This window comes from Pygocentrus nattereri, chromosome 12 (genome assembly GCF_015220715.1).
Source record: "Pygocentrus nattereri isolate fPygNat1 chromosome 12, fPygNat1.pri, whole genome shotgun sequence".
NCBI lineage: Eukaryota > Metazoa > Chordata > Actinopteri > Characiformes > Serrasalmidae > Pygocentrus > Pygocentrus nattereri.
The window spans coordinates 39,229,607-39,301,695 of NC_051222.1; the positions used below are offsets into that span (position 1 = coordinate 39,229,607).

At 42.9% G+C, this 72,089-nt stretch overlaps 2 protein-coding genes across 3 annotated transcripts; one reads left to right on the top strand and one right to left on the bottom strand.

Moving 5' to 3' along the window:
• Positions 1-4,667: 4,667 nt before the first annotated feature.
• LOC108416322 (microfibril-associated glycoprotein 4-like) lies at positions 4,668-20,768 on the bottom strand. 2 transcript variants are annotated; one of them, XR_005131232.1, is made up of 7 exons: positions 20,690-20,768; positions 16,701-16,779; positions 15,061-15,267; positions 9,906-10,002; positions 8,988-9,155; positions 5,013-5,401; positions 4,668-4,755 (listed from the first exon to the last, which is right to left on the bottom strand). XR_005131232.1 is itself a non-coding variant. In XM_037543836.1 (6 exons), exons 2-6 carry the CDS (start codon positions 16,704-16,706, stop codon positions 5,148-5,150), a joined length of 732 nt encoding a protein of 243 aa, XP_037399733.1. In that variant the 5' UTR covers positions 16,707-16,779; positions 20,690-20,768; the 3' UTR covers positions 4,961-5,147. The 2 variants fall into 2 exon arrangements, 1 of the variants encoding a protein (XP_037399733.1); XM_037543836.1 differs by lacking the exon at positions 4,668-4,755 and having other exon boundaries at positions 4,961-5,401.
• Positions 20,769-42,024: 21,256 nt separating this feature from the next.
• On the top strand, positions 42,025-54,509 carry LOC108416103 (microfibril-associated glycoprotein 4-like). The gene is made up of 6 exons (XM_037543835.1): positions 42,025-42,057; positions 42,426-42,492; positions 43,328-43,534; positions 44,361-44,457; positions 50,206-50,373; positions 54,059-54,509. The coding sequence occupies exons 2-6, from the start codon at positions 42,487-42,489 to the stop codon at positions 54,310-54,312; spliced, it is 732 nt and encodes a 243-aa protein (XP_037399732.1). The 5' UTR covers positions 42,025-42,057; positions 42,426-42,486; the 3' UTR covers positions 54,313-54,509.
• Positions 54,510-72,089: the final 17,580 nt, after the last annotated feature.

The window sequence follows — 72,089 nt, forward strand, 5'->3', positions numbered from 1 at the left end:
CAGAATGAGCTTAACTTTCCTTTCATAGAGGAGATCTTGGATGACAAACCCTCTGTCAGCCATGACCTCATCACCAGGGCGTAGGTATTCCAAAAACCCAGAATTTGCTGTGATGAACGGATCACTGCGTATTTCTCCATATGCTGGTGAAATGAACATTAGCCCACAGGGTGCAATCGCCACTAAGTACTTGATGGGATTTTGGCCGTAGTAGTGACCGTAAGACACCGCCTCTTGAGTCAAGGTTGTGTGGCTTCTGAAACAAAGTCTCTGAACAGTCTGTTACACATGTAGTGTTTGGGTAATCTTCTCTAAAGCACTGAGGCATTGTTGCTTGGATTGTCTCCTTGGGCAGCAATGGGATGTAACACCTCACCTTTTCCTCCGTGGGGTCCAACCAATATGAATTGACCGTACTGACTATAGGTTGTGATACATGAAACCTCTCGGCGATGTCATCCTGCAGTAGCTGAAGGTTCATCAGGGTCATTAAGAGCTGATCTTTGGGATGTAGCTGGATGCAGTTGTATCCCTGTGTCAGGTCATCAGCCAGTGAATTTAACGCATCTAAAGGCAATCCTGTGTAAAGTACACAAAGGTGGTCACTTCTTAGTAGATCAGCATGCATTTATGCTGGTTCGGTGCACTGTGTTGCCTGGTCACACAGAAGAAGCAGGTGAGGTGGTGCACAGGCAGTGTAGCTGTGGTCTGACAGTTGGATCTACCCACTGTGTTGCTGCATCACAGTGTCACAGGCATCTGATCACTAGCGTCAGTGTCCCCCTCTACATTGCTGGTTGATTTATCTGTGAAAAATAATACCTACAAGTAAGTTTTGTTGTTTTGGCAACTGTGAAAATAATACACTAAGTAAATGTTGAACTAATGAACAATTGATTTATTACCTATTAGTGCACCATTGATATATGCACAGTTACTGTACTTGTCTTACTTTGCATACTTTTTCTTCATGTAGGCTGTTCTCAGAGTACATACAACCAGCATTCTTTTTCTTTGTATGTTTGTATATTGTATTTATATTTACACTTTTTTTTTAATCCCTCTACCATCCTCAACTGTATATATTGTGACCACAGCATCACTTACCACGGTTACTTCCTGTACTTTATAATGATATAATCATTATACATAATAATAATTATAATAAATAATACAGTATTTGCACTTCTGGTTAGATGCTAACTGTATTTCATTGGCTCTGAACTTGAACTCTGCACAATGACAAAGTGTACATCTAATCTAATCCAATATTACAATGTTTGTCTGCATCTGTGAAACTGCACATAACTGAATTTTAATGTCTATTAATGTTCACTCTTAAAATCTAGCTAAAGTGAACAAAGTCTGACGTAGCTCGATTACTACTGTGGACACTGATCATGTGACGCTAGCTAACGCAACAAGCTATTTGATGTTAGCTAGCATAGCTAACTAGCTAACATTCGCCGTTAGGATAATATCTTACCTGAAACTCCCACAAGCACCCGACTTGTCCGCTTTACTGGAGCTTCCTAACCGAGCCAATTCTGTGGGAAAGGATGTTCTGGTGTTGGGTTCTTCTCCACAAAAGCAGCCCAGCAGGAAACAAAGCATTGTGCACTGGAAAATATGCAAGAGTGTCTCAATTATTAGCTACAAAATTCTTCAATGAAAACTGTTGAAAGACTGTTAAGGAAGTGATGCCCCAAACTTTACATACTTTTTTCATTCAAGTCATTGAATCTCACTCTGAAAGGCTCATTGTTATCAGAGTACACAGTACATAGACTCCTTTATCTACATTGCTGAGAAAAGAGAAAAGGGGAAAAAAAAACATTTAAGGAAAGTCTGATCAGATGGCTGTGGGTGGAGCTTACTTTAAAAATGTATTCTGGTACAGATTACCTCTTAACCTAGTCCAAATGATTACCATTCTTTACTTGGGGATTATTTTACTCCCATTTAAGTCAGATAATTCATTAAAGATGAGAAAAATAATTTTAAAAACACTGGAACCTGTGACGTGTGATTAGAAAGCAAATGCTTGCGGTTCAAAAACAAAGTTTTACTTGGGGACAAGCAGAGAGGAATCAAAGAACAGGCATTGGTCAGGTCCAGGATAATCCATACAATAACCAAGGCAAAATACACAAAATGGGCAGAGAGTCAAAAAACCAAAGTACCAAACAAACCAGGCATAGGTACCAAAAGGAAAAATCCAAAAAGCAGGGTCAAGAGAAATCACAGGCAGGAAGTCATACACAAAGATAATAAACACAGTAAAGGCCGCTCAGTAAGTCTCCATACTTCAAAGATCTGAACTAAAGCCCGGGCTTATATCTATCCTAAACTATCACATGGCCAAACTACACAGCTGTGAGGAATCAGTATTCAGGTGATCTGGATCTCTGATAGGTCGATGGTTTTGTGTCCTGGGTCATGTGATCTTGCAATGGCTCTTAGGAATTGTAGTCCTGAAGCATATGTGGATTGGTAGCAGGCGTGACAGAACCTGGAAGTAAAGTATTTTGTAGCAAAACGACAAATTGATGGTGTTAAATTTAGTGAACATTAATGTTAGCTTAGTTCTGCCAAAAAAAAAGAAAAAAACCCTTCCTAAATTTTCTGTGGACTGGCTGAGTAAAAGACTGTCAACTGCTATTTGTGAAGGGGATTCTTTATATTTCTCTGCTGGCAGAAGCCCCTCCCGAAGTGAACTCATCAAATCTTTATTGTCGTTACCTACAATAAACACTTGACTGAAAGGAGGTTCTGAAGCTGAGACTGATGTCATAACAAATACCATAAGAGTGTTCACACAAAACCAAATGTATGTTTTACATAACTTTATATTAAATGTTATAAAGCTGTAGTTTACTCTGTTTTGTGATGTCTGAATGTGGAAAGCAAGTCTGTGGTGACAGATCTTTGTCTGCAGGTGTCTCACTGGCACATCACAATGGACAGAAGTTCACCACCTTTGACAAAGACCAGGACCCTAATAGTGATAACTGTGCTAAAGCCACCATGCTATCCCAATGGTGTATACAACCCCAATTCCAATGAAGTTGGGCCGTTGTGTAAAACATAAATAAAAACAATACGATTATTTGCAAATTCTTTCCAACCTGTATTCGCTTGAATACACTACAAAGACAAGATATTTAATGTTCAAACTGATAAACCTTTTTTTTTTGCAAATATTCACTCATTTTGAATTTGATGCCTGCAACACGTTCCAAAGAAGTTGGGACAGGGGCGTGTTTACCACTGCGTTACATCACCTTTCCTTTTAACAGCACTCAATAAGTGTTTGGGAACTGAGGACACAAATTGTTGGAGCTTTGGGAAAGAATTCCACCTACATTCTTGCTTGATATACAACTTCATTTCATTTCCTTTTCAAGTTGCTCAACAGTCCGGGGTCTCCGTTGTATTTTGCGCTTCATAATGTGCCACACATTTTCAATGGGAGACGGTCTGGACTGCAGGCAGGCCAGTCTAGTACCCGCACTCTTTTACTACGAAGCCACGCTGTTGTAACACATGCATAATGTGGCTTGGCGTTGTCTTGCTGAAATAAGCAGGATGTCCCTGAAAAAGACGCTGCTTGGATGGCAGCAGATGTTGCTCCAAAACCTGTATGTACCTTTCAGCATTAATGGTGCCTTTACAGATGTGCAAGTTACCCATGCCATGGGCAGTTACACACCCCCCCACACCATCAGAGATGCTGGCTTTTGAACTTTGCGCTGATCCGGACAGTCCTTTTTCTCTTTGGCCCCGGAGGACACGACATCCTTGATTTCCAAAAACAGTGTGAAATGTGGATGCGTCAGACCACAGGACACTTTTCCACTCTGCGTCAGTCCATCTCAGATGAGCTCGGGCCCAGAGAAGCCGGCGGCGTTTCTGGGTGGTATGTGGCTTCGCTTTGCATGGCAGAGTTTTAACTTGCACTTGTAGATGGAGCGACGAACTGTGTTCACTGACAGTAGTTTTATGAAGTGTTCCTGAGCCCATGTGGGAATATCCGTTACAGTGGGTTTTTAATGCAGTGCCGCATGAGGGGTCGAAGGTCACGGGCATTCAATGCTGGTTTTGTGCCTTGCCACTTACTTGCAGAGATTTCTCCAGATTCTCTGAATATTTTGATGATATTATGGACTGTAGATGATGAAATCCCTAAATTCCTTGCAATTGCATGTTGAGAAGTTCTTAAGCTGTTAGACTATTTGCTCACGCAGTTGTTCACCACAAAGTGGTGAACCTTGCCCGTCCTTGTTTGTGAACAGTTGAGCCCTTCAGGGATGCTCCCTTCATACCCAATCATGACACTCACCTGTTTCCAAGCAAGTTTTTTGAGCATTCCTCAACGTTGGTGAGTGAATATTTACAAAAAACAAATTTTATGTTTGCACATTAAATATAGTTTAATAACTGCAAATAATAATTTGAACATTAAATATCTTGTGAATTCAGTTGAATATAGGTTGAGAAGTATTTGCAAATCATATACTGTCTCAATTACACTGCTTAAAATGTTGAACTTTCACTGAATAAACACCCTGCAGGTGTTTTCCGGTACAAATCTCTTCCTTTTATGGCTTTGGAAAATTGGCCTGTGCAGCCCATGTCACCTGTTGAAAGGAATCACCTCCAGGGTAGACAGTGTCCTCGCTATTGAAGGCGAGTCCCACAGATGTCATAGCAGTCTGTGATACAGGCGGGGTGAAATGGGTATTTGACAGTGGTCTGACAAACAAGGAAGAGAAGATATTCAGGTGTAAATTAAAATGGATTTATTTAGTCATTGCGCTGCATTATTCTTGAAAATCAGGCATAAGTTAAGACAAGCTAAATAACTATGTAATGTGTGTAGTTCAATTTATGATCACACTGTAGTAATAAAGATTTTAGTTGAAAACATTTTGCTTTTAAGAAATAATGCTACAACTACTTCCAGTACTTAAGCAACGTTTATTAACACGGATGTGATGAATAAGACATACACAGGTTTAAACAGCAGAACGGCAATCTTTCTGGTTTTCAACTCTGTCTAGTTCTAAAAGAAAAAGAGAAAAGAAAACAGGCCTTGTCAGATTCTGCTCCTTTTATTTTAAGCAAAAGGAACCCATTATATGGTTCTAGGCCACAGGCCTGATCTTCATACTGATGGACTTGGGACCGTAATCATAGCCTTTCCAGGTGTACCACACATTTCCAATAGCGAAATGGGTGCCATCCTTTCCCCACAGATAGATACCATTGGGGTTAGCCTGGTGGCAAGTATTGTACCAGAATGCTCCGAGGTAGGTTTTAGCACAGTTTATATAGTTGGAGTCCTGGTCTTTGTCAAAGGTGGAGAACTTCTGTCCATTGTGTAATCCCAGTGAGTCGCCTGCAGACAGAAGGATCAGTCACTACAGACATGCTTTGAAATTTCAAAACATAACTTTAGAACATAGGTAATGAAGGTATTTTTAAAAACGGCTTTCTATTTTATATAACCACTGTTCTCACTGACTGTCGGATGGCCAATGTAATACTGCAATACATATTACATAATGAGGAAAAAAGGAAAAGAATTAAAACATACAAACATGTCACACTTAGTCAGAATCTGCCTTTCTGAATTAATGTGTCACATTATTGGTGTAGATTTAAAGAGGTTTTGATTTTGGTAAAGGGGTCACAAGCAGCAGCTCACATTTTATATTAAATCCATCCATCCATCCATCCATTATCTTCCGCTTCTCCGGGGTTCGGGTCGCGGGGGCAGCATTCTAAGCAATGAAGCCCAGACCTCCCTTTCCCCAGCCACTTCCACCAGCTCTCCAAGGGGGATTCCGAGGCGCTCCCAGGCCAGCTGGGCGATATAGTCGCGCCAGTGTGTCCTGGGTCTTCCCCGGGGTCTCCTCCCAGGTGGACTCGCCTGTGACACCTCCCGAGGGAGGCGTCCAGGAGGCATCCTAACCAGATGCCCGAACCACCTCAGCTGGCTCCTCTCGACGTGAAGAAGCAGCGGCTCTACTCAGAGTCCCTCCCGGATGACTGAACTTCTCACCCTATCTCTAAGGGAGAGTCCAGACACCCTGCGGAGGAAACTCATTTCGGCCGCTTGTATTCGCGATCTTATTCTTTCAGTCATTACCCAAAGCTCATGACCATAGGTGAGGGTGGGAACGTAGATCGACCGGTAAATCGAGAGCCTTGCCTTATGGCTCAGCTCTTTCTTTACCACAACAGACCGGTAAAGAGCCCGCATCACTGCTGACCCAGCACCAATCCGCCTGTCAATCTCCCGCTCCCTTGTTCCATCACTCGTGAACAAGACCCCGAGATACTTGAACTCCTCCACTTGAGGCAAGAGCCTATCCCCGACCCAGAGAGGGCTCTCCACCATTTTCCGCCTGAGAACCATGGTCTCGGATTTAGAGGTACTGATCCTCATCCCAGCCGCTTCACACTCGGCTGCAAACCGATCCAGCGAAAGCTGAAGTTCGTGGCCTGATGTCCCCAATAGGACCACATCATCTGCAAAAAGCAGTGATGTGACCCCGAGGTCACCAAACCGGACACCCTCCATCCCTTGACTGCGCCTAGAAATTCTATCCATAAAAATTATGAATAGAATCGGTGACAAAGGGCAGCCCTGACGGAGTCCAACTCTCACTGGGAACGAGTCTGACTTACTGCCGGCTATGCGAACCAAACTCCAGCTTTGTTTGTACAGGGCCTGAATGGCTCGTAGCAAAGAGCCATGTACCCCGTACTCCCGAAGCACCTCCCACAGAATACCCTGGGGAACACAGTCGAATGCCTTCTCCAGATCCACAAAGCACATGTGGACTGGTTGGGCAAACTCCCATGAACCCTCCAGAATCCTGGAGAGGGTGAAGAGTTGGTCCAGTGTTCCACGACCAGGGCGGAACCCGCACTGTTCCTCCTGGATCCGAGGTTCGACTATAAGCCGGACTCTCTTCTCCAGTACCCCTGCATAGACCTTGCCAGGGAGGCTGAGGAGTGTGATTCCCCTGTAGTTGGAACACACCCTCCGGTCCCCATTTTTAAAAAGAGGCACCACCACCCCAGTCTGCCAATCCAGTGGCACCGCCCCCGATGTCCACGCAATGTTGAAAAGGCATGTCAGCCAAGACAGCCCCACAACATCCAGAGCCTTGAGGAACTCAGGGCGGATCTCATCCACCCCTGGAGCCTTGCCACCAAGGAGCTTCTTAACTACCTTAGCGACTTCGGCCTCAGTAATGGACAAGCCTATTCCCATTCCTATTCCCATCAAGTATTCCTTCCACCGCCCAATGACGTCTTCAGTCGAAGTCAGCAGCACACCATCTCCACTATATACAGTGCTAGTGGCACACTGCTTTCCCCTTCTGAGTCGCCTGACGGTTTGCCAGAATCTTTTCGGAGCCGACTTAAAGTCAGTTTCCAAGGCCTCACCAAACTCCTCCCATACACGGGTTTTTGCCTTGGCAACAATTGAAGCCGCAGATCGCTTGGCCTGTCGATACCTGCCAGCTGCCTCTGGTGTCCCACAGGCCAACCATGCCCGGTAGGACTCCTTCAGCTTGACGGCATCTCTCACCTGGGGTGTCCACCACCGGGTTCGAGGATTACCGCCCCGACAGGCACCAACTACCTTACGGCCACAGCTACAGTCAGCCGCTTCAGCAATGGAGGAACGGAACATGGCCCATTCTGAGTCAATGTCCCCCACCTCCCCCGATATCTGGTCAAAGTTCTGACGGAGGTGTGAGTTGAAGATCAATCTGACAGGTTCTTCTGCTAGACGTTCCCAGCAAACCCTCACTATGCGTTTGGGCTTGCCTGGTCTGACCGGCATCTTCCCCCACCACCTGATCCAACTCACCACCAGGTGGTGATCAGTTGACAGCTCAGCTCCTCTCTTTACCCGAGTGTCCAAAACACATGGCCGCAAGTCCGATGACACGACTACAAAGTCAATCATTGAACTGCGGCCTAGGGTGTCCTGGTGCCATGTGCACTTATGGACATCCTTGTGTTCAAACATGGTGTTCGTGATGGACAAACTGTGGTTTGCGCAGAAGTCCAAAAACTGAACACCACTCGGGTTCAGATCAGAGAGGCCATTCCTCCCAATCACACCCCTCCAGGTCTCACTGTCATTGTCCACGTGAGCATTGAAGTCCCCCAGTAGGACAATAGAGTCTCCAGGAGGAGCACTTTCAAGCACCCTTCCCAAGGACTCTAAGAAGGTTGGGTACTCTGAACTGCTGTTTGGTGCATATTTTATATGGTGCATAATATTTTATATTAAATCAATCTATAGAATTCATTCTGCTTTTTTATGACCAGAATCAAATTCACGTTGGTTTTAACTATTATTCTAACTAATGTGGAACAGAAGATCGATGAAGCATGAAAAGTAAATAACTGCTGCTATAGTTTAATAATAGTTATTAAACTATAGCAGCAGTGCTTTTGCCAGCAGAGCTTTAGCCAGCAGTGCTTTAGCCAGTAGTGCTCCGGCCAGCAGTGTTCCAGCCAGCAGTGCTTATGCCAGTAGTGCTCCGGCCAGCAGTGCTTTAACCAGCAGTGCTCTGGCCAGCAGTGCTCCAGCCAGTTTTCAGAGGTCATACATGATTGTCTTATTTGCCTCGTCTGTTTGCTTTGGGTCCAAGAAACTGTACAGGCACATTCAATGGAGTCTTGAAAGCCCATATAGTAATGTAGTTGCCTAAAGGCACAGGGCACATTATGATTCATTCTACTGATTTACCACCTACTACATTTCCAAGACAGACCAAAATATTTTATTTTCTACATAATTCACTATTTCTAACTTACATTTGCGACTGTAAATGTGAGTTACAAATTTGTTATAACTCCATATTAGTACGGGAAGATCATGACAGTGGCCATGTCTGTATCCATCACTACTGCTTTCTTTAATTATTTCTATATCGTTGATTCTGTCTCACCTGCTCCTCTGTTGATGAATCCACCAACACGGAGTTTGTAGCCATTGACTTCGGAGTCCACAGAGAAAGTAGAGTACTGGGCATAAGCTGTCACTCCCTCAAAGTCCTCCAGGTCCACTCTCAGCTCATAATTTCTCTTGCTGGTGAGCTGGTAGAGGCTCTCCAGTCCTGTTGATGCAAAGGCCAAAACAGTTATAAAGGTTATTCATGAAGATTCAGGTCCAAAACTGTGACTATTTTACCCAAGAGGCGATATTCATAGCTTATTTATGACATGAAGTGTTCGTTTTCCAAAGCTTTTCTGAATATTCAACCATGGTTCCAAGTTTAAGAGACTTTTTAAATTCTCAGTGTGACCAAATGATTGCATCATAGCACATGGTTTTGTCTTTTGATTCAACTTGTTTCCTGCTGTGTTTGAATGCTGTTAAGATTTCATTTAATTCAGGTCCAGTATAAATTTCACATTATAATCGTATTAATTCTGTGTGGCCTTTCGCCTGAAGACCGCTGGGATAGGCTCCAGCATGCCCCCGTGACCCTGACGGAGAAGCGGCTTAGAAAATGGATGGATGGATTCTGTGGATGTGAAAATGGATGGATTCTGTGTGATGGTTCTGTTTCTTCAGTATCTTATAATAATTTAACATGTTATTTAACATCAACCCATGCAAGTTGTATTTTCATGCTGCAGCTGCCAAGACCATCCCTGACTAATATGTATGTATATGATTAAATAATGTACATGTTTTTTATTTATGTACATATTTTAAATTTCTTGGCTAAAATAAACTTTTTAAAATGATTGCTTACAACATTTATTTCAATGTTTTTTTACCCCTACATTTCTGCTTTCAGATTCGGTGTGTAATGAAATTGGTCTCTACACAGTGTTTCTGATGTATAATGGATTCTCACCCAGCCAGTATTCTCCACTTTTGTTCCCAAATCCGTTCTTGTACTGCTCCCATGGTCTGTAGAAGTTCACACTGCCATCCATTCTCCTCTGAAACACCTGGTGGAAAGATCACCTTCACTTCTTTAGTGGAATAAAGACCGTCGTACTTACTGTAAAGTATTACGAAGACTTCTTATAGAACTTCACACTAATTTTGTTTTTTTTATTATTATTATAGTAGTAGTAGTAGTAGTAGTAGTAGTAGTCGTAGTAGTAGTAGTGGTGGTAGTAGTAGTAGTAGTCGTAGTGGTGGTAGTAGTAGCAGTAGGGGTAGTAGTGGTGGTAGTAATAGTCTTGTTAGTAGTAGTGGTAGTAGTACTGATTGTAGTGGTGGTAGTAGTAGTGGTAGTAATAGTCTTCGTAGTAGTGGTAGTAGTACTGATGGTGGTGGTGGTAGTACTGGTTGTAGTGGTACTAGTACTGGTTGTGGTAGTAGTGGTCTTGGTAGTTTTAGTAGTAGTAGCAGTGGTGGTAGTAGTGGTGGTGGTGGTGGTGGTAGTAGTAGTAGTAGTCGTAGTGGTGGTAGTAGTAGCAGTAGGGGTAGTAGTGGTGGTAATAATAGTCTTGTTAGTAGTAGTGGTAGTAGTACTGATTGTAGTGGTGGTAGTAGTAGTGGTAGTAATAGTCTTTGTAGTAGTGGTAGTAGTACTGATGGTGGTGGTGGTAGTACTGGTTGTAGTGGTACTAGTACTGGTTGTGGTAGTAGTGGTCTTGGTAGTTTTAGTAGTAGTAGCAGTGGTGGTAGTAGTGGTGGTGGTGGTGGTGGTAGTAGTAGTAGTAGTCGTAGTGGTGGTAGTAGTAGCAGTAGGGGTAGTAGTGGTGGTAATAATAGTCTTGTTAGTAGTAGTGGTAGTAGTACTGATTGTAGTGGTGGTAGTAGTAGTGGTAGTAATAGTCTTTGTAGTAGTGGTAGTAGTACTGATGGTGGTGGTGGTAGTACTGGTTGTAGTGGTACTAGTACTGGTTGTGGTAGTAGTGGTCTTGGTAGTTTTAGTAGTAGTAGCAGTGGTGGTAGTAGTGGTGGTGGTGGTGGTGGTAGTAGTAGTGGTAGTAGTAGTAGCGGTAGTAATAGTAGTAGTTATACTAGTGGTGGTGGTGGTAGTAGTAGTGGTAATATTCAAGTAAAAGCACTCAAACACTTGTGTTTAAATATACTTAAGAGAGGCAGAGTGTAGACAACTGAATAAGAGAAAAACTGTAGCAGCTCCAATAGCGCTTGAAGAACTGGCCTTCCCAGATAACAAAAAAACACACTGCAACTTAATTATTTTGATATTTTACTGTAATGCTGTTGCTCTAATGTTCAAGTTAAGCTGCTACACCACTTAAGTGGAACTGAGATTTCGGATTTTTGAGTATTATATTGAGTGTTAACTGCACTAGGTGGATTCCTGGTTTTTGTCATGATTGTGAATGTTAAGCTGTTACAACACTTTAAAGTGGAATTATAATTGGCATTTACTCATGGTGCCCGGCCGGGCCCAGCCCGAAGGAGTTACATGAGTCCCCCCTCCCATCGACCCACCACCAATGGGAGGGGCAGTAGTAGGGGTTCGGTGCGTTGTGGATCGGGCAGTGTCCGAAGGCGTGGGCCTTGGCGTTCTGATCCTCGGTTGCTGAAACTGGCTTTTGGAACTTGGAACGTTACCTCACTGGCGGGGAAGGAGCCTGAGTTGGTGCGCGAGGTTGAGAGATACCGGCTAGATATAGTCGGGCTCACCTCAACACACAGCTAGGGCTCTGGGTCCAATCTCCTTGAGAGGGGCTGGACTTTATTCTTTTCTGGAGTTGCCCATGGTGAGAGGCGGTGGGCAGGTGTGGGCTTTCTCATAGCCCCTCGACTCTGTATGCCTGTATGTTGGGGTTTTCTCCGGTGGACGAGAGGGTAGCTTCCCTACGCTTCGGGTTGGGGAACGGGTCCTGACTGTTGTCTGTGCTTATGCACCGAACAGCAGTTCAGAGTACCCAGCCTTCTTAGAGTCCTTGGGAAGGGTGCTTGAAAGTGTTCCTCCTGGAGACTCTATTGTCCTACTGGGGGACTTCAATGCTCACGTGGACAATGACAGTGAGACCTGGAGGGGTGTGATTGGGAGGAATGGCCTCTCTGATCTGAACCCGAGTGGTGTTCAGTTTTTGGACTTCTGCGCAAACCACAGTTTGTCCATCACGAACACCATGTTTGAACACAAGGATGTCCATAAGTGCACATGGCACCAGGACACCCTAGGCCGCAGTTTAATGATTGATTTTGTAGTCGTGTCATCGGACTTGCGGCCATGTGTTTTGGACACTCGGGTAAAGAGAGGAGCTGAGCTGTCAACTGATCACCACCTGGTGGTGAGTTGGATCAGGTGGTGGGGGAAGATGCCGGTCAGACCAGGCAAGCCCAAACGCATAGTGAGGGTTTGCTGGGAACGTCTAGCAGAAGAACCTGTCAGATTGATCTTCAACTCACACCTCCGTCAGAACTTTGACCAGATATCGGGGGAGGTGGGGGACATTGACTCAGAATGGGCCATGTTCCGTTCCTCCATTGCTGAAGCGGCTGACTGTAGCTGTGGCCGTAAGGTAGTTGGTGCCTGTCGGGGCGGTAATCCTCGAACCCGGTGGTGGACACCCCAGGTGAGAGATGCCGTCAAGCTGAAGGAGTCCTACCGGGCATGGTTGGCCTGTGGGACACCAGAGGCAGCTGGCAGGTATCGACAGGCCAAGCGATCTGCGGCTTCAGTTGTTGCCAAGGCAAAAACCCTTGTATGGGAGGAGTTTGGTGAGGCCTTGGAAACTGACTTTAAGTCGGCTCCGAAAAGATTCTGGCAAACCGTCAGGCGACTCAGAAGGGGGAAGCAGTGTGCCACTAGCACTGTATATAGTGGAGATGGTGTGCTGCTGACTTCGACTGAAGACGTCATTGGGCGGTGGAAGGAATACTTTGAGGACCTTCTCAATCCCACCGACACGTTCTCCAGTGAGGAGGCTGAGTCTGGGGACATGGGAATAGGATTGTCCATTACTGAGGCCGAAGTCGCTAAGGTAGTTAAGAAGCTCCTTGGTGGCAAGGCTCCAGGGGTGGATGAGATCTGCCCTGAGTTCCTCAAGGCTCTGGATGTTGTGGGGCTGTCTTGGCTGACACGCCTTTTCAACATTGCGTGGACATCGGGGGCGGTGCCACTGGATTGGCAGACTGGGGTGGTGGTGTCTCTTTTTAAAAAAGGGGACCGGAGGGTGTGTTCCAACTACAGGGGAATCACACTCCTCAGCCTCCCTGGCAAGTTCTATGCAGGGGTACTGGAGAAGAGAGTCCGGCTTATAGTCGAACCTCGGATCCAGGAGGAACAGTGCGAGTTCCGCCCTGGTCGTGGAACACTGGACCAACTCTTCACCCTCTCCAGGATTCTGGAGGGTTCATGGGAGTTTGCCCAACCAGTCCACATGTACTTTGTGGATCTGGAGAAGGCATTCGACTGTGTTCCCCGGGGTATTCTGTGGGAGGTGCTTCGGGAGTACGGGGTACATGGCTCTTTGCTACGAGCCATTCAGGCCCTGTACAAACAAAGCTGGAGTTTGGTTCGCATAGCCGGCAGTAAGTCAGACTCGTTCCCAGTGAGAGTTGGACTCCATCAGGGCTGCCCTTTGTCACCGATTCTATTCATAATTTTTATGGATAGAATTTCTAGGCGCAGTCAAGGGATGGAGGGTGTCCGGTTTGGTGACCTCGGGGTCACATCACTGCTGTTTGCAGATGATGTGGTCCTATTGGGGACATCAGGCCGCGAACTTCAGCTTTCGCTGGATCGGTTTGCAGCCGAGTGTGAAGCGGCTGGGATGAGGATCAGTACCTCTAAATCCGAGACCATGGTTCTCAGGCGGAAAATGGTGGAGAGCCCTCTCTGGGTCGGGGATAGGCTCTTGCCTCAAGTGGAGGAGTTCAAGTATCTCGGGGTCTTGTTCACGAGTGATGGAACAAGGGAGCGGGAGATTGACAGGCGGATTGGTGCTGGGTCAGCAGTGATGCGGGCTCTTTACCGGTCTGTTGTGGTAAAGAAAGAGCTGAGCCATAAGGCAAGGCTCTCGATTTACCGGTCGATCTACGTTCCCACCCTCACCTATGGTCATGCGCTTTGGGTAATGACTGAAAGAATAAGATCGCGAATACAAGCGGCCGAAATGAGTTTCCTCCGCAGGGTGTCTGGACTCTCCCTTAGAGATAGGGTGAGAAGTTCAGTCATCCGGGAGGGACTCTGAGTAGAGCCGCTGCTTCTTCACGTCGAGAGGAGCCAGCTGAGGTGGTTCGGGCATCTGGTTAGGATGCCTCCTGGACGCCTCCCTCGGGAGGTGTCACAGGCGAGTCCACCTGGGAGGAGACCCCGGGGAAGACCCAGGACACGCTGGCGCGACTATATCGCCCAGCTGGCCTGGGAGCGCCTCGGAATCCCCCTTGGAGAGCTGGTGGAAGTGGCTGGGGAAAGGGAGGTCTGGGCTTCATTGCTTAGGATGCTGCCCCCGCGGCCCGAACCCCGGACAAGCCGAAGATAATGGATGGATGGATGGATGGATGGATGGATGGATGGATACTCATTTTGAGTGTTCTAGTTTTACTACTGCACTGCTGCACTAAATGGATGAATCTATCCAAACTATTTATAAACACATCTTTTAGTTTGTTTACTTATTTTGTAAAAATGATAATAATAATAAATATATAGCTTGGATGCAGACAGTGTTTTTCTTAATGCACTGCAGAACTATTCAGTTGTGAAGCATATACACTGAACTGATTTTAATCAAACTGTAATGTACTTGAATTGTGCACTGTGCAATAGTGTAATCTAGGAAAATATACTGTAAGTATCGTATTGAGACTCGCTATCGGAAGATGGTCAATATTAAATGACTGATCGGGATTGGGGGCAGAAAAACATAATTGGGACATTGGGACAAATTACATGTTTAGGAGCTTTTCATACATATAACTGCATGCAGTTCACTAGTGCACTACTACTGATGGTTCACTAGTTTATTGATACTGGTGCTGTTGCTGATGGTCAGTAATAATGAATGTCTGAATCGACCTCAGTAGTTTATTTAATTCTAGTGGAGATTTACAGTCTAACCTACCGTCCAGTTTCCATCCTTTGTTTGTCCATCACAGCCCATGTCACATTGCACCTGTACAGGTGTGCCACCTGCAGGATAGATGGTGTAAACTCCACTCTGGGTTTGTCCGTTAGCGTAGATGTCAGAGCAGTCTGTCGGGAACAGTTCCTGAGAAGCTGAGCTGCTCCCAACCAGCAGGGGGAGCAATAGAGCCAGAAACACTCTGAGCTGGAGGGAAGACAGAGTGCCTGAGATGTGCAGTTTTATTATACATGTACAATAAACAGTAAAATGTTACATTTCTTCACACCTGAACATCTGAAAAAATGGACAGAACACTGATAGACCACAAACAACCAAGTCATTAAAACCACCTCCTTATATTTACACTCACTGTCCACTTTATCAGCTCCACTTACTGTACACTGTGTGCACAATTATTAGGCAAGTCTTATTTTTAAGGATTATTTTTATTAATCACAAACTACAGCGCTCTCGGTTAATCCAAAATGTTAATAAACCTCAAACATGAATATTGAAGAAAGTCAAAGTGAGGTTTTGGCTTTCTTAAGAGAATATTTATATGTGCACACTTATTGGGCAACTATGATGGTGCAGAATTATTACGCAGCTAAATGAAAAACACACAAAAAAGACACTTTTCAGTGTCAGTTCAATCTCATTTTTGGCCCATTTTGCCTAAAGAAAAAAGCTGCCTAATAATTATGCACACCTTGATATAGGGTGTTGACCTCCTTAGGCCACACCCTCCCTCATTACTCAGATACACATCACCTGCTATGCTTAAATCCATTAAGCATTCAAGTTTATCCAGCTTGGAGTTGGAAAATATGCCTAAAAAGGATAATATGGTCAAAATACTGACTTGCCTAATAATTGTACACACAGTGTATAGCTGCACTTTGCAGTTCTACAGTTACAGACTGTAGTCCATCTGTGTCTCTGATACTCTGTTACCCTGTTCTTCAGTGGTCAGGACCCCCATGGACCCTCACAGAGCAGGTACTATTTAGGTGGTGGGCCATTCTCAGCACTGCAGTAACACTGTGTGGTGGTGGTGTGTTGGTGTGTGTTGCGTTGGTCTGAGTGGATCAGACACAGCAGTGCTACAGGGGTTTTTAAACACCTGTGTGTCGCTGCTGGACTGAGAACAGTCCACCAACCAAGAACATCCAGCCAACAGCGTCCTGTGGGCAGCGTCCTGTGACCACTGATGAAGGACTAGAGGATGACCAACACAAACTGTGCAGCAGCAGATGAGCTGTCGTCTCTGACTTTACATCTATAAGGTGGACCGACAAGGTAGGAGTGTCTAATAGAGTGGACAGTGAGTGGACACAATGTCTAAAATCTCCAGTAGCCCTGCTGTGTCTGATCCACTCAGACCAGCGCAAAACACACCAACACACCACCACCATGTCAGTGTTACTGCAGTGCTGAGAATGATCCACCACCCAAATAGTACCTGCTCTGTGAGGGTCCATGGGGGTCCTGACCACTGAAGAACAGGGTAACAGTCTGTAACTGTAGTACTGCAAATTGCTCCTATATGGTCAGTGGAGCTGGTAAAATATTTAAAGAGTGTAGAAACAAGGAGGTTCTTTTAATGAAGTGGCCAGTCAATGTAAGATTAGACTTACGGTCATTGTTATTTCCAGAAGCTCTTCCAGCAAACAAAAACTTAACAGCTTGACTCTGAAGCAGAGGCTAGACCAGCACCTGGACAGAAATCAGGTTAGGGTGTAATCATATTAAGTGTCCATTCGATATGAAGTTAACGAGTGGACGGTGTTACATTTTTTTTTTTCATTTTGTCCACCACATTCACATTAATGCAATCATGCCGTGAACATGTCATAGTAGATACGGTCACATCCTGTCATGAGTTGTCGAGAGGTTTTGAGAGAGAGAACAGGGTCATAGTGTCATTGAATGGTGTAACAGTTTATGTAAAATGTTCAAGTTAAAATCAAGTTATTCATCATTATTTCAAACATTGTGGCATCTGCCATGACAGTTACTGGGAATGGCAACACAATGCTGTAAATTTACTGAACATAATGTGTCAATATTTTTATATTACCAAACATAATCTGTCAGCACTCTTATATTATTGAACAAAATCTGTCTGTACGGCTACATTACTGAACATGATCTGGCATTACTCTTATATTATTGACCATAATCTGTCTATATGGCTATATTAATGATCATAATCTGTCAGTACTCATATTATTGAACATAATCTGTCTATACGGCTATATTATTGAACATAATCTGTCTATACGGCTACATTATTGAAGAAAATCTGTCTATACGGCTACATAACTGAATATAATCTGTCTGTACTCTTATATTTTTTAACCAAATCTGTCAGTATGGCTATAGTACTGAACCTAATCTGTCTGTACGGCTATACTACTGAACCTAATCTGTATGCTGATGTCACTTAAAGTGCTACAATTGAGAAAAGTCATTTAAAAAGTGCTGCAGAATAGAATTTAGAAAGATTATTAAAGAATATAGATTTTCAACGGAGTAAATAATTCATCTGATACTGGAATGTGAGAGATTTCTGGCAGACGGGGTCCGAGCTTGTTTGGAAAACTGGCACGGCTGACATCACTATAGCAGCATGAACACAAATAAAATATCAATTTGAATGATTTGAAAATGGTGTGACCTCTTCCCTTTCAGTGCAGGAGGGTGGGTGCTGTCGACAGTGAGGTAGAGCGCAAAGCTGCCTTTCTGTTGATTGAGGAGCTTGTTAGTCAACACTGTCGCATTACTGATCAGTCAGTCAACACTGTCACAATACTGATCACAATCAGTCAACACTGTCACATTACTGATCACAATCAGTTAACACTGTCACATTACTGATCACAGTCAGTCAACACTCACATTACTGATCACAGTTAACACTGTCACATTACTGATCACAGTTAACACTGTCACATTACTGATCACAGTCAGTCAACATTGTCACATTACTGATCACAGTCAGTCAACACTGTCACATTACTGATCACAGTTAGTTATCACTGTCACATTACTGATCACAATCAGTCAACACTGTCACATTACTGATCAGTCAGTCAACACTGTCACATTACTGATCAGTCAGTCAACACTGTCACATTACTGATCAGTCAGTCAACACTGTCACATTACTGATCACAATCAATCAACACTGTCACATTACTGATCACAATCAGTCAACACTGTCACATTACTGATCACAGTCAGTTAACACTGTCACATTACTGATCACAGTCAGTTAACACTGTCACATTACTGATCACAGTCAGTCAACACTGTCACATTACTGATGACAGTCAGTCAACACTGTCACATTACTAATCAATCAGTCAACACTGTCACATTACTGATCACAGTCAGTCAACACTGTCACATTACTGATCACAGTCAGTCAACACTGTCACATTACTGATCAGTCAGTCAACACTGTCACATTACTGATCTCAGTCAGTCAACACTGTCACATTACTGATCAGTCAGTCAACACTGTCACATTACTGATCACAGTTAACACTGTCACATTACTGATCACAGTTAACACTGTCACATTACTAATCAATCAGTCAACACTGTCACATTACTGATCACAGTCAGTCAACACTGTCACATTACTGATCACAATCAGTCAACACTGTCACATTACTGAACAGTCAGTCAACACTGTCACATTACTGATCACAGTCAGTCAACACTGTCACATTACTGATCACAATCAGTCAACACTGTCACATTACTGATCAGTCAGTCAACACTGTCACATTACTGATCACAGTCAGTCAACACTGTCACATTACTGATCACAATCAGTCAACACTGTCACATTACTGATCAGTCAGTCAACACTGTCACATTACTGATCACAGTCAGTCAACACTGTCACATTACTGATCACAGTCAGTCAACACTGTCACATTACTGATCAGTCAGTCAACACTGTCACATTACTGATCACAGTCAACACTGTCACATTACTGATCACAGTTAACACTGTCACATTACTGATCACAGTTAACACTGTCACATTACTGATCACAGTTAACACTGTCACATTATTGATCACAGTTAACTGTCACATTACTGATCACAGTTAACTCTGTCACATTACTGATCACAGTCAGTCAACACTGTCACATTACTGATCACAATCAGTCAACACTGTCACATTACTGATCACAGTCAGTCAACACTGTCACATTACTGATCAGTCAGTCAACACTGTCACATTACTGATCACAGTCAACACTGTCACATTACTGATCACAGTTAACACTGTCACATTACTGATCACAGTTAACACTGTCACATTATTGATCACAGTTAACACTGTCACATTATTGATCACAGTTAACTGTCACATTACTGATCACAGTTAACTCTGTCACATTACTGATCACAGTCAGTCAACACTGTCACATTACTGATCACAATCAGTCAACACTGTCACATTACTGATCACAGTCAGTTAACACTGTCACATTACTAATCAGTCAGTCAACACTGTCACATTACTGATTACAGTTAGTCAACACTGTCACATTACTGATCACAGTCAGTTAACACTGTCACATTACTAATCAGTCAGTCAACACTGTCACATTACTGATTACAGTTAGTCAACACTGTCACATTACTGATCACAATCAGTCAACACTCACATTACTGATCCCAATCCGTCAACACTGTCACATTACTAATCACAGTCAACACTGTCACATTACTGATCACAATCAGTCAACACTGTCACATTACTGATCACAGTCAGTCAACACTCACATTACTAATCACAGTCCGTCAACACTGTCACATTACTGATCACAATCAGTCAACACTGTCACATTACTGATCACAATCAGTCAACACTGTCACATTACTGATCACAATCAGTCTACACTGTCACATTACTGATCACAATCAGTCTACACTGTCACATTACTAATCACAGTCAGTCAACACTCACATTACTAATCACAGTCCGTCAACACTGTCACATTACTGATCATAATCAGTCAACACTGTCACATTACTGATCACAATTAGTCAACACTGTCACATTACTGATCAGTCAGTCAACACTGTCACATTACTGATCACAATCAGTCAACACTGTCACATTACTGATTACAATCAGTCAACACTGTCACATTACTGATCAGTCAGTCAACACTGTCACATTACTGATCATAATTAGTCAACACTGTCACATTACTGATCACAATCAGTCAACACTGTCACATTACTGATCACAGTCAGTCAACACTGTCACATTACTGATCACAATTAGTCAACACTGTCACATTACTGATCATAATCAGTCAACACTGTCACATTACTGATCATAATCAGTCAACACTGTCACTTTCCTAAATATCCGTAACAAAAGGATGTGACATCGGCCATGACACGTTTATTCACGTTTAAATAAATGTGTTGCTGAGGTAGCAATAAAAGACTATTTAAATAAAAATGTTTTGAAGTAAATGCGGCTGTCTGTGTGTCCTCTTTCTCTAAAAGGAGGACATCTGGGTCAACAGCCACCTTCAGAACCACACAGAAGAGGAGAGATTAATCAAACAGACATGAAACTTACCGCTAAAGTTTGTCTTACACAAATTGTTTGTCTCAGTTGTTCCACCGTGCATTGCTTTTAAACCCTGCATCAAACCCCTCTTAACTCGAGCACGTATGAGTCAGCGTGAAAATTCCTGGACATTCAAAAGAAATTCAAATGACCTCATGGGCGTGTTGGTTCATTTGATTTATGCTTGGACGTGAACACATCGCTAACATTGAGCTGATCACACAGAAGTATTCAGTGTTGTCGGATCTTTATTTTAGTAGTGATTTTAACTATACTTAGTATTTAACTCAACAGTATTTAACTATATTGTGATATCAACTTAGGCCAAAACACTGCATTTTCTGTGTTGAATGACCTTTGGTCAGCTCGTACATCAGAAAGTGAGGATATTCAGTTTCATTTTATGGCAGATTTTTATCAGAATCAAGTGCCTATCCCCGAAATATGCAACCTCTCAGCTCGACAACATCAGCTCCATCACACATCTAGGAAACCCCCTCCCCTCCCTGCAGACACTCGGGCTGAGGGAGTACAGGCCTGTTGCTCTGACATCTGTGGTCAGGAAATCCTTTGAACAACTGGTGTTGTCTTCATAAAAGCCATGAATAATATTTTAATAAGTGTATTTAATATACATGTAAGTATGACTTGGTTGTTCCTACTGTTCTCAATACTGAATTTGTGGCCTGCTCCACAGCTTCTTCTAAAGATGTTTCTCTTTCCTCCTGCAGTGTAGTAAGGAGGTGATTGAGATGAGTAGTCACCGGATTCACAGTCCAGTTGGGGTGCTGAAGATGGCCGATTTAAATAGGAGGCCCAATAATTAGACTTAGACAGACTTTGTCATTCAAATTTGCAGCATACAGCGTGCATTAGAATGAAATTACGTTGCCTACGTTGCCTATATACAGAGAGAGTGTTGCACTGGAAAGGAGTAATCAGAAAAAAGAAACAGAGCATTATTTTATTTAGAGTCCAGCCGTCTTACGGCGTGTGGGAAGAAGCTGTTTGAACCTGGCTGTTCTTCTTCGAACACTTCGGAACCTCCTTCCAGAGGCCAGCAGCGAGAGCAGTCCATGTTGGGGGTGGGAGGGGTCTCTGTTTCTGTTCTGAGCTTCGGTCAGGCTTGTCGCAGTGTCCTGTATGGGAGGAAGTGAAGTCCCAATAATTCTCTCGAATTCAATTGGCCTGACTGCATGTCTTTGGACTGTGGGGAGAAACTGGAGAACCCAGAGGAAACCCACACAGACACAGGAAAAACATGCAAACTCCACACAGAGAGGACCCCGGTCGCCAAGTTGGGGAATTGAACCCAGGCCCTACTTGCTGTACAGCAACAGCGCTACCCGCCACCCCACCACCCAATAATTGACCATAGATGGTACAACCCCAATTCCAATGAAGTTGGGATGTTGTGTTAAACATAAATAAAAACAGAACACAATGATTTGCAAATCCTTTTCCACCTATATTCAACTGAATACACTACAAAGACGAGATATTTAATGTTCAAACGGATAAACTTTATTGTTTTTGGCAAATATTCACTCATTTTGAATTTGATGCCTGTAACACGTTCCAAAGAAGTTGGGACAGGGGCAACAAAAGACAGGGAAAAATGAGGAATGCTCAAAAAAACACCTGTTTGGAACATTCCACAGGTGAACAGGTTAATTGGAAACAGGTGAGTGTCATGATTGGGTATGAAGGGAGCATCCCAGATAGGCTCAGTCGTTCACAAGCAAGGACGGGCGAGGTTCACCACTTTGTGAACAACTGCACGAGCAAATAGTCCAACAGTTTAAGAACATTTCTCAATATGCAATTGCAAGGAATTTAGGGATTTCATCATCTACAGTCCATAATATCATCAAAAGATTCAGAGAATCTGGAGAAATCTCTGCAAGTAAGAGGCAAGGCAGAAAACCAACATTGAATGCCTGTGACCTTCGATCTCTGAGATGGCACTGCATTAAAAACCGACATCATTCCGTAATGGATATTCCCACATGGCTCAGGAAAACTCCAGAAAACCAAGTTAAAACTCTGCCATGCAAATTAAAAGCCACATATCAACACCACCCAGATACGCCGCCGGCTTCTCTGGGTCCGAGCTCATCTGAGATGGAGTGACGCAGAGTGGAAAAGTGTCCTGTGGTCTGACGAGTCCACATTTTAAACTGTTTTTGGAAATCATGGACGTTGTGTCCTCCGGGCCAAAGAAGAAAAGGACTGTCGGGATTGTTTTAGCGCAAAGCTCAAAAGCCAGCATCTCTGATGGTGTGGGGGGGTGTTAGTGCCCATGGCAGGGGTAACCTGCACATCTGTGAAGGCCCCATTAATGCTGAAAGGTACATACAGGTTTTGGAGCAACATCTGCTGCCATCCAAGCAACGTCTTTTTCAGGGACATCCTGCTTATTTCAGCAAGACGATGCCAAGCCACATTCTGCATGTGTTACAACAGCGTGGCTTCATAGTAAAAGAGTGCAGGTACTAGACTGGCCTGCCTGCACTCCCATTGAAAATGTGTGGCACATTATGAAGTGCAAAATACGACAGCGGAGACCCCGGGCTGCTGAGCAACTGAAGTTGTACATCAAGCAATATGGAAAGAATTCCACCTACAAAGCTTCAACAATTAGTGTCCTCAGTTCCCAAACGCTTATTGAGTGCTGTTAAAAGGAAAGGTGATGGTAAACATGCCCCTGTCCCAACTTCTTTGGAACGTGTTGCAGGCATCAAATTCAAAATGAGTGAATATTTGCAAAAAACAATAAAGTTAATCCGTTTGAACATTAAATATCTTGTCTTTGTAGTGCATTCAATTGAATATAGGTTGAGAAGGATTTGCAAATAATCGTATTCTGTTTTTATTTATGTTTTACACAACATCCGAACTTCACTGGAACTGGGGTTGTACTTTTTGTCTTTCAATGAGTCTAAAAAGGACATTGCCTACTTAACTGGTAGTGATCCCAGGCCTTGTAGTATAATTTCCTAGCAGCTGTTTGCCTACATGTCATTAAACTGGGTTACACATGTCTGGTCATGTTTTCCTGACTTACAACAGAATGTCTATTGTATGTGTGCCTGATTTGTATTTGCTTACAACAAGATCAGATAAGATAAAACATTATTAACCCCCAAAGGGAAGTCAGTGTTGCAGGAGCACGCAAACAAGACAAACAAAGAAGAGGCCAAGAAGATCAAAGAAGAAAATAATGTATTAGCAGTTTGCATTTGCATCACTAACTTACCTGCAAAACTTAAAGAAGTGATCATAGCAGCACTACATCATGCATGATATGAACACTATACCAAAACAAGAGACACTGGGCAAAAATGGCATCCATTGGGAGCAGCAAGGGGCAAACTGATCTGAGCTGATTAAGAAGGACACACAGGCTTCTCTCACATTTGCCAAAAACCATCTAGATGACCCCAAAACTTTTGGGATAATGTTCTGTGGACTGAGGTAGAACTTTCTGGAGGTCATGAGTCCCACCATGAGAACATCATACCAACAGTCCTACAACGTGGTGGTCGTGTGATTGTCTGAGACATGATGGTCTATTAGAAAATCCCGAAGAACATCTGCCTGCCAGTTTGTGATCTAAAGCTCAAGTGCAGTTGGGCTATGAAGCAGATGATCTGAAGCACACAGCCAAGTCAAAGTCCTGACTTTAATCCCACTGAGATGCTGTGGCAAGACCCTAGACGGGCAATTCATGCTCCAATGTAGCCGAAATAAAACAAAGCTGAAAAGTAGAGTGGGCTAAAATTTCTCCAAAGCGATATAAAAGACACATCACAAATTATGGCCAATGCCATGAGGTGGAATAACAGTTATTAGGTTTAGGGGGGCAAGTAGTTTTTCACATGGGTGATACAGGTTTTGAATGAATCTTTATCTTTTATAAATGAACTGATCATTCAAAAGCTGCATTTTGAGTTTACTCGCGTTGTCTTAATCTTGTGCTTGTGTGCGAGTAGAGTTTGTATTTTTGCAGCATTTTTATTAAATTTATTGATAATATCTCCACAATTTACATGTTACTGCTGTTGGTGTGTGTGTATGTGCCACTCCCTGAGCTGTGACAAGATGTATGGGAGCCAAAGAAGGTACTGTTTGTCTGGGATTCTACGAATCTGAACACAGGACATCACCTAAATAACTGGTGGTGATTTTCTAGCAGCTGGTCGCATGTTTTCCTGACTTACAACAAAATTGTACATTGAACTTAACTGAGGAAAGTGAGACCTGTGGTTCTTTAGGTGTTCATCTAGATTCATCGTGACCTTGTGGATGAGTCATCAATGCGCTCTTGGTGAAATTTGAATTTGAACCCAACAGTCAATCATATTTGGTTAACAGGTTGATTTAGCACCTGGTAGGGTTGAACAGTGTTTTTCCTTCAATAAGCGAAATCATCATTTGAAAACAGCATTGTGTGTTTACTAGGGTTATCTTTTGACTATTGTTAAAAATAGTCTGATCTGAAAGTGTGACAGATGCAAAATCTGAAGAAACTGGAAAGGGGTAAATACTTTTTCATAGCTCAGTACATACTAAATTTTAATTACTTATTATATAATGCACTGCATGAACTCCCAAAACATGTAGTGTTCATATCATGCATGATGTAGTGCTGCTATGATCACTTCTTTAAGTTTTGCAGGTAAGTTAGTGATGCAAATGCAAACTGCTAATACATTATTTTCTTCTTTGATCTTCTTGGCCTCTTCTTTGTTTGTCTTGTTTGCGTGCTCCTGCAACACTGACTTCCCTTTGGGGGTTAATAATGTTTTATCTTATCTGATCTTGTTGTAAGCAAATACAAATCAGGCACACATACAATAGACATTCTGTTGTAAGTCAGGAAAACATGACCAGACATGTGTAACCCAGTTTAATGACATGTAGGCAAACAGCTGCTAGGAAATTATACTACAAGGCCTGGGATCACTACCAGTTAAGTAGGCAATGTCCTTTTTAGACTCATTGAAAGACAAAAAGTACCTTCTATGGTTAATTATTGGGTGGTGGGGGTGGGAGGTAGCACCGTCGCCGTACAGCAAGTAGGGCCTGGGTTTGATTCCCCAGCTGGGCGACCGGGGTCCTCTTTGTGTGGCGTATGCATGTTCTTCCTGTGTCTGTGTGGGTTTGCTCTGGGCTCTCCAGTTTCTCCCCACAGTTCAAAGACATGCAGTCAGGCCAATTGTATTTTTTTTTCTTTTCTCCCTGATCTAGTCTAATTATTAGGCCTCCTATTTAATTTGGCCATCTTCAGTACCCCAACTTGACTGTGAATCCGGTGACTACTCATCTCAATCACTTACTACACTGCAGGAGGAAAGAAATATTGACACATTATGTCAATGATAATGACAATGACAGCATTGTGTTGCCATTCCCAGTAACTGTCATGGCAGATGACAGTGCTCAGAGATGTGGCCAAGGTAAGGGAGGCTGAAACCCACCACCACTGAACAAGACACATAAGCTGAAGTGTCTAGACTGGTACAAGAAGAATCTGAAGACAGATTTTTCAAAGGTTTTATGGACTGATTGAATGAGAGTGACATTTGATGGACCAGATGGATGGGCCCGTGGCTGGATCAGTAACGGGACAGAGCTCCACTTCGAGTCAGACGCCAGCAAGGTGGAGGTGGGGTACTGGTATGGGCTGATATTAAAGATGAGCAGGTTGGACCTTTTCGGGTTGAAGATGGGCTCAAAATCAACTCCCAAGCCTACTGCCAGTTTTTAGAAGACACTTTCTTTAAGCAGTGGTCCAGGAAGAATCTGCATCTTTCAAAAAGACGATGATTTTTATGCAGGACGATGCTCCATCACATGCATCCAATTACTCCTCTGCCTGGCTCGCCAGTAAAGGCGTTAAAGATGAAAAACTTATGACGTGGCCCCCCTTCCTCAGCTGACCTGAACCCAACTGAGAACTTGTGGGCAGTTCTTAAACGGGAGATTTACAGTGAAGGAAAACAGGACACCTCTCTGAACAGGGTCTGGGAGGCTGCGGTCGCTGCTGCACAAAAAGTTGATAGTCAACAGATCAAGAAACTGACCGACTCCATGAATGGAAGGCTTATCACTGTTAGTGAAGAGAAGGGTGGCTGTATTGGTCACTATTTTATATATGTCAGAAATGTTTAATGGAAAGTTTTGAGTTGTTTGTTTATAATTCTCACTTGAACAGATGAAAATAAAGTGAGATGGGAAAATGTGTTTTTCATTTAGCTGCGTAATAATTCTGCACCATCATAGTTGCCCAATAATTGTGCACATATAAATATTCTCTTAAGAAAGCAAAAACCTCACTTTGACTTTCTTCAACATTCATGTTTGAGGTTTATTAACATTTTAGATTAACCGAGAACACTGTCATTTGTGATTAATAAAAATAAGTACAGTAAGTGGAGCTGATAAAGTGGACAGTGAGTGTAAATATAAGAATTTAACATTTTACTGTTTATTGTACTTGTATAATAAAACTGCACATCTCAGGCACTCTGTCTTCCCTCCAGCTCAGAGTGTTTCTGGCTCTATTGCTCCCCCTGCTGGTTGGGAGCAGCTCAGCTTCTCAGGAACTGTTCCCGACAGACTGCTCTGACATCTACGCTAACGGACAAACCCAGAGTGGAGTTTACACCATCTATCCTGCAGGTGGCACACCTGTACAGGTGCAGTGTGACATGGGCTGTGATGAACAAACAAAGGATGGAAACTGGACGGTAGGTTAGACTGTAAATCTCCACTAGAATTAACTAAACTACTGAGGTCGATTCAGACATTAATTATTACTGACCATCAGCAACAGCACCAGTATCAATAAACTAGTGAACCATCAGTAGTAGTGCACTAGTGAACTGCATGCAGTTATATGTATGAAAAGCTCCTAAACGTGTAATTTGTCCCAATGTCCCAATCAAGTTTTTCCGCCCCCGATCCGAGTCATTTAATATTGACCATCTTCCGATATCGAGTCTCAATACGATACTTACAGTATATTTTCCTAGATTACACTATTGCACAGTGCACAATTCAAGTACATTACAGTTTGATTAAAATCAGTTCAGTGTATATGCTTCACAGCTGAATAGTTCTGCAGTGCATTAAGAAAAACACCATCTGCATCCAAGCTATATATTTATTATTATCATTTCTACAAAATAAGTAAACAAACTAAAAGATGTCTTTCTAAATAGCTTGGATAGATTCATCCATTTAGTGCAGCAGTGCAGTAGTAAAACCAGAACACTCAAAAAGAGTAATCCAGTTATAATTCCACTTTAAAGTGTTGTAACAGCTTAACATTCACAATCATGACAAAAACCAGGAATCCACCTAGTGCAGCGTTATAATACTCAAAAATCAGAAATCTCAGTTCCACTTAAGTGGTGTAGCAGCTTAACTTGAACATGTAAAAAACTGTTTCCACTTATTCCTCTTATTAGAGCAACAGCATTACAGTAAAATGTAAAAATAATTAAGTTGCACTGTGGTTTTTTGTTATCTGGGAAGGCCAGTTCTTCAAGCACTTTTATTGGAGCTGCTACAGTTTTTCCTCTCTTATTCAGTTGTCTACACTCTGCCACTCACTTTTTTTTGAGGAAAGGTAGCATCACTACCGTGTTGGGTGACAGCCATGGTTCCTCTTCATCAGTGACGTTTGAGACTGGACTAAAGAGTCTCTCGCTGTCCACACTTGTATAGGGGGCACAGAGGAACGTGTTCACAATAGCAGCCCGTGAGGGAAATCGAGACACAACAACGCAGGCTTTACATCAAAAGTCGAGTCAATCCAGTGCATCAGAACTCCAAATGTCGGTGGTGAAGCTAACAGCACTCACATCTGATAGAAGACCTCGAATGTGCTCACGGGCCTTGTTGTAAAGCTCCGGTATGGCCGTGTCTGTAGGGTGTAGCGTGGCTCCAAAAAACGGCAAAAACCTCTTTTCTACCAAAGCGATAGGCGTGTCATCCAGAGCACTGAACTCGATTACTCTCTCAGGAATCTTTTTGGCCACGTCGCCGTCTCGAGAAAACGTCTGTTTGCTCTAGTGTGTGTTGCTTTGGTGCAGCCTTCGTCTGAGTTACCTGAGTATTAAGTGTTTACTCAGGTGCCGTATCAGCTCTGTTACTACTGCCTCGCCAAATGCTAGCACTAGTTCTCCATTTTATTTTATCCACACTATTTCCACACGCCAGACATTTTAGCAGCGTCCTGCCACAAACTGCGCTCTGCACTACGACACCCATGTTACTGCTGACGTAAAACACAGGATCGGGTGAAGATTCATGCTCAAAAATGCCTTGATCGGCCCGATGCCGATATTTGAGGTCAGATCGGATTGGGACATCCCTAGTGGAATTCAGATGTAGCCAATAGACATTAGATGTCAGTAGTAAAAAAGCACGACTAAGTAATTATTGTTTTAATTAGATAAATAGTTCACTCATTTTTTTTTACATGTCTACTTTTATGAAATATTTTTTTGCTTGAGACGTTTTTCCTTTTTACTGTACTACATTTTGCAATTGTGCTATAAAAGGCTACATTTCCCCTAATAAATGAAAGTAAATAAATCAAACTAAATCATAGCACACCTTTCACTAAATACTACCTCTAAAATTTCAATCATTTCGTCGTGGCACTTTTTTAACCAGATAGTCGTCATCCCATTTTGATACTTATGTACATTTAAACAAGTGTTTGAGTACTTTTACTTTGATAAATCACTTGTGCTTTTACTTGAATACCACCACCACCACCACCACCACCACTACTACTACTACTACTACCACTACCACCCACGCCAGCGAGAGTGGCAGCCTGTTACAGCAGCTCCTGCTTACTTTTGTGTTTTTTTGTACTTTCTTCCTCTCTCTGTTAGTATGCAAGTTTACTGTGTGTCTAGCGAGTTGTTTTCTGCATTATGCACACCAAACTAGTGGAGTTTGCTCTGGTCCTCGGTCTAATTTTTTCTTTGTTTACGACCGCATCTGGAGACCATGTATGGAGCCACAGCTCTATTGTTTACAGCCCGGTCAGCTGGTAGCGCTGTGCCACATGGCGGTGCTGCCAGACAAGAGACCAGACATTCCCACGAGCTGAGGAGGAAGAGACACGGGTGTCATGCCGGTGAGATCCTGCATTCATCTTTGAGCAGACTGCAGACACAGCACCCACAAGCCCTCCTTCTCATCTCCAGGGACTTCAACCATGCTTCTCCGTCCTCCACTCTGCCCACCTTCACCCAGTATGTAACCTGCCACACCAGAGACAAAAAAATCCTAGACCTGTTTTATGCCAACACAAAGGAGGCATATAAGTCATCACCCCTCCTTCCCCTAGGAAGATCTGATCACAACCTGGTTCCTGGTGAGGTAGATCCGGGAGGGGAAAGCTAGCTACAGGAGGAAGATGGAGGAACAGCTACAGCAGAATAATGTCAGCGGAGTCTGGAAAGGCCTTAAAGCAATCTCCAGTCACAAGAAGCCCGACTCTCAGGTGGTCGGGGACCAAAAGTGGGTGAATGATCTCAATCTGTTTTTCAACAGGTTTGATCACTCACCCACCACCCACTACACAGACACCTCTGCTGAAATCCTCCTGTCTGGCACTTCCAGCATGCTGCTCTTCCCCCCTCTCTCACACTCACTCCCAGCCCAACAACTTTCAGCTCACACCCACCCCCCACGGGTTCTTCTGCTGGTTGCTGTAACCCCCAGTTCACACATTCCAACACTCAGCACCCCCCCTGCTCCAGTCTGGCCTTCACATTGGCCCAGGTGAGAAATGAGCTCAGGAAGATCAAGGCGAGGAAGGCTACAGGGCCGGATGGCATCAGTGCCAGGCTCCTCAAATTCTGTGCAGATCAGCTGTGTGGGATATTGGAGCACATTTTCTGGGGATCTGGGAAGAGTACCACAACTGTGGAAAACATCTTGTGTGGTGCCATTGCCAAAAACGCAGCACCCAAAGTACCTCAGCAGCTACAGCCCAGTGGCACTGACATCACACCTGATGAAGACACTTCATGGTGAGCTCATCTATGGACCCACTTCAGTTTTCCTACCAGCCTGGCATCAGGGTGGATGATGCCATCATCCACCTGCTGCATGGAGCCCTTTCTCACCTGGAGAAGCCTGGGGGCACTGTGAGAATCATGTTCTTTGATTTCTCCAGTGCTTTCAACACCATACAGCCTGGGCTCCTGAAGGACAACCTGGAACAGGCAGGGGTGGACCATCACCTAATGCACTGGATCTTGGACTACCTCACCAACCGTCCACAGTATGTGAGGACAAGGGACTGTGTGTCTGATGTGGTGGTCTGTAACACGGGCCCAGCAGGGAACAGTGTTAGCACCGTTCCTCTTCACGCTGTACATTGCAGACTTCATGTACAACTTACCAAAATGCCACCTACAGAAGTTTTCTGATGACTCTGCGATCGTTGGCCGAATCACAAATGAGGACGATGGAGAGAACAGAGAACTGATTCAGGACTTTGTGGACTGGTGTCTGCGGAATCACCTACAGATCAATGCGGGGTAGACATCCCCCTCCAGCAGTGAACATCCAGGGAATGGACATTAAAAGAGTGGACTCTTATAGGTACCTGGGCATGCACCTTAACTATAAACTGGACTGCTCAGACAACACTGCTGCACTTTACAGGAGAGGGTTTTGTGTTTTATTCATTTGATTTTTAGTCTCAAGTTTAATCTGGTTATCATTATCGCGCCAATTTGTCACAGTCCCTTATTCAGTCTGATATCGTCCAAGCTGCATCCTTGCCCGTCGGTGAAGCCGCTCACTCAGTAGAGGCAAGTGCAGCTCTGCTTACAGCTTTAGAAACTTCTGCGTGAGGTCTGAGATTGTTCGAGCTGTGGTGACTGAGCTCTGCGTGCTGATGGACGAACACTACTCCAACATTAAATCAGAGCTCCATGACATGAAAACTGAGTTGATCCAAGACTTTGTGGCACTAAGGTCAGAGTTCACCAGTCTGAAGTCTACTGCCACAGACGTAGAACACTGTCTACATGTTCGGACGATGTGGTAGCGATGCAAGCTAAAGTTGAGACTGTCGAAAAGCGTTTGCAGGCTAGGAGCTAGGCGCGATGATTTAGAGTCTAGATCTCGGCACCAGAACATTCGTATCATTAGATTTCTGGAGGGTGAACTGCTCACTACCCCAGTGGTTCTGTGCTCTTGAAGGAAGCATTAGTATTGGATAGATCACCAATGATAGACGGAGCTCACCGTTCCCTAGTCCCCGGACCAAAGCCCGGAATTCCCCACGCCTCATCATTGCCAGGCTTCACTACTACGAGAACTGTGTTGATATTCTTAGGAGAGCAAGGTGGCAACAATGAATCACCGTTTCAAACATGCAGCTCTCGGTCTTTCCCAACTTTACTGCCAAGATCGCAAGAGCTTGAGTGGCATTCAATGATGTCCGTACACAGCTACGTGCCATGGAAGGGGTTCGCTTCGGCATCTTTTACCCAGCATGGCTTGTATAATGCACAACGGCAAGCACCATGACTTCACTTCTCCTGAGGAAGTGATTTGTTGCCATGTTGGCCAAGGAACTTTGCTGGCTGGGTTTGGGTTTATGAGACCGGTAGTTATTGTGTTTCATAGTTCTTCGGGTGGTGAAAAGTCAATATTTCCATGTCAGAATGAAATCTAGCTGATCTGAACCACCTGGGTTTTTTTTGTTTGTTTGTTTGTGTGGCAGAGCGGCGTAATTTTGTTAATGCACGACTACGCCACCTAGAGGTGATTTCACCTCTAAGAAAAAAAAAATGGCACTTAAGGCCTAGAGAAGAAAGAGACACCCAGGTTCGACACACTCAAAGGCCAGAGACGGGGTACAATCATTTAATAGAGATTTATTGACAATTATTTTAAAACATCTTTTCCACCAGGCAGACCAGGAATTCCCTTCTTGGAAAATCAATATAAAAAAATAACTAGCAATAATTTATTTAAATTACCAGCAACAAATTAGGAAGGAACTGGGTTAAGGGCTTACCACGACAGAAGGAAGTACAGGGATAGGAATATCCTCTACACTACAAACCACACATGTCAGTGCCATACATCTCAATCACACCCAACTTGCTCCACACTACAGGAAAGGTGAATAGAATTCCGCATCCCCAAGTCAGATGCTTGGCCCCCAGCTCCTATCCAACAAAGAGACAAAAAAAAAAAAAAACACAGCCAAGAAGGGGATCCCGTGCTCCCATACAGTTCTGCTGGTTCTTCCAAAAAAATAAAAAATAAAAAAAATAAAGTTGTTAAAGTAAACCAACAAATAGAGCAAACATACCAAAATCAGTTAAACAAAAGAAAAAAACAACCCAAAGAAGTAAATCAGGAATAAACCCCAAAATTAAGCCAAAACAGATCCAAATGAATAAATCGGGATAGAAATAAAAAAACAAGCAAAATTAGTAAATCAGGATTAAACCTCAAAATTAAGCCAAAGCAAATTCAAATTAATAAATCAGGATAGAAATCAAAAACAAGCAAAATTAGCAACTCAAAAATAACAAATGAACAATAAAGTAAAAATTAAATTAATCACGAACCTTAACACCACAAAATAACAAAAACCGAAATTAAGGTAAGGAAGTAGAAAAGAAAACCAAAACCAGAATAACTCAAAATAACTAAACAAAAACAAAACTTAATGCAACACCAAAAAAAACTTAAATAAACCCTGGCAAAACAGCAGCACCGTGAGGAGCTGAAATCAGTCCGCCCAATCTGGACAATAAAACCTAGAACAATACACAGAATTACAATTAATTTAGTTAATATTTGATTTAAAAGTCACAGCAGAAAGGAGGGGGGACAGGAAGCGCACCAAAAGCAGTCGTACAAAGGGGCCGCCCAGTAATTTAAACGCGGCCACGCAGCTTCACAAGCAACATAGGTGGAGTCGCAAAACCCCACCTGCTACAATCGCTTTAAACTTGTCTTACTATTAGTGATCAGCTTTATGTTGAATAACAAGGCTTTTCTTTTACAATTTGTTTTTTTGCTACTTTAAAATATTTGTTTATATATGTTGCATGTTCCAAATATAGGAATCTTGCAGTGAACAGTAATGTGCATCAACATTTACTGGGTGTATGTAGATGTATACAAACTCACTGATGAATTTCAAAGTTCTTGGCTCTGCTGTTGCAGCCATGCTATGCTATCAGGGGTGTTGCCTATGGGGGTCTGGCTCAAAGATCCATTGCTATTGTCCTCATGTCCAGATGTTCAATGGACTTTGTTGGGTAAAATGTTGGGTTGCGTGGGTATGTGAGTTTGGATGTGCATGTTTTTTCTTTTTTCTTTCCCCTCTTCTGCCAGCGCTGCTTTCTTTTTTCTTTGTGCTTTTTATATTATATTTCAGTCTAAATGACTGATTTCAATCTCCATATTGTGGACAGCTTGCATAAGATTTCTTTCCTGGAATGTCAAAGACCTGAAATCTCCAGTCAAACATTGAAAGTATTTGCTCACTTGAAATGCTTGAAAGTGACTTGAAATGCTGACAGTGTTTTTATAAGAAACACATCTAAGGAATAACCATTTCAGATTATAATTTCCTTCCTCAAATTTAAAAAGGAGGGGATGGCAGTTTTAATTAAAAGAGGTATACATTTTATACTTGACAATGTTATCACAGATGCAGGTGGTAGATATCTTATTGTTCAAGGTACTTTGCTTAACACTCCAGTGGTGCTGGTAAATATATAGGCTCCCAATTTTGATGATCGAACATTTAGACATAAGCCATTTAGTTCGATTCCCTCTTTGACCTCTCATTGCCTGATAATGGGTGGAGATCTGAACTGTACCATTGACCTGGCTCTGGATCAATCGGACTCTCATTCACAACCTCGCTCCTTGATGTCCCAGTCAGTCTCTGATTGTATAACTAGATATTTTATTATCGACAGTTTAGAATGAGTCCCTGGCATCTGGGGTGCTACCTTCAACTCTATATCCCTTCTTCTGAAGAAAGATAAGCATCCTACTTCTTGTGCCTCTTATAGGCCTTTATCCCTTCTGAGTGTAGTGCCAAAGTACTGGCACTGCTGTTGGAGAAATTTCTTCCTGATACAATTTCACCAGACCAAAATGGCTTTATTAGGGGGCTTCATCAGTCTTGCATAAATTTGGACCTGGGGACAAATTTATCTCTTGGATAAAATTGTTATACCCCCTCCCCCCCAATTATATACTCCATCCATTTCATGCCAATTTTTATGTTAATCAAAAAACTTGAATTAGATTTGCTGAGGTCGAGGTCTCTTCCTCTGTCATTTATTGGTAGAATTAAAATTATAAAAATGAATGTTAGGACCACATTTTTTTCCATTTCAGACTATTCTTTTATATGGGTTGGGAAAGTTCCCAGGGTGAGAAAATCAATATTACAGAGATTCAATGGGCGATTGGCGCTCCCCAACTTTCCATTTTATTACTGGTCTGCCCATATTCATAAGGCTGTCTTTGTCCCTAGGACAAAATGGAAACATAAGGGAGATTGTGCTTTTTCTGTGTATGCCCCCAAGTTGTGGAATGCTCTGCCTTTGGATGTTAGACTAGCTGGATCAAAGGACATTTTTAAAGGAAGACTCAAAATGCATCTCTATTCATTAGCTTTTGAGGTTGGTCACAGGTGATGCTTTTGTTATTTATTGGATAGTGCTGCATTGTTTTTATGGTTTTATGTCAGTTTTATGTTGTTTATGAATGTAGCTGTACTGTTTTTATAGTTATATGTATCTGTTTTTTTTTTCTTTCTATTTTTAGTACTTGTTTGTGAAGCACGTTGTAGCTGTGCTTAGAAAAGTGCTATATAAATAAATGTTTACTTACTTACTTACTTACTTACTTACTTTTGGCTCTAGTCTCCGGGGTCACTGTGGTGCAGGCTGAAGACCCACTCTTGTTCACCGATCTCTGTGTGGGCATTTCTTACCATGTCTTTTCCACTTAAGCCTTCTAATTTCACAAATAATCCAGCAACACTCTCTTCCCTTTGTATTTGGTTTCAGTTCAGATGTTATTTTAAGTTAATATCATCTTCATCCTTGATGCCTGTATTGGATAATTGGATAACTCATTTCTCCCCAGTTTTGAATGATGTGGTTTTTAGGATGTGGCATGAGAGAGGCATCAAATCTCACAATCTTTACAGAGATGGTGTCTTTTGTAGTTTCTCAATTTGCAGAAAAGTTTAACTTGCCCTCTTCACATTTGTTCCATTATTTTCAAATTAGACATTGTGCTTCTTCCCTTTTTCTAGACTATACCCGCGTTCCTACTTAACAACCACTGGACAACATTTAACTCAGAAATATCTTATCTAGGACTTATTCACAACTCATGGCTATAAAATGTTTCCTTATTAGGAAAAGTGCTTGGGACATGGGCTGGGCTTGATCTCTACAGAGCAATGGTGGAACAAAGCCATATATTAAGTGATTAAGTGATACTTTTTTGATCCCACAACCGGGGAAATTCAACCTCCGCATTTAACCCATCCATGAAGTGAAACACCACATACACACTAGTGAACACACACACTAGGGGGCAGTGAGCACACTTGCCCGGAGCGGTGGGCAGCCTTATCCACGGCACCCAGGGAGCAGTTGGGGGTTAGGTGTCTTGCTCAAGGACACCTCAGTCATGGACTGTCGGCCCTGGGGATCGAACCGGCAACCTTCCGGTCACAGAGCTGGATCCCTAACCTCCAGCCCTAGACTGCCCCCAATATAAAGTGGAACTTGAACATATAAAGTATGTTCAAGTGTTCCTTACACAAAGCTTCAGTTGATACAATTTAAGGTGTTACATAGAGTTCACAGATCCAAGTTCCACTTCTCAATTTTATCCAAATGTCAGAGATTGCTGTGATCGATGTGATGACACCCTATGTAATCTCTACAAAAATTTTGGTTTGAATATTTTCAGATAATGACAAAGGTTTTAGGTTTTAAAGTTAATATGAATCCCTCTGTTACAATATTTGTTTCACTGATCTGCCCCCACTCACTGGTGTTCAGTCGGATATCCTTGCATTCACATCTTTATTAGCGAGATGTATTTTATTAGTGTAGAAGTCATCAAAACCACCTTCAGTTGCATCATGGCACCATGACCTCGTTCACCTGTAAGGCATATTAAAGTGCTCTCATTGCGGGACCAGAGGTGATATCCCGAGGCCCGCCTCCTGGACATGTGCCCCATTTCCCACTCACTGGTGGTGTTGCCCAGCTTTCCTCACCGGGCTTTGTCCCAGTTTAGAGTTCAGGCCCCGCCTTCTTGCCAGTTCTTGTGGCCGTTGTCGGCACCCAGGAGACAAGTGCACATCATGGTGTTCAATTATTCCAAGTGAAAACCAAGGTACTTTTAGTGTCCATTCCCTGGATCTGCCTGTGGCAATCCACCTCTCCATCTCTTCAGTTTTCCCCACATAGATCAGGAGGTGGTTTCTTAGGCACCTGTCCACAAAGTCCTGGGTCAATTGACTGTTCTCTCTGGCATCCTCATCTACGGTCGACAGTCACTGAGTAATCAGAGTACTTCTGTAGATGGCAGTTCAGTGAGCTGTGCATGAAGTCTGCAGTGAAACACAATGGTGCCAGGAGCCTTGTGCTAATGCTATACAGACCTGCAGCTTTCCTCACTTTGATTTTCTTAGGCTCCTTTCTCACCTGGGCTGCTCTAAGGCATAGATTGGAGCAGGGGGGCTGAGTGCTGAGTGTACAGGTGGGGAGTGTTGGGCTGACAGCAGAAAAGCCAGGTAATGTAATTTGTTAAACAGTGTGTGAGACTGTCAATGTCCTCCCCATAAAGATCACACAGTTCTTGTTATAGGATGGCGGAGAGGCGGGTTAGGAGATATATATGGGGCAACGGAGTGCATGTTGGACATTGCAAATGAGTTGACCCGGACCCAGGTTCTAACCGCTGCCACATTGATCAGCAATCTGTGGCATTACTGCTGCGCCACTTGGATGCAGAGGCGACCACGGGCAAAACACCTCAAGGAAGGTTGACAATTGGCTGACAATCAACCCTGCCACCACCTTTGCTCCGAATAACTAGACCTTAATAACTGTAGCATTTGTGCTAACAAACTAAAAAGATCAGCAGCACAAAGTAAAACTTCAAAAACAGAGAAACATACGACTCTTTGTATTGTATTACTCATATCGCTGTTGTCAGATCAAAACCACGTATCTCAAATGGTAACTTTACAAGACAAAGTAAAAACATACTCTACTTTTAATGAAAGTCAATGGAACCAGAAATTTTTCCAAGTAATTTTAGGTCATTTCATTTGGTCCAATCATCATGGAATTTACACACTATATATAGTATGTGGGTATTTACAAATTGTCAAACTGAAAAATGACAAAAATTGATAAAAATGGATACCCATGCTGGTTTAAGAACACAACAAATCCACAATGGTATGAATAAAATCAGGGGAAATGGTTGTCACTCAACATTAAAGTGAGCGCAATAAGGAGGAGGCTTTAGTGATAGTTATACCTTCAGATGAGCTAATGTCAAAGCTGCTACAGGAGATAATCAGAGCAGATGCTTTTGTGCTAGTCATATGTGGAGGATGAATTCTGCTTTCTCTGCCTTGACAGCAGTTGCTTGAAGGCTGCCAGTTGTAGCAAGTTACTCAGGTAGCAGGTCATTCAGGATGTGCTCCAGCGGAAAGATAGCCTTCCTGCACCAGAAATGCTTGTCAAACCATTGTGCTCAACTTTGTTGCCAGCATGCTTATTATTATTATTACTATTATTATTATTATTATTATTATTATTTTGCCTCTACTGGCCAACCATGCTGCCAGCAGCTGGTCAATGCTGCAAGGTCATCACGTTTTTCTGGTGGCATATCTACGACCACTTGTTGTGCCTTCCCATCCAGTGCCAAGCACAGCTGCATCACAGTGGCAGCTTGCATCCAGCGTTGAGACCAGATGACCAGTTCCAGCTGTGCGGAGCACGACTTCTGGGGCACCTTTGCTGTTGAAGCATATTAAGTGAATGCACAGTCTTTTTCTCTCATGGAGCCTCACCATGATGTTCCCTTTGCGGTCTTTCCCAGCCAGTCTCCTTGCTCTTGGCTGGCTGAAACCAACAGGGAAAGGGCAAGCATACCACTCAGTCTCCCCATCATCACGATCATCTCCTGATCATCTGGGTTATGTATTCTTCACCATCAAGTTCATTATTACAACAGTCGCTTACTTCCAGCTCGGCAGCCATATTCCACTTCTGCTAACGGTGTAGTGTAAGCACAGAATAAGATATGGAAAACACTGTGCATACAGATGAACGTTCTTTAATGACAGGCACTTCAACGGGGGGTCCTTACAAAGACCAGCGTGCCCCCCAAAAAAACACAGGGATAATGTGGGAGGACATGACGTATGAGTTTGGTAGACAATTCCAACACACTGTAATCCGACTATCCTCTGTCACAATTTGACTAACATACCTATTCCAATATCAGCAAAACATTAGCGACAACAGCGACAATGTGTCTTTTTTAACCCAAAGTGTTACGTGTCCCCAGGGTCCCTTTACATCACTATCCTCTCTAAGCATTGTGTGGCTTGTGTCAGGCAACACAAAATGCTCATTTTGACAATGATTCAGCTCTGTTTTTCATTTCTCTTCATGTTTTCAGGTTGCTTTTATGTACTTCATACATTTTAATTGTTTTGTATTATTTTTGTTGCTTTTCAGTTTTAGCACTGTTTGGGTCCATCCTCATATCATCCATAACCATCTGGTTTCTGCTGCCACCTGTTCCAGCCTGAGGCCAATGGTCCTTTTCGCCCATCTTTTGTAAATAAGTCCACAAAATACCTGTAACGTTGGAGACATTGGGGCAGGATTCAAGTGCAAGTTGCTTCCTTGCACAGGGGCGTAGGAGAGTAGAATGGATAAATCCAGTACAAGGCAAAACAAAGCAAACCAGAACTAAACAAGGAAACAAAACCAACAAATAGGGGAACCACGCAACAGCATACAAAAACACAATGCAAGACAAAGGGACTGAGCAAACACAGAGGTATTAATACTAAAAGAAAACGAGAAACACCTGAGACCCCTGAGAACCCTCTGGGGCTGGGGGACAAAGAACAAGTGAATACAGGGCAGGACAGGGGAGGAGCCAACATGGCAACCAATGCACATGTCAAAAGAAAACAAAAGCACACAGCAGGTGAATAGACAGTACTAGGAAACACAGCACTAGGAAACAAAGAAAAAGGCAACCAAAGACCACTTCACTGGGATAAACTTCAACTTCATGGCTTCTGCAGCATCCCCAAACCTGCCTGGAGCCCTGTGTAACTCCTGAGTAGGAAAATGAGTCCTATCGATGAGTTTGGTTCCAGAGCCAACGCTGTGAACTGGCCGCTCAAGCTCCTTTCTCCAGTAAGGTTACATTCCACAGGCCAAGATCCAGTTTCAACCAGAGTTTGATGCCATCAAAGACCTCACCGTATCCCACTGCCTATAAGGCAATGCACTGGTTCCCCACCATGAACTTTGAAAGTGATTGACCTATATGGTCAATCTTTAAAGCTAGGCTGAAAACTCACTTATTCAGTTTAGCTTTTGGTAGGTAATGTTCCCCCCTTAGATAAAGGCTGCAGATCCAGGGGTCCATGGACACAGGGAATTATAGTAAACTGAGACGCTGGTGCTGTCGTCCAGCTGCTCGCACGCGGTCACTCAGGTTTGTGGACGGTGGAGCGGAGGGATGCCAGACTGTCTCAGAGTGCTGCCGTGTCTGTGTGTCCTTCTGGTTCTCTCCTGTTAGTTAAGCTGTCATAGTCAGATCTGCCGGAGTCGTTAGCCACACTCTGGAAATGTTTACATCCCTGTTTATGTCCAAACGGATAGAATAAAACTAATTCCCTCTCCCTGCCTTTTCCCCGAGTATACAACCACCCACACTGAAGGACGACTGACTGCTGCGCCCTCCTGCTACCCACTTCAGACCTGCTACCCACGCCCCAGCTACAACCACCTGCCCTGGACTAGCTGCCCACCCTACACTGATGTTCTCATAGTAGCTAGTACTACTACTAATATTACTGCTATTAATATTAGTAGTATAATCACTACTAATATGTAGTTTGACCAGAGGAGAATGGGTCCCCCTAGTGAGCCTGGTGCCTCCCAAGGTTTCTTCCTCAGTTCTGAGGTATTTTTTCCCTGCCACTGTTGCCCCTGGCTTGCCCGCTGGGGGGTTTTTACATTTTTTACATTCTTGTTAAAACTCTGTCTTTTCTGGAATTCTGTGAAGCTGCTTTGTGACAACATCCATTGTAAAAAGCGTTATACAAATAAATTTGATTTGATTTGATATGGTCTCCCCCACATTTCCTTTTTGGGCTGAGCCCGGCTGGCTACATGTTCTGTCCAGCCACCAGGTGGTCTACCCCAAGGCCTCACTCCAGGGATAGGTCCCAGTAACCCTATTCCAGGCAGGGTACCCGATATATTGCATCCATTGATCATAGGTGATTTTGTATCATGTGAGTCATTTTGGGAGACCCTACCAGAAGCATACTGTTCCAACGACTTGGCTCTGAAGATTCTTAGACCACAGAAGCCCTTCTGCTATATCAAGGCCCCAATCCAGTAAGAGTCCCTGAGTAAAGTGAATTCTATTTTATGTTTTTCATGAATCTGTGTGTAAACCCCTAAAAAAAGAATCTGTTATAAATGCATGTGGAGGCATATTAAGTTCTGTTTACTTTGGGGATCTTAAAGGCTAGCTAGCTCTCACTATGAGCTGTTCATCTGCTTCAAAAAGATACACCAAGACACCAAGACCAACATTTAATAATATAAATGTAAATTCTGTAAACTCAGTAATCAAACACTTTTACTGCTAAGATAAATTACTGTTGAGGTATTTTCTTTATGCTGGTAAATCTAGAGAAATATCTATCTCCGTTTTTTTCTCCTTTTCTGGTGATGCTCAAATGTCAAGTTCAGGCCATTTTTAATGTTTTTGGCTTGAGTTAATATTAAAGTACATACTGTAATAATGATCTGGCTCCACTGAATATTAATGTGTGTTCTGCTGAATTTTATTGACATTTTCAAATCTACACATACATTAGATGCACGTAAGAGGTTGTTTGCCAGTGATGAGAATTTCCTTAAGGAAGTTTCATGCTGAATTCCACGTCCTCTAGGTAGGAGGGGTTTGATGGTCCAGCAGGATTTAAAAGCATGCGGACATGAACAGAGACAGTAAGACAAGTCTTACAGGTAAGTCACATTTGATGTCTTTTAAATGACTCATCTCTGCTGTTCTGTGTGATTCTGAATGTGGCGGTTGTCAAAAAATGCATTTCTTTTGGAGAAAGAGGACAAACAGGCAGCCTCATTTACTTTAAAATAGTTTTTCCAGTGGTTTTATAGCCACCTCGGTAACACTACACTTTGAATATGAACATGTCGTTACAGATAACGTTCTGTTATATGACAGTACTGTGTGATTATTCCCAGGAACTGTCATGTCAGATGCCATAATGTTTGATATAGCAGCCAAAATTAGTATGAGACAAGCTTTTTAACATTTACTGGTAATGGTGACCTGACACTGTTATATTCCTGAACACAATCTCTCTTGGCAGCAGATCCAACCTCAGCTTCAGAATCAGGTTAAGTTTATTGGAAGAGCTTCTGGAAACAACAATGACAGTAAGTCAGTTTACTCTCAGCTTACTTAGTCATCTTATTATATTGTGAATATATGAAATGGGGGTTGATCTTACATTGACCATCCAGTTTAGTAGAACAATGACCTTATAACTGCATTCTTTGCCCATTTTCTCAGCTCCACTGACCATATAGGTGCACTTTGCAGTTCTACAGTTACAGACTGTAGTCCATCTATTTCTTTGCATACTTTCATGGTCAGAAGCCCCACATGGGCACTCTAATAATTCAGATTCAGATTCCTTTATTGATCCCAGAGGGAAATTGCAGTTGTTACAGTTGCACCCATTTATGTAAAAATAAACACTTTACTAATAATTTAAGACAATATAGAGAAATGTACAGTTCTTCCTTATTGGTCCACCCTGTAGATGTACAGTCAGAGACGACAGATCATCTGCTGCTGCACAGTTTGTGCTGGTCATCCTCTAGTCCTTCATCAGTAGTCACAGGACGCTGCCCACAGGACGCTGCCCACAGGACACTGTTGGCTGGATATTTTTGGTTGGTGGACTATTCTCAGTCACTGTGGCACTGAGGTGTTTATTAAAAAAAAAAAAACTCCAGCTGCACTGCTGTGTCTGATCCACTCGCACCAGTGCAACACACAACATGCCATCACCACATCAGTATCACTGCAGTGCTGAGATGGACAATGAGTGTAAAAACAAGGAGGTGGATTTAATAAATTGGCCATTCTGTGTTTATCAGTGTTCTGTATTTCTTAACTGACACTTTTTTCAGATGTTAAATATAACAGTATTTTACTCTTTGTTATTTTTTTTTTATTGTGTTTGTCACTCTGTCTTCCCTCCAGCTCAGAGTGTTTCTGGCTCTATTGCTCCCCCTGCTGGTTGGGAGCACCTCAGTTTCTCAGGAACTGCTCCTGACAGACTGCTCTGACGTCTACACTAACGGAGACAAACTGAGTGGAGTTTACACCATCTACCCTGCAGGTGACGCACCTGTACAGGTGTACTGTGACATGGGCTGTAATGGAGACATAAAGGATGCAAAGTGGACGGTACGTTAGACTGTAGTTCTCTAATAGATTAACTAAAGTTTTAAGGTCAATTCACATCTGATTCTTTAAGAAATATTGATGATTACTGTCTATTATCAAGTGCAGCATTAATAAACTAGTGAACTGTCAATATTAGTGAACTCATGAACGGTATGCAGTTGTATGTATACATGAAAAAGTCCTAAATTTTGTAGAACCGAAATATCACCCATAAAGAGGCACTTATTAAATGTCAGTGGTGAAATTTATTGTTTTAATTTAAATCTTTTCCGAATTTTTACTTTTTTTGAGACTTTTATTTCTACTGTACTACTTACTGCAACAGTGTAAGAAAAAAATAGATTTTCCATAATATATAAAAGCACAAAATGCATTTTCAAAAATAATTCAAACCAAATATAGCACACCTTTCACTCAACCCCACCCCTCAAATGTCTATTTATAGTAAAATACTTAACCACATAGCCATCACAGGAGTTTGTGTGGGGAGTGAAAGTTTACCTCATTTTTGAAGACACAAAAGGTGAAACGTTGAAATATCTAACAGAACTTTTATAACATTTGATAACTAAGTACATTTAAAAGCAAGTACATGGGTACTAATATAAAGCACTTATACTTTTGCTTTAGTAATACGATTGTATAGTATGATAACTACTTTCACTCAAACACTGGATTTCTGGACTTTTGCCCAAACCCATTAAATGTAAATAAAAAGAAAATGAATTAATATTTAATTCAGTTTTACAAGAAGTCTTCGTAATACTTTACAGTAAGTACGACTGTCTTTATTCCACTAAAGAAGTGAAGGTTATCTTTGCACCAGGTGTTTCAGAGGAGAGTGGATGGCAGTGTGAACTTCTACAGACCATGGGAGCAGTACAAGAAAGGATTTGGCAACAAAAGTGGAGAGTACTGGCTGGGTGAGAATCCGTTATCAGAAACTGTGCGGAGTCCAATTTCTTTAAAAACTGAAAGAATGAAGTGTCAGGACAAAAGTGAAGGAAAAAGTAATCAAATATATATTGCAAGCAATCTTATGTTTAAGGTGTTCATTTTTAAAGATAATCGGATTAAAATCAAAATGATCAGGAATATATATATCCATCCATCCATCCATTAGCTTCCGCTTCTCCGGGGTTCGGGTCGCGGGGGCAGCATCCTAAGCAATGAGGCCCAGACCTCCCTTTCCCCAGCCACTTCCACTAGCTCTCCAAGGGGGATTCCGAGGCGCTCCCAGGCCAGCTGGGCGATATAGTCAGGCCAGCGTGTCCTGGGTCTTCCCCGGGGTCTCCTCCCAGGTGGACTTGCCTGTGACACCTCCCGAAGGAGGCGTCCAGGAGGCATCCTAACCAGATGCCTGAACCACCTCAGCTGACTCCTCTCGATGTGAAGAAGCAGCGGCTCTACTCCGAGTCCCTCCCGGATGACCGAACTTCTCACCCTATCTCTAAGGGAGAGCCCAGACACCCTGCGGAGGAAACTCATTTCGGCCGCTTGTATTCGCGATCTTATTATTTCGGTCATTACCCAAAGCTCATGGCCATAGGTGAGGGTGGGAACGTAGATCGACCGGTAAATCGAGAGCCTTGCCTTATGGCTCAGCTCTTTCTTTACCACAACAGACCGGTAAAGAGCCCGCATCACTGCTGACCCAGCACCAATCCGCCTGTCAATCTCCCGCTCCCTTGTACCATCACTCGTGAACAAGACCCCGAGATACTTGAACTCCTCCACTTGAGGCAAGAGCCTATCCCTGACCCAGAGAGGGCTCTCCACCCTTTTCCGCCTGAGAACCATGGTCTCGGATTTGGAGGTACTGATTCTCATCCCGGCCGCTTCACACTCGGCTGCAAACCGATCCAGCGAAAGCTGAAGTTCGCGGCCTGATGTCCCCAATAGGACCACATCATCTGCAAACAGCAGCGATGTGACCCTGAGGTCACCAAACCGGACACCCTCCATCCCCTGACTGCGCCTAGAAATTCTATCCATAAAAATTATGAATAGAATCGGTGACAAAGGGCAGCCCTGACGGAGTCCAACTCTCACTGGGAACAAGTCTGACTTACTGCCGGCCATGCGAACCAAACTCCTGCTTTGTTTGTACAGGGCCTGAATGGCTCGTAGCAAAGAGCCATGTACCCCATACTCCCGAAGCACCTCCCACAGAATACCCCGGGGAACACAGTCGAATGCCTTCTCCAGATCCACAAAGCACATGTGGACTGGTTGGGCAAACTCCCATGAACCCTCCAGAGTCCTGGAGAGGGTGAAGAGTTGGTCCAGTGTTCCACGACCAGGGCGGAACCCGCACTGCTCCTCCTGGATCCGAAGTTCAACTATAAGCCGGACTCTCTTCTCCAGTACCCCTGCATAGACCTTACCAGGGAGGCTGAGGAGTGTGATTCCCCTGTAGTTGGAACACACCCTCCAGTCCCCTTTTTTAAAAAGAGGCACCACCACCCCAGTCTGCCAATCCAGTGGCACCGCCACCGATGTCCACGCAATGTTGAAAAGGCGTGTCAGCCAAGACAGCCCCACAACATCCAGAGCCTTGAGGAACTCAGGGCGGATCTCATCCACCCCTGGAGCCTTGCCACCAAGGAGCTTCTTAACTACCTTAGCGACTTCGGCCTCAGTAATGGACAAGCCTATTCCCATGTCCCCAGACTCTGCCTCCTCACTGGAGAACGTGTCGGTGGGATTGAGAAGGTCCTCAAAGTATTCCTTCCACCGCCCAATGACGTCTTCAGTCGAAGTCAGCAGCACACCATCTCCACTATATACAGTGCTAGTGGCACACTGCTTTCCCCTTCTGAGTCGCCTGACGGTTTGCCAGAATCTTTTTGGAGCCGACTTAAAGTCACTTTCCAAGGCCTCACCAAACTCCTCCCATACACGGGTTTTTGCCTTGGCGACGACTGGAGCCGCAGATTGCTTTGCCTGTCGATACCTGCCAGCTGCCTCTGGTGTCCCACAGGCCAACCATACCCGGTAGGACTCCTTCTTCAGCTTGACGGCATCTCTCACCTGGGGTGTCCACCACCGGGTTCGAGGATTACCGCCCCGACAGGCACCAACTACCTTACGGCCACAGCTACAGTCAGCCGCTTCAACAATGGAGGAACGGAACATGGCCCATTCTGAGTCTATGTCCCCCACCTCCCCCGATATCTGGTCAAAGTTCTGACGGAGGTGTGAGTTGAAGATCAATCTGACAGGTTCTTCTGCCAGACGTTCCCAGCAAACCCTCACTATACGTTTGGGCTTGCCTGGTCTGACCGGCATCTTCCCCCACCACCTGAACCAACTCACCACCAGGTGGTGATCAGTTGACAGCTCAGCTCCTCTCTTTACCCGAGTGTCCAAAACACATGACCGCAAGTCCGATCACATGACTACAAAGTCAATCATTGAACTGCGGCCTAGGGTGTCCTGGTGCCATGTGCACTTATGGACATCCTTGTGTTCAAACATGGTGTTCGTGATGGACAAACTGTGGTTTGCACAGAAGTCCAAAAACTGAACACCACTCGGGTTCAGATCAGAGAGGCCATTCGTCCCAATCACACCCCTCCAGGTCTCACTGTCATTGCCCACGTGAGCGTTAAAGTCCCCCAGTAGGACAATAGAGTCTCCAGGAGGAGCACTTTCAAGCACCCTTTCCAAGGACTCTAAGAAGGCTGGGTACTCTGAACTGCTGTTCGGTGCATAAGCACAGACAGCAGTCAGGACCCGTTCCCCAACCCGAAGGCGTAGGGAAGCTACCCTCTCGTCCACCGGAGAAAACCCCAATATACAGGCACCGAGTCGAGGGGCTATGAGAAAGCCCACACCTGCCCGCCGCCTCTCACCATGGGCAACTCCAGAAAAGAATAAAGTCCAGCCCCTCTCAAGGAGATTGGACCCAGAGCCCAAGCTGTGTGTTGAGGTGAGCCCGACTATATCTAGCCGGTATCTCTCAACCTCGCGCACCAACTCAGGCTCCTTCCCCGCCAGTGAGGTAACGTTCCAAGTTCCAAAAGCCAGTTTCAGCAACCGAGGATCAGAACGCCAAGGCCCACGCCTTCGGACACTGCCCGATCCACAAAGCACCGAACCCCTACTACTGCCCCTCCCATTGGTGGTGGGTCGATGGGAGGGGGAATATATATATATATATATATATATATATATATATATATATATATATATATATATATATATAAAATTTTTTAAATGGCTGCTATTTTCAGCAGGTCGTATTTAATGTTAGTTTTAATATAGAAATAGATATTAATAAAGATATAGTATAGATATAGTATAGATAGTTTCAGTGTTAATGAGTCCTTATATTAGCTGCCAGTGTATGTAATGAAGGGGTGGAGCCAAGGAGAAGCACAGCTGGAATGAGCCATTCCAGTCTGGGCAGGTCCAACTTCCAGAGAGGAGTAGACTAAATAATTTTAGACCAATTTCAAACCTCCTGTGACATTTTAGAAAAAGTTGTTTTCAAACAGTTAAATGCATGTGTATCAAATATGTTATATGAGAAGTTTTAGCCAGTTTTTGTTCTAACCATAATACTGATAGAGCTTTGGTTGGCATTGTGAATAACCTCAGGCTCAGTGCTGATGCACAAAAACCTTTTATGGTTTTACTAGATCTTAGTGCAGCTTTTGATAACACTGACCACAAGATTATTCCAATGTCTTGAATGCTGGGTCGGCCTCTCAGCACAACATATTTTATTAATAGGAAGTTCACGGTGTCAGTGGGAAATCATTCATCAAAAAGATTTGGCATTTTTTGTGGAGTCCCTCAAGGTTCAGTCTTTGGGCCTTTGCTTTTCTCTTTGTATACACTACCTCTCGGTGATGTCATTAGGAAACATAATATACATTTTCATAGCTATGCTGATGACACTCAGGGCCACATTTCCATTCCTTTTGACGCCGTAGACAGACTGACTAATTTTCTACAATTAAATCAAGAAAAAGCAGAAATACTGATTTGTTGGTACAAAAACTCAGAGAAAGCTTCTTTATGAAAAACTTGGTTCTTTCGCTTCATATACCAAACTTGAAGTATGAAACCTGGGTGTGATCCAAGCTCTGTTTTATCTGAAAGTGTAAACACAGTGTACACAGTTACTAAAGTAGATTTTATTGTTTTTTATATATATATATATATATATATATATATATATATATATATATATATATATAATATTTATATTTATATATGTATATATACATATATAAATTACAACTTGTACCAAAATGCATCAGCGCACATCTTAACAAAAACAACACAAAGAGATCACATCATTCTCATTTTAAATGAGCTGCACTGGCTGCCTGTACCATTCAGGACAGATTTTAAAGTTCTGCTACTAGTCTTGAGGCTCCAATGACCTTAAAGCACTGCTTACATAACAGAGTGTCTTAGACACGTGATCTTAGATCTGCAGATACTGACCTTCTAAAAACCCCTTCCATAAAATACAGAAAACGTGGAGAGACTCATTCAGTTATTCTGCTTCTAAACTGTGGAGCTCAGTTCACCTTTATTAGACAGTCGAGCTCAGAGCTCACTTTTTAAAAACATCTGAAAACGCCGCTCTTTAACTCAGTATTTAATTAAAGCTGTACATTTTGTGGTACTTATCTTTTAATTTGATCTGGGTCATTTTCTTACATGATTATTAAGACTATTAAAATGAATATGTTTTATTTATTTATTTATTATTATTATTATTATTATTATTATAGTGACGTGGTTATGTCTGGACAAAGTAATCTTTTTACTTCTATGATACTCTGTACCAAATTATTTCCCTATATGGGCAGGTAGTTTTGTATGTATGAGACATTGTTTCTCAAACCAAATAACAATAATCTGCCAATATAATGAAATTGTCACTTATTTTTATTACATATAATCACATATATATTTACTTGAGTAACTGTCTTGAAGTAGTTGAATAATCTTATAATATTCTTACATTAATCTCAGAATGAGGATTATTACAGATTTCTACTAGAATTAAGATGACAACATTTTTTGCTGTGTAGATGGTTGTGTCACTCTGTAGCTCAGAGCCTAATTTTTTAAAAATGTGCATCCAGGGGGCGCCACGTCTGTCTTTTGCCCAGAACACAAGAGTCAGTCAATCCATCCCTGGTATCAGTCACATGTTTAGTGCCATCTTATGGAGAGTTACAATAAGTTTTTATTTTTGGGTAAATGTATATTTATATGGGTAAATGTATACAAAAGTATATGACACAAACGTGCTAATTTTAGATAGTGAAAATTATTAAACAGAATTACTAAGATTCCAGTGTGAAATTTGTTTTGGATGTGAGTGAATTTAGATCATCATAATATTTAATAATGTAATGAAACAAACACATCAAGAAACAAGTAGAATCACAACACACAATCACATGCTATGCTGCTATCATTGACTTGTGATTTATAAGGTTATTTAAATGTTTCGGAAACACAGAACCAAGGCCGAACAGTTTACAGTGTTAGAACAGCAAAATAATAATAAAACATTGGAAAATGAAGACTTCTTCATATGAGGAATAAGCTGTGCATATTACTTCTTATGTAGTCACAATTTGGACCTGAATCTTCATGAATAACCTTTAGAACTGTTTTGGCCTTTGCATCAACAGGACTGGAGAGCATCTACCAGCTCACCAGCAAGAGAAAGTATGAGCTGAGAGTGGACCTGGAGGACTTTCAGGGTGGGAAAGTTTACGCCCAGTACTCTACTTTCTCTGTGGACTCTGAAGTCAACGGCTACAAACTCACCATTGCTGGATTCATAAATGGAGGAGCAGGTAAGACAGAATTAACAATATAGAAATAATTAAGGACAACAATTGTGTTGGATTCAAAAAGGGTCACTGTCATGCTGATGATCATTTTAGAGCTACAAATTTAGGCTACATATAATGAATTACAGAGTGAAAGGACAGAGTGTTAGACTGTACGAATGTAATAGCAGGTAAATAACAGATAGAATGTGTAGTAAAACTCCGCCTTCACCAGTGAGTGGGCTTGCAAGAGGCCACTGAATTTAAATATGTACCTTTTTCTTGGACCAAAAGCAAACAGGTGGAGCAAATGAGACAGTCATGTACTATATGAGCTCTGAAAACTGTCTAGAACATGACTGCCTGGGGCACCACTGCTTCTTTTCACATTACTGATGCTGGAGTTTCACAAGACATGCTTCCGCCTGCCTCAGAGTCAGATTTCATTGCTCAACATGGACGAGAACTGCCTGCTTGGATCTACACTGGTTAAGTTTACAGTCCCTTCCAAAGATTTTGGAACAGCAGTGCCAGTTCTTTGGTTTTGGCTATACAGTGAAGACATCGGGGGTTTTGAGAGAACAGAAATTCAGCTGTGATTTCCTGATATTTACATCGAGTATTAGTAGAGTATGAAATAACCTAAAACATGGCCTCTTTTGTGTCAGTAGCCCCCAGTGCTTAAGAAGGCAAATGTATACAAACACAATAATGAAATGATAAATCATTTTTTTAAAAAAGGATGCAAATCTTTAAATTGCAATAACTGTATCAAGCTGGTGACCTACTGACATGAATAGTCTTCTGCATTGTTCTTTTGTGAAGCTTTCCCAGGTTCATCATGCAGCTTCTTTCAGTTGTTTTTTGTTTTGGGGGAGTTTCTATCTTCAGTCTCCTCTTTACAAGATGAAATGCTGCTGATTTAAGGTCTGATGTAATGCAGCTGATATAATTGTCTTGTCTTGTGTTTTGGATCATTGTCTTGCTGCATGAAGACGTTTCCCCTGATTAGACTGGAGTCATTTCTCTGTAAAGTGGCAGACAGAATGTTTCTGTAGACTGAATTCATTCTGCTGCTGCCATCATGAGCTACATCATCATCATTATAGAGAAGTGAGTTTGTTCCAGAAGCAGGCATGTAAGATCAAGTCATGACACTACCTCCACCGTGCTTGATTGATGAGCTTGTAAATAAAGAGATCATTAGTAGATCTTTTTTCTCCATAATTTCATTTCCATCACGTTGGTAACGGTTAATCTTGTTCATATAGATCCATAAAACTCTTTATTCTGCTCCAGAACGTTTTAGGTTCATCTCTGAATTTCTCTGTGAATCCACTCTGGTCTTCTTATTCTTACTGCTGATGAGTGATTAGCATCTTGTGTTACGGCCTCTATTTTTATGCTCTCTAAGTCTTCTTTGTGTAATGGGTTTTGTTCTCTTCACCCTTGCCTGGTAGAGATGGTTAGTGATGTCAATGACTGTTGCTTTTGGGATATTCTTCACTGCGTTCAGTGTTCCTGTCATCAACTGCTGCTGTTCTCGTTGGCAGACCTGTTTGAGGTTTTGTTGTTAGTAATTTAGTTGTTTCTTTGTTTTTCAGGACATTATAAACTGATGTATTGGCTACGCCCAGTGCTTGTGCACTGACTCAATTTTCACTCTTTTCTCAGTTTGGCTGGCAGAGAATTCTCTGCTTTACAGTGTCTTGCTGAAGTAATCAAGGCCTTCACTGAAAAAGACGTCATCTGAATGGCAGCATATGTTGACAAAATATATAGATATCATTTAGCATTAATGGTGCCTTCATGTCACCCATGCCATGTGCACTAATGCCCCCCTAAACCATCATGAATACTGGCTTTAGAACGGTGTGATGATAACAAGCTGAGTGGTCTTCAGCCTGGAGGACACGGTTTCCATGATTTCCAAAAAGAATTTCAAATGTTGATTTGTCGGACCGCCAGACACTTTTCCACTTCCCATCAGTCCATCTTAAATGAGCTCAGGCCCAGAGAAGCTGGCAGCATTTCTGGATCCTGTTTATATTTGGTTTCTTCTTTGTGTTTTACAGTTTAACAGCATTAGTGGATGCAGTGATGAACTGTGTTCACAGACAGTGGTTTTCAGAAGTGTTTCTGAGCCCATGCAGTGATTTCCACTACAGAATCATGTCTGTTTTTAATGCAGTGCTGCCTGAGGGCCCAAAGATCACGGCCAGTAATTAGTGGTCTTGTCCATTGCATTCAGAGATTTCTCCAGATTCTCTGAATCCTTTCATGATGATATTGTACTGTAGATCATAAATGATTTTACATTAAGAAATGCTATTCCTGAATTGTTGCACAATTTGATGATGCACTCTTTCACAGAGTGGTGAACCCTCCTCATCTTTACATCTGAAAGACTCTTTTCTGTACCCACCAGTTATGTTACTGAACTGTTGCCAGTTAACCACCCAGTACTGTTTTTTGGATTTCACAACTGTACCAGCCTTTTTGTAATGAGTCAAACAGATTCAGGTGCCTGCAGATATAAAAGGAAAAAGAGGCTTTACTGATATCACAATCTGAGGTCGTCATCAGAAAACAGGCATGGGTCAGCCCCAGAAAGCATAAAAATAAGAGCCCCAATCATACCACCAGGCGGACAGTCCAAAAAGGGAAAGGCAAAAAACAGTCAAAATACAAGCGGATGGTCAAGGTCCAAAAACCACAGTCAGGCAAACAATCCGATGGGCAAAGCAAAAGACAGTCAAAATCACAAAGGCAAGGGTCATACACAAGAAGAACTAGACAGAAATAACTGCTCAGTAGCTCACAGAATGTAGGAAATACATTGAGCTAGGTGAGCTAGATCTATCATATGATCATAAACAGGTGATTCGCTTTAGTACTCAGGAGAGCGAGAGCACTGATAAGAGCGCATAGTCGCGTGATCTCCCAGGGGATTCTGGAAGGCTGAGTCTGAATCTAATGAGGCACTTTGAGGACACTTTTGTTGCTCATGTCTCAACTTTCCTGAAACATGTTGTTGGCATCAAATTCAAAACGGGCAATTATTTTTCTAGAAAAAGAAACAAAAACAATTTCTTAGTTTCAACATTTGATATGTTGTCTTTTCTACTATTTTATTAATTAAATGTATGGTTTAAATGATTTACACATCACTACATTTTTGTTTTTGTTTACATTTAGCAGTTTCCCAACTTTTTTGGAATTGGGGTTGTAAATTTAAAAGCTAAAATTTAAATCTCACTTCATATTCATCAATTTGCTGACCGCCGTTTGTTATGTAATTTGGTGATTGTCCCAAAACTCTCAGTGGGAACACACACTGGAATTTGTTTCACACAAGAACTAAGTGGGAACTGATTGTTTAATTAAAACTAAATAGAATCTACACAACACAGCAGATTTTGCACCCATCCTTCAAAAAAAATGAAAGAAAAAATCTTTTATGTTTTTTTAAAAGTAAATATGTTACAAAAGTAACACCAACTTTACCGTTTTATTGTTCTGTTTGATTTTAGTTCAAATATTAGTTACCATGAATGTGAGGATGGCTGTCTGGATAGTCAGAGACGCGTTCATATAAAATAGAAAGTCATTTATTTAATATAACTATGTTATAAAGTTGTTCTTTACTCTTTTTTTTTGATGGTGAATATACAAAGCATCCCTATAGTGACAGATCCTTCTGTTGTAGGTGACTCACTGACATACAACAATGGACAGAAGTTCTCCACCTTCGACAAAGACCAGGACTTTTGGATTGGTAACTGTGCTAAATCCTACCTCGGAGCATTTTGGTACAATTCTTGCCACCATGCTAACCCCAACGGTATCTATCTGTGGGGAAAGGATGGCACCCTTTATGCTATTGGAGATGTGTGGTCTACCTGGAAAGCCGGTGATTACGGTCTCAAGTCCATCACTATGAAGATCAGGCCTGTGGCCTAGACCCGTGCAATAGGTTCCTCTTTCTTAAGAAGAAAAAGGCAGAATCTAATAGCACAGATTTTCTTTTCCTTTTTTCTTTGTAGCATGTAGCCTCTGGAGAGATAAACAAAGTTGAGCTAGTTCATTAGAAAAATGCTGTTCTGTTTAAATCTGTGCATGTCTTATTCAGTCAAATTTAATAAAATCTATTGCAGTACAAAAAATATTGCTGTGGCATTATTTATCAAAACAATTTTTTTGTTTTAACAGCATTAACTGACCCTTATTTAAATAAAATTAATATAATAAATGGAATTACACGAACTAAATATCTAATTAGCTAATATGTTTATCTACATTGCTCCAGCTTTTTTCAGAATAATGCAGCTCAATAACAAAAAAACTAAACCATTTTATTTCACACCTGATGGTCTTTTCTTCCACAATTTACCACTCACTGCAGTCGTAATGAATCTCCGATTATGTATTTCAAACAAAGTCAGAATAAGTTGCAGTCCTCAATAAGGGAGGTAAAAGGGGTGCATATAGGGTACTTTAGAGCATCTTCTTGAACCCAAAATGAGGAATGGGAAACCTAATGACTTTCTGATCCTCACAGGCAAATGCAAATGATGACGACGTGGTCACAAATGTGACAGTTGGGCTTATTCTATTATCCCAAAGTTCACTCTTTTTTGTAGGTCTGGTGTGCAGGTTTAACTGTTGCTTCCTGTCTGTCAGGAAGCTGATCCACTGAGAAATGGCCAGGGATGCAGTGAGCTGGGAGAGTTTGGGGGAGAGAATTTCTGAGATGGTAGTGATGGATGCCCAGCTGAAGTCCACAAACAGGATCCCTGCATGCGTCTCTGGGAAGTCAAGGTGTTGCAGGATGTAGTGCCGTCTCTTGTTGACTGCTGTAATGTGACAGAACCACTCAGACGCTTGCAGATTTAAAAAAAAGGCAATAAAGGCTTTACTGTTAGAATCGACAACCAAAGTCATTGTCAGGAAACAGGTAGAGGTCAAATCCAGTAAGGGCAGCAAATAAAAACAGACATGACAACAGGCAAAAAAGAATCCAAAAGGGGTCCAGGCAAAAACGGGTAAGTCAAAATAAAGAAGATCAGTTAAAACCTGGAAACACAACACAGTATATAAACGCTCAGTAGCTCAAGAAATAAGCAATACCTCGCACTGAACTGTTCTAAAATCCTGGGCTTCATACTAAAACTACTGAGAGGTCAACAAATTACTATTCAGGTGAGAGAGATCTGTGATTGGAGCGAGCTTGAGGATCAGGAGTCATGTGATCTAGAGGATTCTGGGAGTTGGATTCCAACCCATAAAACACTGGGCTGATGCAGCTTCATAGCAGGACTGATGCCAAGATTAGGCTCAGCCTATACATGACAAGTGACAGACATGACCATGTAGAGATGAACAAGAACAGACAGAAGAATGTTCTAAATACAGTCACCGCCCAGACACACACAGTATTGAACATAGTAACACAACACTAAACTCATTACAGAGCAGCGCATTTCTACAAGGGACATTTTTAAGTCACTGAAATTTAAGGAAGACACTTTAGCAATGGAAGCTACCATCAGATGAGCTAATGCTAAATCTAACAGAGGAGCTATTCAGCAAATTTAGATGCTAGATGCTCAGGTTGACTTCTGGGTTCTCTGGTAGCAGCTCATTCTGGAAGTGCTCCACTTTCCTTTTAGACTCCACCTCTCTGGAACAAGCCGCCTGGCCAGCCATGCTGCTGGTACCTGGACAAAGGCTCTAGGTCATCATCTTGTTCCAGCAGTAGATCCACCAGCACTTGTGGCGCTTTGCCCTCCAGTGCCAGACACAGCTACATGACAGTGGTAGCCACCATCCAACAGTGATGCCAGACAACCACTTGCAGCTTTCCCAGGCTCATTCTTAGCTGGCTGAACCCATCAGGTAAGGGGTGGTCACAGCACTCAGTGCCCCCTTCCTCTTCCTATGTGCTCTTTGCTGTCTACCTTCAACTTCGATATTAAATCGCTTGACTTCTTTGAGCTCAGTGGCCATATCCCACTTCTGACAACAGTGTAGTGTCAGCAAAGAAGAAGTCATTCATGCAAAACATTGCACATACAGGTAAACCCCCATACATGTAAATGCTCTTGATTGAACAGGCATTTCAGCAGCGAGTCTTTACAAAGACCCACAAATGCCCAACGTAGCGCTCTCCCATACAAAACAAAAGGAGGGGTAATGCAGGACCACAGCTATATGAGGACAGTAGACACGGTCAGCATACTGTACAACCACCCTCCTCAGTTACAGTTAAACTAATTAACACAGCTACTCCAATATCTGGTCTGGTTTTTATTACTCTAGTGGTTTCTTTCTTTTTCAAGACATTTCATCTTGTTGTACTGGCTATGCCAAATGGTCGTGCAATGTCTCTGTACCATTTTCCCTATTTCTCTGCTTTTCTCCCACAGACAGCTCTCTGGTCTTTGTGTCTGTTTGCCCTTTTTAATGTCTTCACAAGACGAATACATGTATGAAAATCATGTGATCAAACCAATTGATTGGGTTCTTTTAATTGTTCATCCAATGTATAAACTATATAATATTTTCCACTATAGATTACTATCAGATTCAGGAGGCATGTTGCGGCAGTTCATGTTGTGGCAAACAGTGGTGCCATTCAAAAGGGACACACAATGTTTCCCTTGTCAATGGCGCCACTGTTTGGCCACATTGGGTAGTGCCATTTGTATGAGTATCCCTTTCAGTTCCAAAATGTTTTATTTTCTTTTAGTGTACTAGTGTATTAATGCATTAGTTATTATTGTAACACACCTGCCATTTTATTATTTTACTCTTTAGTGTACTTTCACAATTTTACTATGTTATTGTTTATGTCTCTCAATCATAATAATAATGATAACAATTGGGGCAGTTGTGGGCTGGAGGTCAGGGAACTGGCTCTGTGACCAGAAGGTCACTGGTTCGATCCCCAGAGCCGACAGTACGTGACTGAAGTGACCTTGAGCAAGACACCTAACCCCCAACTGCTCCACGGGGGCTGCGGATAGGGCTGCCCAACACTCTGGGCAAGTGTGCTCACTGTCCCGTAGTGTGTGTGTGTGTGTGTGTGTGTTCGCTAGTGTGTATGTGGTGTTTCACTTCACGGATGGGTTTAAATGCAGAGGTGAAATTTCCCTGTTGTGGAACTAATAAGTGTCACTTAATCTTAATCTTTCTGCGTTCTCTCCAGTTCAGAGCATTTCTGGCTCTAGTGCTCCCCCTGCTGGTTGGAAGCACCTCCGTTTCTCAGACAAACTGTGACATCTCCACCAATGCAGCACTGAATGGTGTTTATACCATCTACCCTGCAGGTGACACACCTGTACAGGTGTACTGTGATGTAGGCTGTGATGGACAAGTAGAGTATAAGAAGTGGACGGTATGTTAGACGGTGTCTCTACCCTAGAACTGCAGTATTGGGGTCAATTCCTTTTTACTGTCTATGAGCAACAATTTTATTAAAGAAACGATGGATAACATGCAGTTATATCTATATTCATAAAGACATGCAAAATGTGTGATCTGTGTGGTTTAACAAGTCACAGATAGAGACGCTTGTTAAACATCAGTGGTGGACTGTAATGACAAGCCATTCATTACTGTACATAAGTACTTCTGCAGTGTCTATACTTTTATAGAATTGAACTTGACTACTTTCAGCAGGATAGTGTGAAGTAAAATATCTGCTTCTTAACAAGTCAACAAGTTCTGCTTAACAAGACAAATATTCACAACATGTATAAGTCCACTAGTAACTGACAGCAGGACAACGCCAAACTGCATTCTGTGTGTATTACAGTATAATGCTCTGTTTTAAAACAGCCAGAGTGCTAAACTGACCCAACTGCAGTCCAGACCTGTCGCCACTGAAAACATTTGGCACATTATAAAATGAAAAATAGGACAAAGGAGACCCTGAAACTGATGAGCAGCTGAAATCAAACAAGAACAGAAAACATTTCACTTTCAGAACTACAGCAGCGTCTCCTCAGTTCCCAAATGCTTACAAATTCAAAATAGGCATCTTTTTTTTTCATTTGTAGTATTTTCCTTTAAAAATGTGGTTTACATGATTTGCAGATCATTGCAGCCTATCTTTATTTACATTCAGTGTCCCACCTTTTTTGGAAATGTGGTTGAACCATGTTTCATCACTGGCTGTGTTTACATGCAAAGATTTTTGCGAGTCCGATTGAATACAATTGGATTACAGATTCAGACTGAGGGTTTATTCTCACTCTTTTCATTCAACTGTCTGATGAAAATCTTCGTTTACATGCTCACCATAAGGAATCTAATGCCAAAATGACATGCATGCAAGGAGTAGCGTTTAGAGTAAATGACCATGACAGCGAGCATCACGTGATGTCCAGTCGGCATGAGATGCTTTAAACTGACGTCAGACTCAGGAAAACGTCGTTCACATGTCCTTATTAAAGAAGGCAAAGAGGAAGACGTCGTGTTCTGAGACACATGAGCTGGACGTCCGTCCCACCACCGGCTTTTAAAGATCAGAGCATGAACTTCGTCTCCTCTGCAGACCTCTGCACATGCAGAACAGACTAAAACTTTCCGATAGGGAATGTAATCGGATACAGGAATTTACACGGATATTATTCTTCTATTTAACAGATTATTTACAGGATTACCCACCTCGTTCAACCGGATAGAAATTGTGTTCCAAATGACCTCAATTGGACTAGACTATTCCGATTGAGGTGTTTACATAGACGTTTTCTATTCCAATTGAGCTCTTAATCTTAATGGCTGCATGTAAACGTGGCTATTGTAAATTCAGGTAATTATCACCTGTTCATATTTCCTGAAGAAATATGCCTCATATGCCAAACATGTCTCATATGCCATGTGAATATGTAAATAGATCATTTTATACTTTATTTTATTTTGCTTGTACTTTAACTTCTCTAGGTTTTTTTCTATTTAAAATTTTTCTGCATAGTTTATGTAAGTTTATGTGTAATTATGTCTTGCTACTGAAGCACTGCAATTTCCCTCTGGGATCAATTAAGTTCTTTCTGTCTATCTTTTAAAATGTCACATCAAGACAATAAATGTGTGCCCGTAGCTAAAAGACTACACACAATTACCATTCAAGTCATTAGTCGACAAATAATGTCACTCACAGACGTCTTTTTTACACGTTTTAAACTTGCTGAGAAAAGGTAAGTTTGCATTTGCCAGAATTATACGTGTGCTAAATGTTTGTGGGGTATTTTTAAATGACAACTAATAGAAGAGGAGGTTTCAGACAATGCAGGATAGTGTAGCATATGACTACGGCAGGAAAACATCCTTTTGCATTTTTTCAATCTTATCTATGGAGACTCAGCAGACAATGTTTTTTTATGGTTATTTTCTTCCTTATAGCTAATACAGTGAGTTTGAAGAAGTGCAGCAGCCAGACAACATAAACAACTACTGCACTGAAAGGGGCCAGTCAAATGAAAGCAGCCAGTGGTTGTTTGATGACGAATGAATAATGTTGTGCCGTTACACAATATTTCACATCACAAGTGTGTGAGCTTGCAGGTAGACAGTCTTTCTTGAGGTTTGAAAACTTGCTAAAGGTCTACTGGCCAGAGCTCTCCAAACTGTTGTACTGTTCACTTTAGTGCTATTATACACACACACACACACACACACACACTCTCTTTCTAAGCCGCTTCTCCCTCGGGGTCGTGGGGGGGGATGCTGGAGCCTATCCCAGTGCTCATCGGGTGGATAGTGCTATTATTGATGCTATAATTACATTTACAGTATTTAGCAGACGCTCTTATCCAGAGCGACTTAAAAGAAGTGCTTTGTCAATCTAGAGAAAGTATCTTTGCTAGTTACCAGTAGCTTAGAGAAAAAGACAGTCCTGAGCTCAGATACTGCTAGAAACAAGATGTCACTGCAGACACCAAGAGAAAAAGAACCAGAGTTGAACGCAGAACTCTGTGCCATTCAATGCAATACAATAACAATAAGATACAATACAATAAACTACAATACAATAAACTACAATACAGAGTGCAGTACACTAAAATAAGTGCAGCTTATAATTCAATGCTCATTTAAGTGCTGTGTAAAGAGATGAGTCTTCAGTCTACGTTTGAAGACAGCAAGAGACTCTGCTGTTCAGACAGCCAGTGTGAGTTCATTCCACCACCTGGGTGCCTGTACAGAGAACATTCTCGACGCTTGTTTTCCACGCGTCCTGAAGGATGGCGGGTCAAGCCGAGCTGCACTCGAAGCTCAAAGGGCTCGTGGTCCAGTTCCAGATTTCACCATTGCCATCAAGTAGGTAGGGGCTGGTCCATTTTTGGCTTTGTAGGCCAGCATTAGGGTTTTAAATCTGATGCGTGCAGCTACAGGAAGCCAGTGAAGGGAGCGCAGCAGTGGGATGACGTGGCTGAACTTGGGCAGATTGAAGACGAGTCGTGCTGCCGCATTCGGGATGAGTTGCAGAGGCTTGATGGTCTGCATGGGAAGACCAGTCAAGAGCGAGTTGCAGTAGTCAAGCCTTGAGATAACAAGAGACTGCACTAGCACCTGTGTGGCCTCTCGGGTGAGGAAGGGTCGGATCCTTCGGATGTTGTACAGTAGATACCTGCATGACTGAGTCAGGTTCGTGATGTGAGTTGAGAACGATAACTGGCCATCCAGAGTCACACCAAGACTTCTTGCCTCTACAGATGGAACAATCAGGGAGTTCTCGAATGAGATGGCAAGATCATGATGAGGACCTGTAGTTGCAGGGATGAATATCAGCTCAGTCTTGCTGGGATTGAGCTTCAGGTGGTGAGCTGCCATCGATATAGAGATGTCAGACAGGCATGCCGAGATGCGACTGGAAACCTGTGTCAGAGGGAGAGAAAGAAAACATTAGTTGAGTGTCATCAGCATAACAGTGATAAGAGAAGCCATGAGAAGATATTACATCACCAAGAGAGCTAGTGTAAAGAGAAAAGAGGACCCAGGACCGAGCCTTGGGGGACACCAGTGGAGAGGATGTCAACCCTCTCCATGTTACCTGATAAGAGCGATCCTCCAGATAGGTCTTGAACCACTTCCACGCATAACCAGTGATTCCGAGGTTGGTGAGGATGTCCAGAAGGATCGTATGGTTGACTGTCAAAAGCTGCTGAGAGATAAAGAAGGATCAGGACAGAAGACAATTTGGCCGATCTTGCAGATTGGAGGTTCTCGGTCACTGCAATGAGGGCAGTTTCTGTAGAGTGTGCTGGTTTGAAGCCAGACTGGTTAGGGTCTTGGAGTTGGTTCTGCATGAGAAAGAAAGAAAGTTGATTATAGACTGCACGGTCAAGAACTTTTGAAAGGAAAGAAAGAAGTGATACCAGTCTGTAGTTCTTGACATCAGAGCTGTCAAGCATGGGTTTCTTCAAGATGGGGAGTACTCTTGCAGTCTTGAAGGTTGATGGAACTTCACCTGATGCCAAGGACTTGTTGATGAGAAACATGATGAATGGCAGTAGGTCCTCAGAGATTGACTGAAAAAATGCTGATGGGATCCAGTGGGCAGGTGGTTGGGTTACTGGCTACTCCAGTAAGGCCCACACAGTTGCCTGGGGCTTCAAGGGACTGAATGAAGCTTGGTACAGACCCAACAGTGTTTTCAGCAGCGACAATGCTTCTCTCACCCCGCCTCCTAGGCTTAGACCTAGCCAGCAGACCTCACCTCACCTTTGACCCTGATGATTGTGGTCTAAGGTGGAGGTCAACCTGGCAGTGTCAAGGCGGAGCCATCGCGTAGTCCCAAAGGTTACATGACGTGTGCTCCTCCTCTGATCACTCTCTCTTTCCAGTGTGAGAGAGGGTGCTGGCCTCCTGGTCTCATGTATGCTGGATAGAAAACCAGAAAAAAAGACAAGTGAGAGGGACTTTTGTCTTGTGAAAGCAAAAGGCGAGGCAAGCCACGTTTATGTCTCGGTGTGTGTTACTAAGAGCTGTGTAAATAAAGCACCTGTGGATCACTTTGGAGCACTGGTTGTCTGTGTTAGTGTCTCTGAGCGCTCGCTGGGTTTTCCCAGTCAATGTGTGGGTCTCAGTTACTAGCCACAAAATAACTCAAAAGAAACTCTTGAATAAATATTAAAGATGTGATGCTACAAACTTTCGATATATTTTTTTCCATTCGGTGATTGTATGTCTCTCCGAAAGGCTCATTGCTGTCACTCATAGCCACAGGAGGGGTACATTAAACTGTATTATTGTACAGATTAAGTGTTAAGCTAATTCAAATGATTACTATATTAAAGAAATGTAATCTTAAAACCTTTACTATAGTATTACATTTACTTTTTAAACACAAATAAATTGAATAAAGATAAAAAACATAATTTGAAAAGAACTGCACATTAACCAAAAGTACATTGCACTGTTTTATATGGCAAAGTGATTAATTGACCCTCTTTTATTAGTTAATTAATATGCGTGTAGTTGTCATCCTCTTTTGAGATCTTCAACAAAAATGATTTCCTTTCAAAGACCTTTCTGAAAACTGTAATTGGACATGATTTATGCTTGCCTTTTGCAATATAACTTACAGACATTACCTTAGACATCAACAGTGGGGACTGATTTAGTTACCATTAATGCTCATTTACACACATCCACATGTTTGCATCCATCATTCAAAAACTAGGTGTGGCACGGTGGTGGGGTGGGTAGCGCTGTTGCCTCACAGCGAGGAGGCCCTGGGTTTGAGTCCCTGGCTGGGTGATCAGGGTCCTCTTTGTTTGGAGTTTGGACATTCTTCTCGTATCTGTGTGGATCCTGCCTTCCGCCCGATGACCACTGGGATAGGCTCCAGCATCCCCCCGTGACCCTGATGGAGAAGCGGCTTAGGAAATGGGTGGATGGATTCAAAAACTACTGAAGAAGTAAATCTTATATTCAAGAAAGATCTACAAGAATCTTTTCACCTTTATTATTGTAAGGGTTCAGCCTGCACCACCTGCTGCTGGCAGAGGGCAACTGCAGTACGGTGCCATGGATTAATTAGACTAACTCAATGCACCTGGAAGCTTCCCTATTTAAGGTTCTGGCAAACTACTGTTTGTCACACCTTTGTAGAGGGATGAGAGGTGAAAAAAAAAGCCCCAAAATCAATAGAAAGAAAAAATTGCCCCAAAAAATAAAAAGAGAGAAGAAGAGGGCTGGAAAAAACAAAGCCGAGTAAGTGCCCAAAATTACTCACAAAAAAACAAAAATCCAAGCCATACCAAAGGTGTTTGCTGAAAGAACAAACAAGTGAAGGAAAGTCTGCCTTGCCATCATAATTACGGTGGCAGTGTCTTTTTTGTTTTCTTTTTCGTTTGTTCCACCTTTCTGCCTCAGCCTTTGAGCACGCCACATTTGGTGTCTCCTTAGTTTGATGTTCTTCGCCCCAACACAACCCCCCCCCCCCCAACCCCCCCCGCCCCACCCCTCGGGTCCACCTCCCTGCCGCCCCGTGCAATTATTTCTGTTCCATGCTTTCTCCATAGTTAACATTAATGTAAGCTCAGCACTGACAAAAAACTACATTCTTCTGAAGACTGGCTCAATAAAAGACTGATCTCCTGCTTGTGAGGGGGATTATGCACTATATTGCCAAAAGTATTCGGTCATCTGGCTTCACACACATATGAACTTAAATGTCATCCCATTCTTAATCCATAGGGTTTAATGTGATGTCGGCCCACCATTTGCAGCTGTAACAGCTTCAGCTCTTCTGGGAAGGCTTTCCACAAGGGTTAGGAGTGTTTATGGGAATTTTTGACCGTTCTTCCATTAGAGCATGTGTGAGATCAGACACTGATGTTGGATGAGAAGGCCTGGCACCACAACCCAACTGCACAGAGCCTCTGCAAATTATGAAATCTAGCGACTACTTATTTCAGTCACCTTCATACACTGCAGAAGGAAGGAGCGACTTCTTTAGATGAAGCCTAGGGCAGGTCATGAATTCACTATCAAGAAAAGCATGATTATACTTGCATGTGTATGTAGCCCTGGGCTAAAACACTGCTCTTATTTTGATATTTTCAAATATTTTTCACTTCCAATTCAATGTGAACACGTGTAGTCTGTGTGAATTGGTGGAAATTAATGTGCACGCATGCGTGGATGAACGGCTATCTCATATAATATGCCGCATTTGAGTGGAACGTACTGGAATTCCATGTGCTTGCACAACCTAGTTTTATTGTCAGCGTTTAAGGAAATGCTGTTGGACAGAGAGAGTGTCTATCATTGTTCTCCTCCTATTAGAATGGTCCGGGGTCAGGTATGGGAGGGGGGAGAAACACTCGGTTGCAGGAGAGGCGTGATGTGATGAGGCTGGCAAGGGCTACTGCAGCTGGCAGAGCTCAGTAATGTTTATGATAAAACTTTCTTTTTATTGTTTTATCCTCATTTAGCGACAGTGAACGGCAACCCACCAAGTCTGCAGCCTCATGTAAAGTCACCAGTTACAGTGCAGAATTGCATGAGTGATGTATTGTGTGAATTACCACTGCTCAGAAGTGGGAGAATTAGCATTGGCCGTTAGCTACTATGGTATGCTGCAGTGCTCGTATCCTGGACGTTAGCTTTAGCCGCTAGCTTAAGCCCTTTTACTGGTTCAGAGAGGAGTTTTGTGGGTACTGGACTGTGCAGTGATGAAGACTATGTACGAGGAACATTTACGCTGCCTGATAGCGCCTCGAGCTACCAGAGACGCTCGAGGTTCCGCGGGTTAGCCATCGCTGGGAGCACCTGCCTGCATCACGAGAGAGAGGAGAGCGAGAGTGAGACCGGTGGACGGCTGTGAGCATGCTTTGGTAACGTTTGTGAGAGTTGGACACACGACATTAAAACCGGAACTGTAAGACTTTTCCCTTAAAAATATTTATATTTATGCTGCAACGAGTTTGAACAGGCCTGCAACGTTTATTATTTTGTTCTTTTGAGATTGCCGGCTTGTGTAAGGGTACTATTATTATTATTATTATTATTATTATTATTATTATGAGTGATGCGTCATCTCAGTAATTGTATTAAGTGGTTTAAAAAGAAAGTAATTCATCAGCAGCGCATGTAAAAAGGTGGTCCAAACTGTAATTGTAAATACTTTAAAAACTATATGTTAAAACACAAGTTGATTTCTACGTTTTGCCATTCTCCTCGGTTAAAAGAAAGCTTAAGTTAACTTAAAAACGTATTTCAAGTCTATTTTCTTGGCATTAAGTGTAAGTGTTGGTATTCTGGAAACTCATTTGAAAGGTGGCATTGTGTAAATAGTCATTAATTGATACCTAATCTCAACTTAAGTGAACTATTCTGTTTGTCTGTCTTTTTTATAAAAAAGAAAAGAAAGCTGTTGTACAATATTATAAAAATAAATGTGGTTTCAAACATTTTCTACCTTTTTCATACTCCTTGTCTGGCTCCATTCACTGTGTATATTGTTGCTGCTTATTACCCCAAGTTAGAATTGGGTGGTTAAGTTTCCTTGGCCATACAGTGAACTTAACAGAACCATACCCACGAACTTGGGGTAAGTAATTATCCACCCCCTCTGCAGCAAAAGAGGGCTGTATATATATATTAAACATCATTATTAAAAATTATTTGTGGCTTATTAAGACATAGGTGACCAACAGAGATAACAGGTGTCCTCGATTTTGGCACCTTCTGACTCCACACAGATTCTACCAACATCCTTCCAGGTCTGGCACACTGGCCACATCCTGGTCTTGTGTGTAACTTTCTGGCCACATCCTCGTCTCATGTATAACTTTCCCTTTGGACTCCTCACCATTAACATTATTTACATATAGTCTTGTTTTATCAGCTACATCTTATTTTTTCATCTGTTTTATTTGTACCTGTAAAGGCAGAGCTAGATTACCTGAATAACCAAGACCCACAAAATTGCACTTTTTTGCTCAGAAAATTCAAGTCCTTTTTCCTGTTTGGCTGCTTACTAGGATGTGTTTTAAAGGTCCCCAGCATGCTGGGGGAAAGCACACACCTAATTAGGCCTTCTTTAGCCAGGCACGGGTGTAGGCTATTACTGATTATGTACTACTTCACTTAGATCGCTTCTCCATGCTACAGCTGACAATCAACCATGCCACCACCTGGGCTCCAAATAACTAGACTTAAATAACTGTAGCACTTGTGCTAACAAACTAAAAAGATCAGCAGCAGAAAGTAAATCTTCAAAAACAGAGAAACATCCAACTCTTTGTATTGTATTATTCATATCGCTGTTGTCAGATCAAAATCTTGTATCTCAAATCGTAACAAAGTAAAAACATACTCTACTTTTAATGTAAGTCAATGGAACCAGACATTTTTCCAAGTAATTTTAGGTAATTTCATTTGGTTTTGTTCCGACGTCAGCGATTATATAAACTGGCTGCAAAGGGTGTTGACTGGAGATATGCTGGTTTAAGCATAAAATGAATCCACAGTGGTATAAATAAAATCAAGGGAAATAGTTGTCACTCAACATTAAAGTGAGCACAATAGAGATCGAAGCTACACCTTCAGATGAGTTACTACAGGAGCTAATCAGAGCAGATGCTTTGGTGGTAGTCATATGCTGAGGATGAACTCTGCTTTCTCTGCCTTAACAGCAGTTGCTTGAAGGCTGCCAGATGTAGCAAGTTGCACATTATTATTATTTAGCCTCTACTGGCCAACCTTGTATCGTTTGGCTAAACAGAGAGATAGAGCTGGAAAGGATGTAGAGCAGGTTAGGCTGATAAAGGATAGAGAGGGAAATGTACTAGTGAGTGAACAGAGAGTGATGAGTAGATGGAAGGAGGACTTTGAGGAACTAATGAATGAGGAAAATGAGAGAGAGAGGAGGACAATGGGGGGAGAGATAGTGGATCAGGAAGTGCAGAGAATTGGTAAGGTGGAAGTGAGGGCAGCTTTAAAAAGGATGAAGAATGGAAAGGCAGTTGGTCCAGATGACAGACCTGTGGAGGTATGGAGATGTTTAGGAGAGAAGGCAGTGGACTTTTTAACCAGGTTGTTTAACAAAATCCTGGAGAGTGAGAGGATGCCTGATGAGTGGAGAAGCAGTGGACTGGTCCCCATTTTTAAGAACAAGGGTGATGTGCAGAGCTGCAGTAACTACAGAGGTATAAAGTTGATGAGCCACACCATGAAGGTATGGGAAAGAGTTGTTGAAGCAAGGCTAAGGCGAGAGGTCCAGATCAGTGAGCAGCAGTTTGGTTTCATGCCCAGAAAGAGTACCACATATGCAATTTTTGCGTTGAGAGTGTTGGTAGAGAAGTACACAGAAGGTCAGAAGGAGCTACATTATGTGTTTGTGGATCTAGAGAAGGCATATGATAGGGTGCCAAGACAGGAAATGTGGTACTGTATGAAGAAGTCAGGTGTAGCAATAAAAAGTATGTTAGGGTGGTGCAGGACATGTATAAGGATAGTGAGACAGTGGTGAGGTGTGCAGTTGGAGTGACAAATGGTTTCAAGTTGAAGGTAGGATTACATCAGGGATCAGCTTTGAGCCCCTTCTTGTTTGCAATGGTGATGGACAGGTTGACAGATGAGGTCAGGCAGGAGGCTCCATGGACCATGATGTTTGCAGATGACATTGTAATCTGTGGTGAGAGTAGAGAACAGGTGGAAGAGAATCTGGAGAGGTGGAGGTGAAGAAGAGGGTGCAGGCAGGATGGAGTGGGTGGAGACGGATGTCAGGGCTGATGTTTGACAGAAGGATAGCAGCAAGAGTGAAAGGGAAGGTTTACAAGACAGTAGTGCGTCCTGCTATGATGTATGGTTTGGAGACTGTGGCTCTGTCTAAAAGACAGGAGGCTGAGCTGGAGCTGGCGGAGATGAAGATGCTGAGATTTTCGTTGGGAGTGACAAGGCTGGACAAGATTAGAAATGAGCAGATCAGAGGGACAGTGAAGGTGGAGCAGTTTGGAGATAAAGCCAGAGAGGCCAGGTTGAGATGGTTTGGACATGTGTTGAGGAGGAATAGTGGATATATTGGGCAAAGAATGTTGGAGATGGAGCTGCCGGGTAGAAGGAGAAGAGGTAGACCTCAGAGAAGGTTTATGGATGTAGTGAAGGTGGACATGGAGATGGTTGGTGTGAAAGTAGAGGAGGCAGTGGATAGGGCAAGATGGAGGCAGATGATCCACTCTGACCCCTAAAGGGAGCAGCCGAAAGAAGAAGAAGAAGAAGCCTCTACTGGCCAACCATGCTGCCGGCAGCTGGTCAATGCTGCAAGGTCATCATGTTTTTTTGGTGGCATATCTACAACCCCTTGTTGTGCCTTCCCATCCAGTGCCAAGCACAGCTGCATCACAGTGGCAGCTTCCATCCAGCGGTGAGCCCAGATGACCAGTTCCAGCTATGCGGAGCACGGCTTCTGGGGCACCTTTGCCGTTGAAGCATATTAAGTGAATGCGGTGTCTTTTTCTCTCATGGAGCCTCACCATGATGTTCCCTTTGCGGTCTTTCTCAGCCAGTCTCCTTGCTCTTGGCTGGCTGAAACCAACAGGGAAAGGGCAAGCATACCACTCGGTCATCCCTGTCATCTCCCCATCATCTGGGTTATGTATTCTTCACGATCAAATTCATTATTACAACAGTCGCTTACTTCCAGTTCAGCGGCCATATTCCACTTCTGATAACGGTGTAGTGTAAGCACAGAATAAGATATGGAAAACACTGCATACAGATAAATGCTCTTTAATGAACAAGCACTTCAACAGCGAGTCCTTATCAAGACCAGCGCGCTCCTCAAAAAAAACACAGGGATAATGTTGGAGGACATGACGTATGAGGTCAGTAGACAGTTCCAACACACTGTAAGCCAACTATCCTCTGTCACAATTTAACTAATTAGCACAACTATTCCAATATCAGCAAAACATTGGCGACAACAGCGACAATGTGTCCTTTTTAACCCGAAGTGTTGAATATCCCGAGGGCCCCTTTACACGACTACCCCCCTCTAAGCTCCTTGTGGCAGCACACCCATGTCAAGCAACACAAAATGCTAATTTTGATAACGATTCAGCTTTGTTTTTAATTTCTCTTCACGTTTTTTGTTTGCTTTTATGTACTTTGTATTTTCTATTAATTGTTTTTATTATTTTTTGGGCCCATCCTCACATCATCCATAACCATCTGGCTTCTGCTGCCGCCTGTTCCAGCCCGAGGCTGACCTCATGGTCTATTTTTCCCATCTCTCGTAAACCAGTCCACAAAATACCAAAATCCTCCACCTCAAGCACATGCTCTTCACTACGAGAGGGCATACCATCAATTTCCAGGAGACAAACATGGACTTGAAGTTGCTGCTCCACGTACGAGAGTTGCACACACCTCGCTCCAAGAGGACGGAGATCGAATGGCCTGGAGAAGTGGCCCTGACAATCCATACTACTTGATGACCTTCCACAGAATATCTTGGGCACCAACACTGATTGACAATCAATTTCACAGCTGTTGTGCAAATGGAATAGACAACAGGTGGAAATTATTGGCAATTAGCAAGACACACTCTAAAAAGAATGGTTCTGCAGGTGGGGACCACAGACCACTTCTCAGTACCTTTCTGCTTTCTGGCTGATGTTTTGGTCACTTTTGAATGTTGGTGGTGCTTTCACACTCATGGTAGCATGAGACGGACTCTACAACCCCTACAAGTGGCTCAGGTAGTGCAGCTCATCCAGGATGGCACATCAATGCGAGCTGTGGCAAGAAGCTTTGCTGTGTCTGTCAGCGTAGTGTCCAGAGGCTGGAGGCGTTACCAGGAGACAGGCCAGTACACCAGGAGATGTGGAGGAGGCCATAGGAGGGCAGCAACCCAGTAGTTGACGCTTGTCCAGCGTCTTTTTACATGGCCTCTCTAAACTCCTCTCACGCTCTGGATTTTGTTACTTCCACTGCCACTACTGCTTCCCTTTTTTTAGCTGTCAGTACCTATCTAGTCCAGTAAAGGGGGGAGGGGGCACCAGAGGTTGTGTACTTACTATTGTGTATCACACTGCCCAGCCTCTCTGGTAAAGTCTATGCCAAGGTGCTGGAAAGGAGACTTCAACCGATAGTTGAACCTTAGATTAAGAAGGAACAATGCAGATTCCGTCCCGGCCGTGGAACAATGAACAATGAACCAGCTTTTCACCCTCTCGTGGATTGTTGAAGGGGCATTGGAGTTTGCCAAGCCAATCTACATGTGTTTTGTGGACTTGGAGAAGGCTTACAACCGTGTTCCCTGAGATCTTGTGGGAGGTCCTTTGGGAGTATGGGGCTGCTACTCTGGGCCATTCAATCTCTACTCCTGGAGTGAGAGCTGTGTTCATATACTTACCATTCAGTCACACTCTTTCAGTGTTAGTGTTGGACTCCACCAGGGTTGTGCCCTGTCTCCACTCCTGTTCGTGAAAATCACGGCCAGAGTGTCAGGGTGTAGCCAGGGACAGAAAGGCATTATGTGTGGAGGCCGGAGGGTGGTGTCTCTGCTATATGTGTATGATGTCTATTTTTCTGAAAAAAATTAATCACATATATGCCTCTAGCGCTCACTGGAGCGGTTTGCAGCTGAGTGTGAAGCGGTTGGTATGTGGATCAGCACCTCCAAGTCCATGAGTCCATGGTCTTGGCCCGGAAAAGGATGGCATGCCCACTCCAGTTAAGGGGAAAGGACCTGCCCCAGGTGGAGGAGTTTAAGTATCTTGGGGTCTTGTTCATGAGTGATGGGAAGAGAGGTCGAAAGATTGGCTTCAAGCTGGGACAGGTGGCAGCAATAATGCAGTCACTGTACTGGACTGTAGTGGTGAAGATGAAGATGAAACTCTGTTTCAGTCTACATCCCGACCCTCACCTATGGTCATGAGCTGTGGGTAATGACCGAAAGAAGGAGATCACAAACACAAAAAGCAGAAATGAGTTTTCTTTGTAGGGTGGCAGGCTACACTATTTGAGTGAGGAGCTCAGCCATGCGGGAGGAACTCAAAATAAAGCGGCTACTCCTCCACATTGAGAGGAGCCAGCTGAAGTGATTTGGGTATCTGATCCTGATGCCCCCTGGACGCCTCAGAGTGGGGGTGTACCAGGCACGGCCTACTGGGGAAAAGACCCTGGGATCATCCTAGGACCCGCTGGAGGGACTACATCTCCAAGCTGGCTTGGGAGCGGCTTTGGGTCCCAGGGAATGAGCTGGAGGAAGTTGCGGGGGAACAGGGACATCTGAGATTCTCTGCTCTCCCAACTGCTACTGCAACCCTATCTGGACTGAGCGGGGTGTTGTTATGCGTTGCTTAAATATACTCCATTACCCAGAAGGCAGGGGGGACCAGAGGGGCTGATGGGGGGAGTTTTTAGTTCAGTAAAGTCACAGATAAACCCACGCTGACCGTGTGTGTCTATTCATTAATGCACTACACGGCATAACATGGTGTCAGATGGTGAAAATCTTTGAAAGTAAGCAGGAAAGATGAGTTTCGGTGACAAGTGAGCGAGTTTGAGCTGTGAGGTTGTGCCTATGAGCCTAGAAGTGAAATGTGTAATGCTAACGATGGAGGAGAACGGCAGCAGCATTAGCGGTGAGGAAAGCACGGGAGAACTCGGCGAACACGGAGGAGTGGTGCCAGAGTCGGCGCAATCACCGCAGCAGAATTCGTCGGCTGGAAGGACAGAAAGAAGACCCGCAGTCATGGATAAGCTAAGTCCACCCT

Coding starts and splice junctions, on each gene's coding strand:
- LOC108416103 (XM_037543835.1), top strand. Junction 43,535..44,360: donor TAAAGGATGCAAAGTGGACG/GTACGTTAGACT, acceptor TCTTTGCACCAG/GTGTTTCAGAGGAGAGTGGA. Junction 50,374..54,058: donor ATTCATAAATGGAGGAGCAG/GTAAGACAGAAT, acceptor CTTCTGTTGTAG/GTGACTCACTGACATACAAC.
- LOC108416322 (XM_037543836.1), bottom strand. Junction 10,003..15,060: donor CAAAGGATGGAAACTGGACG/GTAGGTTAGACT, acceptor TCTTTCCACCAG/GTGTTTCAGAGGAGAATGGA. Junction 9,156..9,905: donor AAGTGGAGAATACTGGCTGG/GTGAGAATCCAT, acceptor TTGCATCAACAG/GACTGGAGAGCCTCTACCAG.